This window comes from Macrotis lagotis, chromosome 3 (assembly GCF_037893015.1).
Source record: "Macrotis lagotis isolate mMagLag1 chromosome 3, bilby.v1.9.chrom.fasta, whole genome shotgun sequence".
NCBI lineage: Eukaryota > Metazoa > Chordata > Mammalia > Peramelemorphia > Peramelidae > Macrotis > Macrotis lagotis.
The window spans coordinates 231,817,657-231,889,745 of record NC_133660.1 but is presented as its reverse complement, the minus strand read 5'-3'; the positions used below and the strand labels follow the sequence as shown (position 1 = coordinate 231,889,745).

Below are 72,089 nucleotides of genomic sequence, written 5' to 3'. Positions count from 1 at the left end.
ATTAGGATTCTTAATCTATTATTATATGGCCCTCACTTTTCTAATGTGAACACTGACAATCTTTTTCAGTTACTTCCCTCCTCCTACTACCAAATGAGACTTTCTCCTTACTCCCCACTCTTGGCTTCATCATTTTAGAAGGCTTTTCTTAAACATGGGAAGGATGGAGGTCATTTGCCCCATGGTATAAGCTTGTCAAATTCTTCACCAGACAAAAATAATTGTTGAGCTCATGTTTGTCCAAAGATAAAACTAAATTCATGCCTTTGATTCACTTTGGGAAGTAATAGAATAAAAATCAACACATTCCTGGACAGGACTCTCTTGACCAAAATGGAGGGAGCTCTAGTCCCTGTTCAAATGCTGCCCCATCCACAACCATAATAACTCAAGTCTTTCTTGAAACTCTTGTGCACTGTGGCAAAACTCACCCTCCCACTTGTACACATCTTGCTTCTCAAAATTTTTCCTAGGGAAATAAGAATGGGAAAAAAAAGAACTCTGACTTTTTACAGTAAAACCATTCTAGTGAGTGGAACAAAACTGAAGATCCTTTGATAAGGTGGCTATAGCAAATGTAAAATATTACTGAGTTCTATTTGGTCCTTCCTGATTCTTCAGTGATGATGGCAGGGAACAAGAAAGGGATTGAAAGACTACAAGAATTGTAGTTTTTAGACTGTGGTATATACAGTGGTATAAAGATACATTCCCCGTACCTTAAAGAAACTTCTTGAATGGCATGCTAACTTGTAATGAAAATGCCTTGAAGGAATTTTAGGTAAACAGAAATATCCTAGAAATAGTTCATTACCACATGATAATGAAAAGTTTCTTAGAACTGGGGTGTAAAATGGCATTAAGCAGTTAGAAATAATTAAACTAGAAAGATTATTAATTAAAGGAGAAAGTTAATTGGAGTAAAAAATTTTTAGAAAGCCACAAGACCAGATGATTATTTATGTAATATGTTTTTTGTGATGTTTAGCAAATTTTTAGTTTTAGACTTCTCAAGTATTCTTGGAATTTCTTAAGTATATCTACAAAACAATTGCTCACTTACATTGCAGAATATTAAATGACAATACAACAGAAATGAATCAGATGAAGTTGTGAAGACTAATTTTCATACCTAGTGAATATTGTTACAAGCACAGTCACCACAAAATGATTTTTTGTTTGTTTGTTTTTTGCAAGGCAATGAGACTAAGTGACTTGCCCAAGGCCACAAGCTAGTAAGCATCAAGTTTCTGAGGTCCAATTTAAACTCAGGTCCTCCTCACTTCTGGACAAGTGCTCCCTTCACTGCACCACCTAGCTGCCACCTCACATACTGATTTTTGAGAGCTTCTATAGCAGATCATACTCAGTGGTTGGGTTATATTGATATCCAATCCTGTTTATCTATTTTTTAAAATCCTAGACAAACATAGGCAAGAAAAAATAAATGAAGCCCCCTGAGAATTTAGAGAAGTTTTTAAACACCTTACCTCTGTGTGAATAATTTTCATAGTCCCAGTGGATTTCATTTGGCATTTTGATGATGTCAGCTTTATTTCACATTAAAGGATTTATATCCCAAATGTTACAAAACTGAACATAAATATTTCCCCACTGTGCAAAGATAATTCCTTGGAATCTAAAAGTCTTCTTTTATCAATGGGTGCCACTGCTGTTCTTGTTTTTCCTCTAAAATTATTTAATTTATAGCTCATTTCAGGGGTGTCTATATATTCCTCTTGATAAGCCAAGTTTTACATTGATTTTAGTTTTGAATGGAGCTTTAATCACTCTCCAAACCCATCTTTATGAGTAAGATTCATTCCAGTTTGGGCCATCATGTATCTGGTCCTGTAGGTTCATTTAATGTCAAAGATTTGCAAGTGAAGTCTATACATGGAACTTTATTACGGCATTTAATAAGTAAATTTTGATCTATCCTAGGTCATATCCTACATCTTGAAACATCACTACAAACAGTAAGTACATGATAGAAGGTGATTAGATAACAGCCCCTTAAGTAAAGCTCTTTCTATAACATTAAGTATATTTGTTTCAAATTATTACTTTTCCCCTAAAATTCAGACTGAGGTTTTAGTTGGAGAAATTTCAGTGATATATTCATTGGATGATGTAGTGGAAAGAAATTGGACTTGAAGTTAGCAGAACTGGGTTTGAATTTCTTATCTGAGGCTACTGGCTATGACTGTAATTGTGGGTAGGTGACTCTACCTCTCTGATCCTCAGTTACTTCATCTGTAAAATGAGAATAATAATATTTCCCCTAAATAGTGTGGGAGGAAAGTAATTTATGAAATTTAAATTGTGATGTTGAGCTATTAGAATTCCTGTTATCAGCTTATTATGATTATGTTACAAAAAATGAAACTTAAGAGTTTCAAAAATGAATTGGTGATTTAACATTCAACTAATATTTTTCTGTGCACACTATACTCAAAGCCTCGTTGAAGCCATTGGGGATTGAAAGGGGTAAAAAAAGCAAAGCAACCTTTAATCACAGGGAGTTTAAATTCTATTTGAAAGGAGGGGTAAAATTTGTGTATCAATAAGTTGATATTAGTTGAGGAGGGACAAAACTTTAGAAAGTTAACCTCCTGTGACTTGTAAGCCATTAACTGAAGGAAGCTTGAGATTCTAAGAAACTGAGCTGAAGTAGGGCATTTGGATCATGGAGGATGACCTGTGTAGAGAGATATACATGGGGGTAGAATTCTGAGTCTGGGGAACAGTTGGACTAGAAAACAGATTATATGTCTTGCAATATAGTGAAATAAATCTGAACCAGTAGGCTGGAACAAATTGTTCATGACTCTAAATATCACAGTAAAGGATTGTTATTTTGTCTTCAAGGCAATAAAAGATCTTTTCCCAACCAGAGTAAACAAGTGACATGATTAATCATGTGCTTTAGGAAGACCAGTTTTTTTATGCTTTCAGAGGAAAGTTTAGAGGAAGGAGAGACAGAATTTCTAATTAAGAGCTTTTTGTAACAATCCAAATGAGAAGAGTCAAAAACCTGAGTAAGGGTGATGGGTATTTCAGTTGCTATAAGAGTATATGACAAATATGTTGCAGATGCAGAAGTGGCAAGACTTGTCAATTGGTTAGGGAATAGAAGAAAAAAAATATAAAGATTGATTTGAGGATTGCAAACTAGGCTTCTTGGAGGGATAGTGGGATCCTCAACAGAAGGACTTAAGTAGATAAGTCATTTTAGGCTGACATTGGCAGTAAGAAGATTTCTCTTTTGAACTCACTGAGTTTGAAATGCTTTTGGAATGAATTGGAGTGCAGGGCTGTATTTACTGAAAAAGATTCAATTGGATGGAGATATTAATACCAGTGGTTGTTAATGAGTCTATTGAAAAGTTTCACAAAAAAAGAGGGAAGGGTCTAAGGATACAACTCAGAAAAACATTTATGATTAGGAGGTAGCAGAGGAATAATAATCTGCCAAAGGAAGCTCAGAAAATCAGACAGGTAGAAGGAACACTAGAACCAGGACAGCCAGTGTCATGAGAAGTCATGAGGAAAATATAGCCAATAAGAGTAGGTGTCCTCTATGTCACATGCTGCAAAGAGACCATGAATCAATCAGTCAACAAATATTAAGTGCCTACTATTTTTAGCCACTTAACTAGGTGCTGCTGATGCAAATCAAAAAAATCTCTAACAATCCGTACCATCTATTAATTTAAATGAACATTATAAAAACATTATTATTAGAAATTAATGGTAACTTTGCAGAGGATAGTCCTGGTGGAGTATTAGAATTGGAAACAAGATGCAAGTGCATAGAAGAAGAGAAAGCTGACTCTACAAAGGTTGATTCCTTCTCCCCATTACCCCCCTCTAACTCTCCCCCTCCCACAATTGATAGTGAAAGAGAAGAGATGTAGTGAGATAAACTGAATTAGTGTCAGGGTGAGATGAACAGTTTTAAAGGATTGGACACATTTGAGCATATTTATAGGAAAATGGGGAGAAGCCTATGTATTAAAAAAAATTAAAAATTATGAGGTAATTTTTTTCAGTGGGGGAAGTTTGTAATGGAAATAGAAAAAAAATGGAATCGATGCAAGAAGTAGAGGGATTGTCCCTAGAGAAAAGGATTATCTCTTTTTCAGAGACTGTTGCAAAGACAATTGAAGAACACTGAATTGTAGAAGAAGAAAGAAAAAAGATCCCACAGGAAGAATCTTTTGTCATAAAAGTATGTTGCAAAGTCCTTTCTTGAGAACAAAGTGTAAAATTGTAGATGGTTGAAAAAATTGTCTCATCATCATATACATTTTTACTTAAGGCATTCTTTTTTTTGCGGTTAAAGAAAGAATTGAACCACAATGTCATAAATTAGTAATATAATTAGAGTTTTATCTGCATTAAACTATCTCAGTATTTTATATAATTTTTACAGGAGTGAGGAGAAGAAAAATGATTTTAGAGTTGTTAATAATAAGACTATTTCAGGAAAAAGTAATATTTAAGATGATTTCTTTCAGTTTAACTTAACAAGCATTAAGAAATGCAAACATTTCAAGATAGTCTATAAAAGAAATGTAACATTTATATATAGACAGATGTAAAACTGTCCTTTTTTCCCTTGTGAATTTTGAAAATGTTTAGTTTTTACTCCTTTCATCACTCATGTCTTTTGTCATCCATTTTGCTATTCTCTTGCCACTCACAGTGAAAGTTGTCCCTTTTAAGAGATATGTATCATCAAGGAAACCATATCAACAGATTCACCATATCTGAGAATCAATGCCTCATTCTGTGCCTCAACAATTTTCTTCCAAGAAGTGGTAGATAATGATTCTCATCAGTGTTATGATAAGATTTGTCTCTATTTTGGTCCAAGAGGTTTCCCCTTTCATGATTACTAAGATCATGACATTAATTGTTCTTCTAGTTCTACTGAGTTTACTATGCATTAGTTAATGAAAGTGTTTCCTCATGACTCCAAAGTAGTCATATTCATCATTTCCTATGGCACATAGCAATGTCATTACTTTGCTATGCTACAGTTTACAATTGAAGGAATCAATAGGTAAACAGTGCATTGTGACAATATGATGAGCAAGTATTTTCCATTGTTTCATCTAGAAACAGCAGAATTTCCATGAGAAAATTTCCTCAGTCCTTCAGGTTAGAAGTGTCTAGTAATGTCTAGCAAAAATGCCAAGTTCTAGGAACAAAATACAATGAAGAGACTCAGAACTGAGAGTCTTGATTCCTCCTCTCTTGTGATTTTAGAAAACAAAGGGTCGGGGGTGGCTAGGTGGTGCAGTGGATAGAGCACTGGCCTTGGAGTCAGGAGTACCTGAGTTCAAATCCAGTCTCAAACACTTCATAATTACCTAGCATGTGGCCTTGGGCAAGCCACTTAACCCCATTGCCTTGAAAAATCTAAAAAACAAAACAAAACAAAAAGAAAACAAATGGTCATCTTGTAAGCCTGGAGTTTCCTTTCAGTCAATTAGCATAAGGTGAATAAACTCTTGCAGTGGGAGGGATGACTTTGCACAATACTCTTCTCATTAAAATAAATATATAATATGTAAGTCAGGTCAACATGTATATGATAGCATGATCCTCTCTGAACATGTCCTTAAACTTTTAACTAACTTCAGATGTAGAAAGTGGTCCTGTGAGAGGTGAAGAAACAGAACAGACTCTATTTCTTTGAAAGAGTTTAGCAGTGGTGTTTAGTTGGCAAAACAACATTTATAACATTTACAAATAGTCTCTGCACTTAAGAAAGATAGCGATTATGTGATGAAAAAAATCTTCTTTACTCTCACAGTCTTTTTTACATTCTTACCATGTCAAAATTGGCAAAATATATAGTATGGTCATTCCAAGGAAAAAAAATTGAAAGCAACAAATATAACCATCTCTCCTTTGCTTATGGACACCCTGCCAAGGTGCACTGAAGCAAGGAATGAGAGTAAGATAGGACAGGCATATAACTGTTGGTCATTGAATACTTTCTGAATATATCAAAAGACATATCCATTTTTAAATTTTGTATTCTATTTTAATCTCCTTTTTATTCTATCTAATAGGTACTCTTTCCAAGACAGATGTCTGGCAATAATTGCACGGCTGTGACTGAATTCATTATTTTGGGGTTAACAGATGATCCTACTCTTTGTGTCATTCTCTTTGTGATATTTCTAGGTATCTATGGTGTCACCTTAGTTGGTAACCTTAGTATAATCACATTGATCAGAAATAGCTGCCAACTACACACTCCAATGTACCTTTTCCTCAGTCACTTAGCATTTGTGGATATTGGAGCTTCCTCAACTGTCGCACCTGTTATGCTCAAGAATTTCCTTGTGGACAAAACCATAATCCCTCTTGGAGGTTGTGTGACACAAGTGTTCTTTGCTTTCACCTTTGGGACAACTGAGTGCTTCTTGCTGGCTGTGATGGCCTATGATCGGTATATGGCAATCTGTAATCCTCTACTGTATTCCATTAACATGTCTCCTAGGGTCTGCACTCTATTACTTATAGCATCCTACCTGGGGGGTTGTGTAAATGGTTGGATCTACACTGGTTGCTTATTGAACCGGTCCTTCTGTGGACCCAATAAGATCAATCATTTTTTCTGTGATTATGCACCACTTTTGAAACTTTCTAATTACCAAGATGATCTTGCTGAACTTCTGTCTGCTGCCTCTTCTGGGTCAATAATTATGATCACAGTACTAATTATCACAATCTCTTATGTATACATCGTCTTTTCTGTCCTGAAGATAAAATCCACTGAGGGGAGATCCAAAGCTTTCTCAACTTGCACATCCCACCTCACAGCAGTCATTCTGTTTTATGGTACTATTACATTCATTTATGCAACACCCAAATCTAGCTACTCAACAGATCAGAATAAAGTGGTATCTGTTTTTTACATTGTAATGATCCCCATGTTTAATCCCTTGATCTACAGCCTAAGGAACAATGAAGTAAAAGGGGCCCTGAGAAAACTGATGAGTAGGAAACATTCTTTTTCATGAATTCAGCTTAATAGAAGTACTCACTTTTTAAGTATATATTATTTCTCAGGCATTGTGATATGTTTCATGAATGCAAGAAACAAATGAAAACTTTCCTTCCTTTAATTATCTAATATTCTATTGATATAATGCTTAGAAATAAGTGATACAAACATGTAGGATTTAGAAAAGATAAGCAGTATTTTGATTTTGATGGGTTAAATTTGTGAATTTCAATTCTTTGAGTTCATGATTATTTTGTTGGAGTCCTGCAACATTCATTTTATATTGATTTGAGGGAGGTTTCCCATTTACATGGTTAAAATCATTCTGTGAGTTTTGTTCTTGATTCTGCTATCATCATTGCATAATAAATCATGTGAATTTTTCTATCCTTTTATTAATCATTTTTGTTGTTTCTTATCACACAGGCATATTCTAGTATGTACATGTGTCGCAATTTCTTTGCCCATTCCTCCATCAGTGGTCATCTGATTTGTTTCCAGTTCCTTGCTATCACAAAAAATGGTACAGCAATTATTTTGAAGCATGTGGGGACTTTCCCTTTTATCAATGACCAACTATATGGCATAATATACTTGAAAAAAAATATATTCTTTTTCCTGTGTGATGGCTCTTCATAAAGGATGAAAAGGGGAGATAATAGAAGAAATTGTAAATGAGAAAAACAAAAGAAATCAATAAAGAAAGATGAAAAATAAAAACTTCTTCAACCTGACCATCTCTTACCTATGTATTCTTATGCTTTCCTTGCATTCCATGTCCAAACTACACTGAACTTTTTACCTTTCCTACACATGATAGTCTATCTTCTGTGTCTTTATACTGGCTGTCTCACAGATCTGAAATGCTTGGTGCCCACACCTCTGTCATTTATTTTCCTGGGATTACCTCAAGTTAATTCCACTTCCACTGCACAAAAAGCCTTTTTGGGTCTCTCAAGCTACTAGTAGCTTCCTCTCTAAGATGATCTTCTATCTACTATGCCTATAATTTGTATGTACCTAATTCTTTACAAAGTGTTTCTCTTAATATAATGTGAGCTAGTGGAAAGCTAAGACTGTATTGTTCTTTTATTTTGCATTACAAGTTATAATAATGAACCTGTATAATAAACTTTGAAAATCCTTGTTGATTGACCACTAACTTGGCAATCTTTCTCTACATCTTGCTATTTTTAATATTTTCTTTAACAAAGGAGGTCAGGGGCCAAGTAGGTGGCACAGTGGATAGAGCCCTAGAGTCAGGAGCATCTGAATTCAAATCTGGCCTCAGACGATAATTATCTAACAAAACAAAACAAAACAAAACAAAACAAAAAACAGTCATACCTGAACATGTTATTCTATACCTGATCTCATTGAATGACAAAGCAATGAAATGATCAGCTTCCTAATTTTGGATCCTATGTCTGTCTTAATTCAGCATAAATTTTATTAATTTTTCTGATTGACATGATGTACTACTCCAAAAATGATTATCTTTTTTCCTTTGCTTTGTAATTTTTAAGTATTTCATCCATCATTTTAACATTTAGCTTTGATCATAATTCTGCGTTGTATATTGTGAGGTGTAATGCTACTTTTTGCCCAACAAGACATATTTAGGAAATCATCTCCTTGAACTATGATTGAATCATAATCAATTTGTGAACTGAAAATGCTAATCCCTCTTTCTCTCGTTATAATTTCCTTTTATATTAGTGAATAGATCATATAGGTTCCTGGGGCACTTATTCCAGCTTTCATACATAAAATAATACATAAGGACCCACAGAATAAGCCTATCTCTATCTGCACTCAGAATTCTAAGAGTAATCTTAAGGGATTGTGCTGTCTTTTCTAATACATCAGACTGACCCCCTGCCTCCATTTCTATGTATTTTCACAACATCAATCTCCAGTCCCAATTATAATCTTCCTGAAAGCATCATCTGATGTAGTAGCTGGTTTTCCAATGTTATTTAACCAATTACCATCAATTAGTTTTGTAAAGGAATATTTACTGGGAAGAGATAATATAATCACAAGTTAGTGTAGTCAGTGCATCATTAACATAGTTTCCCCTACACAGCCCTCCCTGGAAGAGTAGGCTCAGTCTGAAAGCAGTTATCACAAAACATTGACTCTACCAACTTCACTTCCAAATGTGGCATAGTTGATGCACAATCTTTCTCTTTACTGTAGTATCTTGTCTTTGAAATTGTGAAATCAAGGGTTCTGGTCTCTACTTAGTGCTCTGCTGGTGGTCTAAAACTAGTAGCCCGCAGACTCTAGTTTCTAAATTTATGGATTTTGCTCTTCTGACCTTTTGGAACTCATATTATCTCAGCTTTCTCTAACAGTTCATAATCTAATAGATACAACAAAATTAGAAACAACTATGTAGATTAATTTTGCACATGGATTCATGACAACTTAAGTAGAGAGATGAGGCCACTAACTTTGAATTGGAAATGTTTAAATTTTTCTGATTTGAAGACTTAGAGAAATAACAATTGAACTTAAAATATTTTCATCTAAAAAATTCTCTAAAGCTAAAAAGGAGGCATCTACACTGTTAGAGATAAAAAAAAAGTTATATCGTAGGCTTAAAATGAGTTAATTTTTGTTATAGATGTTACATCAGATTGGTGAGTGGAACTTTAGGTGAATAAATTGACACTTTTTAGGAGCGAGAGCAGAATTATGATGATCATTCCAGATTAGGCAGGTGAGGAGGTGGAGTGGTGTATGTTGGAACTTTAGATTATGAAAATACTCCTGTATTTTACTGAACAGATGTAGGGGATACTATGTAAACCTGTATGCTAAAAGGGGCAATTCAGGAGCCTTCAAAGAGCCAGACCAATTTGCTAGTTTTTGCTAGTTCATCTGGCTGTGTTGTGCACCTCATACTGGCTTAAATCAGCTTCATGGTCTAAGTGACTAATGTGGAAATATGTTTAACGTAAATCTTAGGGATGGGGAAAGGAAATGGGGAGGGAACTTGGAACTCATTTTTAAGAATATTGAAAGTGAATTATATCTAACATTTAAGGAACAATTAATTAAAATTAGACATAAACTTTTTAAAAAATAAGAGTTCTGCCAAATTCTTTTTATGACACCAATATGGTCCTGATACCTAAACCAAGAAAAGCCAGAACAGACAAAGAAAATTGTAGGTCAATTTCACTAATGAACATTGATGCAAAAGTCTTAAATAAAACTTTAGCAAAGAAATTATAACAAGTTGTTACTAGGTTAATACATCATGGTCAGGTAGGATTTTTATTAGGTAGGCAGAGATGGTTCAATGTTAGGAAAAACATTCAATATAATTGAACATATTAATAATAAAACCAACAGAAATCATCTGATTATCTTAATAGATGCTGAAAAAGTCTTTGACAAAATATAATACTCCTATTAAAAACACAAGAAAGTATAGAAATAAATAGAATTTTCTGTAAAATAATAAACAGTATCTATATAAAAGCATTAACAATCATTATATACAATGGAGATAAATTAGGAGAATTTCCAATAAGATCAGGGGTGAAACAAGGATGTCTATTATCAACATTACTATTCAATAAAATTTTAGAATTATGACCTTGGGCAAGTCACAACCCTATTGCCTTGCAAAAATCAAAAAATAAAATAAAATATAAAATAAAGTATTAGAAAGGCTAGCTTGGGTTGTAGGGTATATTCAAGAAAGTCAGGTACCTCTGGTGTGAGGGCTGCAGAGCCCTTTTCAGGGTTGCTTTCCATCTTTAATGTCCACTTGAGCCACCTAGCACTCACCTGTGCCTCCAAGAAGCTGCAGCAATCTACACTTCAATAAATTATTTCATCAGTCAGCCTAAACAGTTGAAGATAACCAAAGGGAGTCTTAAACTCATCAGTGAATTTGGTGGGCATATCTACCCCAAGCATGTGAAGTCTTCCATTCCAACGGCCATGAAGGCAGCTAAAGCAGATGCCATGGAGTACTTATAACTTGTTTAAACATGGAAAATACCAAGGTCATCCACTATATCTAGAACCATCACCAGTTGTTTTGACTCTATCCTGACCCTGGATCATGATGATTTTAAATCCAATTTATGCATGCATCAAAAGACATCATCCATACCACTTTCCCATTCCTATCTCAAAGTCTTGTGGCAATAGGTAAGTGATGAAGATACACTGGGAGCTGTAGTTAATAGGTGTCCCAGATCAAAGGGTAATTTTCTCACTGGAAGCAGCAGTGGGATTAGCAGCCCCAGTGACTGATTTTGCTGCTCACCTCCTAGTGTGAGGAAGAGGCCAGAAAAGGTGTGCTAAAAATTTTTGGCTTACCCACCCCTGACCTGATAATGGTGGCAGATCAGAATCCCACCCTGCTGTCGAGACACAAAAAAAATTTACAAAAACTTCTTTAAGCAAAGCAGATTCCACTCATTATGGAGCAGGGAATTTGTGCACACTCATATACAACACAAGATCCAATAGACCTGAAAGATGAATAGATTTTGTTGCACGAGAACTCAGTAGGTATCATATCCAAAAAGCAGCCTGAGTGAAATAAGGCTGGCAATTGAAGGTCAGCTTACTGAAGTTGGAGCAAGGTACACATTTTTCTGGAGTGACTGCAGTGAAAAACAGTGCCCTGAAGCTGGAGTAGGTTTTGCAATCAAAACTAATGTAGGCAGCAAGCTTGAATGTGTACCAAAAGGAGCTCATGACAATGAGATTGCCACTTGCAGAGAAATGCTATGCCACCACTAGTGTCTATGCTCCCACCATGACAAACCCTGATGAAATCAAAGAAAAATTTATGAAGACCTGGAGACTCTTATCATCAATATACCAAGAGGAAAATCTTGTAATTCTAAATAACTTTAATGCTAGAGTAGGCTCAGACTACCAATCAGGGCAGGGAGTCCTTGGGAGGAATGGAGTTGGAAATAACAACATTGTTCACCTACCCCTGAAGACTTGTGCAGCTTTTGATCTTCTCATCACAATGCCTTAATGCAATAAAACTTCCTGAATGTACTCCTGCAACCAACATTGGCATCTAATAGACTATGTGATTGTAAGGAGAAGAGACAGGCATGATATGAGAGATATGGTGCTGAGTGCTGGACAGATCATAGATTCATCTTTTCAATGCTAAATATTCACATTCAGGGAAGTGGTAGTCACCAGGCAAAATGACTACCAGAAGAATTAATGTCTAGAGATAAGAGGGTTTCTCTGAACTGGAACAGTTTGCTGACATCTTGGAGGGAAAGCTGAGCCAATACATAGTTGACAACAGTAGAGCAGAAAAGGAATAGGCAGCATTTAGAGATTTGGTGTATAACACTATAACTGCTCATCTGGGTCAGAACACTTGTAAACATCAAGACTGGTTTGATGAAAATGATGGGTAAATGAAGAAGTTGCTAAATGAAAAAACAAGAACTCCAAAAGTTTACCAACAGGATAATTCATCCATTTCTAGGAAGGCAGCATTTAATTCCATCAAAAGTAAAGTACAAGTGAGATTTTGAGAGATGTAGAACTCACTTGGGTAAGAAGGCAGATGAAATTCATTTTTATGCAGATAGTAACAATCCAAAGTGCTTTTATAATGCCCTGACGGCTATTTATGTGCCAAAGACCTATTACTACATCTTAACTTCTTGGTGCTGATGGAACCACATTGATTAACAATAAGGACATGATACTACAGAGATGTACTGAACACTTCCATGGTGTTCCTTTTTTCCCTTTATTTTTCCAACTACATATAATGGTAGTTTTTGCCAATAACTTTTTGCAAGGTTTTGAGTTTTCAAATTTTTCCTCTCCCTCTCTTCCCTCACCCCAACAGAAAGCAATCTGATAAAGGCTTTTGTAACCATGTTAGATTGAAATTGAACATGTTGTGAGGGAAGAATCAGATCCAAAATGAAGAAAACATTAGAAATAACAAAATTATATAATACAAACGACAACTTCAAAAATTTAAACATAAGCTTTGATCCTCATTTAAACTCCACAGCTCCTTCTCTGGATATGGATGGCATTTTCCATCACAAGTACCTTAAAGTTGTCTTTGATTATTCCGCTGAAATGAACAAGTCCATCATGGATGATCATCACCTGATGGTGTTAGTGTATATAATGTTCTTCTGGTTCTGTTCATTTCACTCAGTATCAATTCATGAAAGTTTTTCCAGACTTTTCTGAAATCTTGTCCCTCATGACTTCTTATAGAACAATAGTGTTCCATCACATACATATACTACAATACTACCATTTGTTCAATCATTCCCCAATTGACGGGCATCCTCTCAATTTCCAATTATTTGCCACTACAAAAAGAGCTTCTATAAATATTTTTGTACATGTGAGATTTTTACCCTTTTTCATGATCTCTTCAGGATACAGACCCAGTAGTAGTATTGCAGGATCAAAAGGTTTCTATAGTGTTTTTAACAGACTATCATCATTCAGTGAAGAAACCATTGGCCATTTACCTCAAGTCTAAATCTGTCCCTAACTGAAGTTCCAACTGATGGACGAGGTCTTGAATTCCCTTATGTTATTTTCAGGTGGCAAGGCACCTGGTGCAAATTCTATTCCAACTGAGATCTACAAGGTGGGGGGAGGCTCAAATGCTCATCCAAAAGCTGAGTGAAATTTTACAGGTTATATGACATGAAGAAGTTATTCCTCAAAAATTCAAGGATGCCTCCATCATCCATCTCTATAAAGGTAAAGGGAATAGACTGTTCTATGACAGTCACATGGGTGTGTCTTTTACAGTCATTGCTGGTAAGATTCTTGCCAGAGTACTTCTCACTAGACTAATCCTTCACTTCGTATATGATCAGCTCCCTGAGAGCCAATGTGGCTTCAGAAAGGGTGAAAGTACAGTTAATATGGTATCTGCTGCTTGACAACTCCGGAAAAAATGCCAGGAAAATAACAGAATTCTCTATATAATATTTGTAGATCTGACCAAAGTCTTTGATACTGTCAGTTGTGAGGAGTTATGGAAAATTATGCCAAAATGTGGTTGCCAGAGTTCATCAGTATTGTATATCAGTTGCATGATGGCATGCTTGCCTGGATTCTTGCTAGTGAATGATACTTTTGAGATTTCCTAGTCACCAGTGGAGTGAAACAAGGGTGTGTCCTTGCTTCCATACTTAACATGATGTTTTCAGCCATGTTATTAGATGCCTTTGATTGTAGATGAACATGACATCAAGGTTAGCTACTACATTGATGACAAATTTTTCAACTAGAAAAAAGACTACAAACCAGGACCAAAGGGGAAGGAGTGTTGGTGCAAAATCTTTTGTTTGTAGACAATTGTGAATTCAATGTATCCTCTGAAGTTGAGATGCAACAAAATAGAGCTTAATTTTCTACTGCTTGTGCTAATTTTGGTCAAACAATTAACACCAAGAAAATACAAGTGCTCTATTAGGCAGCATCATACCATCCATCTGTAGAACCATCGCTTACAGCAAATGGAGAAGTTTAGAGTATCACGGACAAGTTCACTTACCTGGGCAGTGTCCTTTCCAGGGAGGTACACATTGACAATGAGGATGACACTCATATTGCCAGAGCTAGCTTAGTATTTGAGAAGCTCTGAAAGAAAGTGTGGGTGAGAAGAGGTATTAGCCTGAATGACAAACTGAAGGTCTACCGTTGTTTGGACCTCATTGTTATGTGCCTGTGGATCCTGAATCACTTCCATTTAAATTGTCTTAGGAAGAGTCTGAAGATCACCTGGCAGGAGAAGATACCAGACACTGAGGTCCTTTCTCAAGCTAAACTGCCCAGCATTCACTCATTACTACAGAGAGCACAAAACTGTTTGAATGCCAAATGTACACTTGCCCAAAAGACAGTTTAATGAAGAATTCACAGAAGGCAAATGCTTACAAGAGGGTCAGAAAAAATGATACAAGGACACTCACAAGGTCTCTTTAGAAACTTTGGAATAGATTGTGCAGCATGGAAGACAATGGCACAGGTCCACCCAGCACGGCATGCCCTCATCAGTGAGAGTGCTGCTCTCTATGAGGAAGGCAGAATTGAAGCAGTTCAGAGGAAAATTGAGCTAAGTTTAGGGTAAGCACTCCAGGTGTCCACATGGATTATTTGTGCCTGACCTGTGGCAGAGCATTCTGAGCTCATATTGGTCTGAACAGCTACAGTCAGATACATTGTAATTTGTCTCAAAAATGATGTCATTTTGGTCTTCTTTGATAACTAAGGACGAGAATTAACCAGAAATGTTAGCTTTAGCAATAAGTGAAGTAAAAGAAATTGAAGGAGTTAGAATTGGCAATGTTGTTTTGTCCTTCATTCTTGAAGACCATGACATCAGGGAGGTGATGAGATGACAAGCATGTGAAATGGATTTGAGGGAGGGGAGGTTGTGCTAAGTCATCGATCTCACTTTCTCCTCCAGTGGCCAGATATGAATCAGAACAACTGGAGGTGGCTCTGGTTGCAAAGCAAGCAGGGTGAAGTGACTTGCCTCAGGTCACACAAATGACTGAGGCTGGATTTGAATTCAAATCCTCCTGACTTCAGGTCTAGTACTCTATCTACTGTACCAGTCAGCTGTCCTTAAAATTGGCCAAAAGGAAGTAAAACTTTCACTCTTTGCAGATGATATGATTGTATACTTAGAGAACTAAGGGGTAGAAGGAGAAATTTCTTTTTAAGTAACTGCAGGCAACATTAAATATTTGAGAATCTTCCTACCAAGACACACCCAGAAACCATATGAACACAATTACAAAATACTTTTCATATAAATAGTCAGTTCTAAACAACAGGAGAAATGTCCATGGCTCATGGCTAGACTGAGCTAAGATAATAAAAATAACAGTTCTATAAAAAAATAAATCGCTTATTCAGTCATACCAATCAAACTATGGGAAAGCTCTTTCACAGAGATAGAAAAAAACACAAACAAAATTCAACTGGAGCAAAAAAAAGTCAAGAATAACAAGAGAACTGTTGAAAAAATGTAAAGGAAGGTGGCCTTTCACTTTCAAAACTAAAACTATACCATAAAGCAGCAGTCATCAAAACTGCCTGGTACTGATTAGAACAGGTACAAAAGAAACAGTATTAAATGACTATAATAATCTACTGTTTGACAAACTCAAAGAAATTAGCTTGTGGGATAAGAATTCATTATTCTAGAAAACAAGAAAATAGTATGGCTAGAACTAGGCCTAGACTTTCATCTCACATAATACCCCAAAACAAGGTCAAAATGGCAACAGGACTTAGAGATTAAAAAGCAATACAATAGATCTATTAAGAGATCAAGAAATACTTTATTTGTTGGATATATGGAGAGGGAAGAAATTCATGACCAAACAAGAAATAGAGTACATTATAAATTGCAAATGGTTGATTTTTATTATATTTAATTAAAAATTTTTGTACTAAATTTTGCACTAATAATTTTGCACTGCCAAGATTAGAAGGAAAACACAGTTGGAAAATGATTTTCACAGCTAGTAGTTCTGCTAAAGGTCTCATTTCTAAAATATATAGAGAATTGAATCAAATTTTTAAGGATACAAATCATTCCCCAATTGATAAATGGTCAAAGGATATGAACAGGCAGTTTTCAAATGAAGAAATTAAAGATCCATATTCTCATATGAAAAAAAAATGCTTCAAATCATTAGTGACTGACAAAATGTAAATTGAAACATTTATGAGAAACCTCTTCATACCTATCATATTGACTAATGAGAAAAAGGGAAAATGATCAATGTTGGAAAGGCTTTAGGAAGATTGGCTCTTGGTTACAACTCTTGGTTGAGTTGTAAACCAACCCAGCCATTCTGGAAAGCCTTTTGGAACTATGCTCAAAGAGCAATAACACTGATCATACTCTGACCCAGCAATACCAATAGTAGGTCCATATTCAATAGAAATCATAAAAAATGGTAAAAGTTCCACATGTTAAAAAATATTTGAAGCAGCTCTTTTTTATAGCGGTAAAGAAATTGAGGGCTATCTATTAACTGTGAAATGACTGAACAAGTTATGATATATGAATGCTATAGAGTATTATTGTTATATAAGAAACCACAAATGGTCAGACTTTAGAGAAGCATGGAAGGAATTACAAGTGTTGGTTCTGAGCGAAGGGCGCAGAACCAAGAGAACATTCAACACATTAACAATAATATTTTGTGTTGCTCTACAATGACCAAAGCAGCTCTTCTCAGATGTTCAGACATCTAGGACAATCTGGGAAACCTGTTATGGACCATGCCATCCATGTGCAGAGGAAAAAACAAACAAACAAAAAGCAACACATAAACTGAAAGGATGCCATATACACTTTTTGAAAAGTTCTTTTTTACTTTCCTTCCTATCCCATGGTTTTTTTTTCCTTTTCCCTTAATCCTGATTCCTCATACACAAAAATGACTACTTTGTAAATGAACTAAACACAAATGTAAAGGTATAATTTTTACCAGACTGTTTACTTCTGAGGGGAGGGAGGTATAAGGGAAGATGGCAGAAAGACATGGAACTTATAAATATGCAAGTGGATGAATGTTAAAAAACTTCTATAACATGTAATTGGAAAATGAAATATAATATTGACTTATGAAAGAAATCTATATTTATATGTAACTGGAAAAAATATTGTTAATTAGAAAAAAATTTAAAAGAATGAATCCTGTGGTTAATTCATTTTGCCAAATATCCTTCTTCTGGTTCCCAATAGTCCTTGCAAAGATTATCCTTTTTCTACCACCCCTAAGTGGTTTTCAGACATAAATTGTCCCTGTTTCCTCTTCACTGAGGGTTCCATTGTAACTTTGGATTTGGGGACCTGAAAAACATGTCTACATTTTCTGTTTCGTGAATAATTTTTTTCTGACTCAACCGAAACTCCCCTATACTTAAGTGGTGGATTTTTGCATGTTGATGTTATGGTGATAAGGTAGTTCTTGAGGGAATGGACAGAAAGCAGTGTGGGACATAGCTGGGACTGACATAACTTGAAATAGTGGACCAATAGAGGCATTTATTAATGTATATTGAAATGGAGTCTTCTGAACTGAAAGAAATAGAAATTTGGAGTAGAATTTATTGAAATCATTTGAATGTTGAGTTCATACTTTTTCTTTGGGAACTTTTATAACAATATATGTTGTACACTAAAACTTCAATTTTTTTCTCTTTATAATTGGTGGAAAAAAGTTTGAATGGGCTACATTCTTGCCCCTGAACTCAAACACTAACAAGTATAAGACAATTCAAGCTTCTTCCCAGTTTACATTCAAAATAATTATTATCTTCTCTATTGGGAATGCTGCCTACCAAGAGATAACAATTGCTCCCCATGGTCATTAAACATATTTCATCCTTAGGCTAATTTTGAAAAAAATGTTCATTGTAGAGTTTCCCTACATTTAATTGTAACTTGTTTATAAAGCCATAGAGGAAGTTGAATGCTTCCAAGGCCAACCCTCCACTCTGGACCAATACTGAACTCATACAGACAATTCAAAATGTTGGCTATGCATTCCCTGGCCCATTAGCACTCTTAAACCTTGGAGACCTGTTGCACAATAAGATTTTGATGAGAAATAATGTAATGTATTCTTTACTTAGACAAGAATAATCCAGGCTTAAATTGCTTTAAAAATAAATATTTGTCCAATGACAAAGGCTGGCCATTGTATTAATGTAACAGTAGCAGTCATAAGAGCAGAAATGGAAAAGATCTGAAGAAGAATACTCCTCATATGGAATCAATCTGAGGAGATATTAGCTGCTTTTGCATTGTTTATACTCACTCTATCTCTTGGTCTCCCAGGACCACACTTTCTTTAAATGACTTTAGTACATATGACAGTTGGATGTTGGGCCTTGCTTTCACTTTGAAGTGGTAGAAGGAGGAGGGAGTAAGGTTTTTATCAGACATTTGATGTGTAGCAATGTGGTAATCATTGTGCTAAATAGGACATTAGGTCTTTACAAATGGCTGCGTGCCACAGCCATTATCATGTGTCCATTTCACAGATGAAGAAACTGAGGCAGACAGAAGTTAAATTACTTTCTGAAGGATATATAGCTAAGAAATGTCTACTGGATTTCAAGTCTCCTTCCTGACCCCAAATCCAGCACTCTCCCCCGCTATATCAGCCATCTGCCTAAACTATAAATATACAGCTGGAACATTTATCAAAGGACTATTTAGAGGACACTTGCTGCTAAATATTTGGAAATGAGCAAGATAGACTCATCACCTATCCAATATTTGTGCTTGGGCCCTGGAACTAAGAACAGTTTTTCAGGACACACATCAAAACCGAGAGATAGAATAGCAATAGAAAAAAACTCTGATTACTATTAATCGTCTGAAAAGTTGGAGGTCGAAAAACATTATTTGAAAAATAAAAGTCACAGATACAACAAAGCGACATGTAATAGTTTGACATTTTCATATATCTTAATTAATGACCTTTTGTTATAAAAGTAACTTTGAGATTGAATTTAGAGCTTATAATCAAATTCTTTTCTTAAAAGAATGACGATTTCAAAGAATATTTCTCTTTCTTGAAGTCATCCAGTAATAGGAAGTTCACTACCTTTTAAGGAAAAATATTCCTATTTTTGAGAGATCTCATTGTGAGCATATTTATGCTCATGTCAAGCTAAAGGCCATCTCTGAAATTTCTATTTCTTTTCTCTGTAGCCTTTGTCACGAGAGTTATTCAAATACTTGAAGAAAGCTTTTATGCCCCTTCTAAATCATAGCTTTTCTGGAATGCACATCCCCAAATACTTGAATCAGTCATCTTATGGAATGATTTTCATTCTTCTTATGGATCTGGCCAGTTTCTCTAGTTGTACATTAACATACTAGTATCCATCCTAATTGGTGGGGTCAAGAATTGAGCATAAGGTCTCCAAATGTGTTTTGAACAGACTATCCATATGACGATCATCTTTCCTGATTCCATGCCTATAAAGGGAATCCAGCTCCAGTTTCTCATTCTAGCATGGAGGGATTCTTGTGCTCCAGTTTGAGCCACTGGACCACATGTTTTCTAAAGTTCTCCTCTGCTGTAAAGGCTCAAAATATGGTGCTGGCAAGAGAACCACAGTAAAGCCTTCAGGGATGAAAACTGTGGCTCTCAGAACTCATAAAGCAAAGAAAAATGTGAAGCAACATGTCTAAGAAGGGTTGTTTGTATAAAAATCAAATTATTCTGCTTGGTTGCAGAAAGAAAAAAAGGCTTAGGATTCTTAGTCTATTCATGTCTGACCCTCACTATTCTAATGAAAACTCTGAGAGTCTTTTCTGGCTACTCAATGCCTATTACCACCAACTGAAATTTTCTCTTTTTGTCTCACCTTTGACTTCATCATTTTGGAATCCTAGGCAGAATGGAGAGGGTCATGTGTGCTACCGTGTAAACTTGTCAAGTTGTTCACCAGACAAAAAGGAATCTTGGGTTCAAGTTAGTAAAATGATAAAAGTAGTTTCAAGCTTTTACCAGATTTTGGGAAATTATTTAATAAAAAATCTACACTAGCCTTTTAATTAAGTTCAGATATGCCAGCCTGAAAAATCCTGATATTTTCCAACTATTTATATGTTATGGAGTTTTTGTTAACTTGCCTCAACCTCTATTTATTGCATCTCATTCCAAATATACTGAAACAACATGATAATTCTATTTAGAAGACATATAAATAAGCTAAATAAAACAAGAAACTTTTGAATTAATATAGGCTTTTGCAGACTGGGAGAGACAATTGATGAACGGACAAATCATTGATACAATTATGACATATGGAAGAGAAAAAAAATAACTGGTATTCTCAGACAGGGTTATAAGACTTTGCCTTGGACTAAAGTTCGTGAAGCTCCAGTTGCTATTCAAATGCTACTTCAACCACAACTGGAACAGCTCCAGTTTCTCTTGAAATTCTTCTGCACAGTGGTCAGACTCATCCTCTCTTATGTGTGCATCTTTTTTCTCACCAAATCTTTCTAGTGAAAGAAGGGGAAAAACCAGATGAACCTGACCTTTTCGAGTAAAGCCTTTCTTTACTCAGAGGATCAAAACCAAACTGAATAACATTTGGTGAGGTGGTTGCTGCAAAGAAAAATATTCTTGGGTTCTATTTGGACCTTTCTGATTCTTCAGTGATGATAGCAACTTGAAAGGAGGAGAAAGGATATAGGAATAGTAGAATTTATAGACAGTAATAAATGTATTGAGGTGAGGATACAATATTCTGTATTGAAAAGACTTCTTCCTAAACAACATGCAGACTTGTAAGGAAATTGCCTTGAAGAAGTTTAGAGCAAGGGGAGATATTCTCAAAGCAGTTCTGATACCCACATGGTAAAGGGAAGGTATTTGAACTCTTAGAACTGAATTGCATTTTAAAAGAGCATTAAGCTGTTAGAATTACCTGAGCTAGAAAGATTACTAATTAAAGTGGAAAGAAGCAAGATTCGACAATTATTTATTTAAATGAAATGATTTTCAGAGTTCTGCCTTCTTTATAAATTGTTACCTTTGTTTTCCTCCAGTGTTCTTGGAATTCCTTAAGTATATCAACAGCACAACTGCTCACTTACATTACAGATCATTAAATGATAATAGAGCCAGAATGAACAGATCAAGTGTTGGGAACCATTTTCATACCTAGTGAACAATTCACAATGCCAATTGTCACATATGGATGTTTGAGAGGCCATGCTTATTGGTTTGGTTATCTTGTTATCCTATCTTGTTTTTTCATTTTATAAGTCCTAGAAGAATATAAGCAAAGAAATGATAAATGAAGCCCTCTGAGCATTTAGACAACTTCTTACCACAGCGATGTATGAGCAATTGTCTTAATCCCAGTGGGGTTCATTTGGAATTTTGATGATGTCAGCTTTCTTTCTTATTGAGGTGCTCAAGGGTTTATATCCCAAATGCTACAGAACTGAATATAAATATTTCTTCACTGTGCAAGGCAGTTCTTTGATATCTAAAGTCATCAACTTCTTATATCTATAGGCACCACTAGCATACTTGATTTTCCTCTAAAAATATTTAATTTATAGCTCATTTCAGAGGGACCTAAGTATTCCTCTTGATATGTCACATTTTACATTGATTTCTGTTTTGCATAGCACTTTTATGACCCTCCAAGTCCATCTTTATGAGTAAGATTTATTCTTGATTTGAGTCTTCACGTACCTGGTCATTTGTAGCACCATATAAAATCAAAGATTTGCAAATAAGGGTATGTATGGCACATTATAAAAGCATATTTGGAAGCAAATTCTGATCTACCATAGTCATATGACACAGCCTGAAATATCAATATTGCAAATAGTAAGTTTATGATAGAACATAAGTAGACACTTTCTGTACAAATATGCCCATTTGTTTAATAAATTGTCTTTCTCCCACGTCTCAGACTTAGGGTTTAGCAAGAAACTTCCAGTAATGTATTCAGTGGTTGATGTAGTGGAAACAGAATTGAACTTGAAGACAACAGAGCTGGGTTTGCATTCGCTTATCTACCTCAATTGGCTATGACTATGATTGTGGCTAAGTGACTGTACATCTCTGATCTTCAGTTATCTCATCTACAAAATAAGAATAACAATATTTTCCTTAAAAAAGTATAGGAAGAAAATAAGTGATGAAATTTAAATTGTGGTATAAAATTGAGCCAGTAGAAATTCTGTTATCTGCTTATCATGACTATGTTGATGTTCAAAAGTGAGCTGGTATCTTCCATGTGATTAATATTGCACAGAACCTTGTCCAAGCTACTGAGGATTAAAAGAAAATGCAAAACAATCCTTATACTCAGGTATCTTAAATTTTATTTGAGGAGAAGGGATAAAATATTTACATAAATAAATCCATACTAAGTTGAGGAGGTGCAGGTTTTAGAAAATTGATTTCTTACAACTAGTGAGCTATTAGCTGAGGAAAGCTTGAGATTCCAAGAAGCAGAGATGAGGTAGGGCATTTGAAGTCTCGAGGATGACCTGTGCACAAAGACACAGATGGGTATAGAATTCTGAGTTTGAGTAACAGGCAGTAGATCAGTTGGGCTAGAATACAGACTACATATCTGAGAGAGCAATAAAATAAATCTGAAGAGAGAAACTGGATTCAGATCCTACATGACTCTAAATATCAAGGTAAGTGATTGTTGTTTTGTCTTCAAGGGAATGAAGATTTCTTCAAGGTCTGAGTAAACAAGGCACATAATTAGCCATGTGCTTTAGGAAGAATATTTTTGTCGGTTTTAGAGGATAGTTTAGAGGAAGGAGATACTTTCACAATTATCCCAGTGAGAAGAGATGAAAACCTGAGTGATGGTGATGGTTGCTTCAGTGGACATAAGAGGATATGAGATAAAGGTTGTAGAAGCAGAAGAGGTAACACTTGACAGTTGACAGGTTGGCATGTGGAAGATGGAGAGAAGAGAAGAGACAGATCTCAGGATTGTAAACTAAACTTTTTGGAAGGGTAGTGGGATGCTCAATAGAAATAAGAACTTAAGTAGATAAATCATTTTAGAATGAAGGTTGAAGGGGCGGCTAGGTGGCGTAGTGGATAAAGCACAGGCCTTGGAGTCAGGAGTACCTGGGTTCAAATCCAGTCTCAGAAACTTAATAATTGCCTAGCTTTGTGGCCTTGTGCAAGCCACTTAACCCCATTTGCCTTGCAAAAACCTAAAAAACAAAGAATGGAGGTTGAAAGTTAGATGATTTCTATTTGGAAACTTCCATTTGAAAATGAGCATCTAGTAATAGAGGTCCAACCATTTGTGTTGTGTGACCTGGAGTTCAGGAAATGGATTTACTGACTTAGAATTTATTTGAATGAAGATGTTATGACAATGGAAGCTAATGAGTACATTGAGAAATTATAGAAAAATAGCAAGAGTCTAAGAGAACCTGTATCAACACGGATGATTAGGAGGTAGGACAGGGATAATAATTTGTTAAAGGTGACTGAGATGGAAAGCCAGACAGCTAGGAGGAATACCAATACCAAGACAGCCAGTGTCATGAAAAGTCATGAGGAAGAAGTGTCCAATGAGGACAGTGTTATATCACATCTTGCCAAGAGATCTAGAATCAATCAACAAGTAAGTACTTAATATTTTTAGCCACTTTCCTAAATGCTAATGATACAAATGAAAAATCCTTAACAATTCCTATGAATTTTAACCAAGATTATCAAAAACATTTTGATTTATAAAGCATTGATAACTTTGTGGAGGATAGTGCTACTGGAGTGATAGGTTCAGGCAACCCACTCAAAAATGCTGGAGGAGAGGAAGCGAACTCAACAAAGGTTTATTTATTTCCCCCAGACAACTGATAGAGAAAGTAAAGAGATGTAGTGTGACAAGTGGAAAGAATATTAGGATTAAGTGAATGATTTTAATTGGACAGATCTGAGAATATTTATAAGAAAAAGAAAAAAGTCAATGGGTAAATTAGCTCAAGGTAGTTATTTCCCAATGGGAGGCAGCTCGAGATTAAAATAAGCAGAATGGGATCAATGAATCAAGTAGAGGAATTGTTCTAGGAGAAATGGACTATATCTTTTTCAGAGATTGTAGCAAAAACAATAGAGGAAGTTATTAAGGAGGAAAGAAAAGGAATTGCAAAGAAAAAAGCCTTTCTTTTGTCATAAAAGTAGGTTTCAAAGTTCCCTCTTGCAAGGTATTGTAAAACTACCTTATCACTCTAACAATTTTAATTTATTTAAGGCATTCTTTTGTTTTTATGATAAAAAATTGAATCATATAACCGTAAATATGTTCTATAGACAGATTCTTATAGATAAAATGTATGTCAATAGTTCATATGATTTTTTTTACCAAATTGAGAAAACAAGAAAAATGAATTGGGAGAAATAAAATTATTTCTGGAAAAAGTAATATTAAAATGATTTCTATCATTTTGAATTTAAAAGCATTAACAGAAACAAATATTTCAAGACAGTCTGATCTTTAAAAGTAATGTAATGTTTTGTATAATTGTTCTTCTAGGTCTCCTGACTTCACTCTTCTTCAGTTGAATAATGTGTTTCCAAATTACTACAAAGATGTATTATTTTATCAATTCTTATGGTCCCTAAAATTATGACTACTTGTGATGATACCACAATTTGCTCAATTATTCTGAAATGGAAAGATATAATGGGTAAACAGGATATTTTTACAGCATGATGTTACTAGAAACAGTAGTATTTGCACGGGAAAACTTCCCTGGTTCTTCAGGTCAGCAATAGTGAAATGATAAGTTCTTTGTAGAAATGTCAAATTCTGTGAGTAAAGTACAGAGAGGAGACTGAAAATTGAGATTCTCCATTTCTCCTCCCTTGTGATGTTATAACACAAGGATTATCCTGGAGACCAGGACTGTCCTTCTAGTCAACTGGTGGATAACTTATCCGAGATGTAGAAAATGCTCCTATGAGAAGTGAAAGACTTTCTCTGCAGGGTATTTAATAACTTTGGGTAGCTAGCAGAATAGTATTTACACATTTGAATACAGTCTCCGCATATATATATATATATATATATATATGTATAAATATATATGAATGTTTCCAATGATGTGATTAAATAAACTTCTTCATTCTTGCAACCTTTTTTACAGCCTTACAATGGCAAAATTTGCAAATCACACAGTATGATTGGACCAGGGAAAGAATTGGTTGGCAACAAATATATTCATCTCTCTCCTATGCTTAGGGTTTCTGCTAAGTTGCATAGGAGTAAAAAATGAGAGTAACACAGTAGGATATCGTGTAGGTGGCTTGTGAATGTTTCCTGAATACATCAATAGACATATTCAAATCTTAGTTTTGTATTTTATTTTAATCTATTTTTTTCTTTTTTTCCTCATTTTCTTCTATTAGGATCTTGTTGTGAAATAGATGTCTGGCAAGAACTGCACTGCTGTGACTGAATTCATTATTTTGGGATTAACAGATGAGCCAAACCTTTGTGTCATTCTTCTTTTGATATTTTTAGGTTTTTATGTTGTCACCTTAATTAGTAACCTTAGTATAATCACATTGATCAAAAAAAGCTCCCAACTTCACACGCCAATGTACCTTTTTCTCAGCCATTTGGCATTTGTGGATATTGGGTCTTCCTCAACTGTCACACCTGTTATGCTCAAGAATTTTCTTGTGGACAAAACCATAATCCCTCTTGGAGGCTGTGTGGTCCAACTGTTCTTTGTAGCCTTCTTTGGGACAGCTGAGTGCTTTCTGCTGGCTGTGATGGCCTATGATCGGTATGTGGCAATCTGTAACCCCCTGCTTTATTCTGTCAACATGCCCCCTAGGATCTGTACTCTATTACTTATCTTCTCCTACCTGGGGGCTTGTATAAATGCTTGGATCTACACTTGTTGCTTATTGAGCCTGTCCTTCTGTGGGCCCAATAAAATTAATCACTTTTTCTGTGATTATTCACCACTTCTGAACCTTGCTACGTACCAAGATGATATTGTTGAAATTCTAACTTCTGCCTCTGCTGGATCTATAATTGTGATCTCAGTACTAATTGTCATACTCTCTTATGTCTCCATCCTCTTCTCTGTCTTGAAAATCAGCTCCACTGAGGGAAGATCCAAAGCTTTCTCGACTTGCACCTCCCATCTCGCCGCAGTCATTCTCTTCTATGGCACCCTTACATTCATTTATGTGATGCCCAACTCCAACTACTCAGCAGATGAGAATAAAGTAATATCAGTTTTCTACATGGTAATTATCCCCTTGTTGAACCCTCTTATCTATAGTCTAAGGAACAATGAAGTAAAAGGGGCCCTGAGAAAACTGATGAGGAGGAAACATACCTTTTCATGAATTCACCTTACGTAAATACTATGTCCCAGGTTTCAGGAATGGAAGGACATATTAAGACTTTCCTTTCCTTTAGAGATCTAATATTCTTCTGACGTGCTGTTTAAAATTATGTGATGCCAGCAACTAGGTTTTAGAAAAGATACACAGTATTTTTATTTTGATGTGTTAGATTTATGAATTTCAATGTTTATTGCAAAGGTCTGAAAAGTTCCACAATCATGGATATCCCCCCTCTGTAAGGGCATGTAAAAGTGTATTCTCTCTCCTTTTTGGGTTCCTGATCTTTGTAAAATCTTGCAACACTGATTTTACATGGATTTGTGGTAGTTATTGCTTCCATTTCAATTCTTATAGTCATTATGTATTATTTTCTTTGCTCTGCTATTATCATTATGTAGCAAATCATGTAAGTTTTTTTTCTGTTCCTGTTCTTTTTTTTTGTTCTTTCCTATGTTATACTCATATTCTGTTATGTTCATGTGCCACAATTTGTGTTTCCATTCCTCAGTCACTGACCATTAGCCTTGTTTCCAATTCCTTGCTACTATCAAAGTGGCACTCCTACTATTTGGGTTCAAGTAAGGATTTTCCTTTTTATCAATGCCCAGCTATATTTCAAAATGCACCTGAAAAAATATATTATTTTTTCCTGTGGAGTTGTTCTTCATGATGCATCAGAAGAGAGAGATACTAGAAAAAATTGAAAACATGGAAAACAAAAGAAATCAATAAAAATTCATTAAAAATTTAAAGCTTCTTCAACTTGAATATTTCTTCCTTGTTTAGTCCAATATAGCTACACTAAACTATTTTCCTTTTCCACACATGACAGTCCAACTTCTGTGTATTTTCATTGGTGTTCTCACAGATCTGATATACTTGATTTCCTGAGTGTTTCCTTGAGACAATTCCAATCCCACTTTGTGCAAGAAGCCTTTTGGACCTCTCAAGCAAATAGTAGTTTCCTCTTTAAGATGGCCTTCCATCTACTCTGCCTATAATTTATATATCCTTGCTTCTCTACTTGGTATCTCTCCCAATAGAATGTGAGCTGTTGGAAAACTGGGACTCTTTTTTATTCTGTAATCCAAGTTATAGCATAAAATATGACATATAATAACCCTGAACATCTATATCATCTCCCTATTTTTAATACTTTCTCAAAATTCGGAGACCAAACCTGAGCATGATATTCCCTATCTGATCTTATCAAGGGAGAAAGAAGCAAAATGGTCACCTTCCCAACTTTGAATTCTATGTTCTCTTAATTCAGTGTAAATTTTCCTTAGTCTTTCTTGTCATCATGATATACCCTGCAAAAGTGACCACTTTTCAGGTGCAGATATGTGATACAGTGGATAGAGCACTGGTGGGCCTAAGACACCTTATAATTAGCTAGCTATGTGATCTTGGACAAGTCACTTAACCCCATTGCCTTGAAAAAAACAAAAAAAAATGATTACTAAGGTTTAATGTTTTCACGCATCATTTTAACTATTAACTTTGATTATAATTCTGCATTGTTTATTTTGAGATATAATTCTACATTTTGCCCAAGATATCAATTTAGGAAATAATCACCTTGTACTATAATCTAATTATAATCATAGAATAATAAATATAAAAACTGAAAATGCCAGTTCCTCTTTCTCTCTTCATATTTTCCCTTTATATTAGTGTAGACATCATATGAATTCTTGAGGCACGTATACCAACTTTCATATACCAACTAATAAATCAGGGACCAAAGAACAAGTCTACTTCAATCAGTCGTCTGGATTCTTGGGGTAACCATTATTGATTGTGCTGTTTGAACTCCTGTCTCCAATTCAAAGTATTTTCCCAACATCAGTCTTAGTGCCAATTACAATCTCCCTGAAACCATCATCTGATGTAGTATCTGGTGTTCTGGAGTCATTTAACCACTCATCATCAATTAACTTTATAAAGGTATATTTACTGAGAAGAGGTAGCACAAACACAAATTAGTGCACCATTAGCATAGTCTCTCCTATACCATTCACTCCTTGAGAGAAGAGGCTCAATATGAAATCAGTTACAAAGCACTGACCCTTTCAACTTCACTTCCAAATGTAGTAATACACCTTCTCTTCCTTGTTTATAGTAGTGGAATTCATGATTGTGAAATCAAGGGTTCTGGTTTCTACTTAATGTTCTGCTCCAGTATCTAAACTTATGACCTTTTGTTCTTTGAACCATATGAAATTCATATGGTCTCCATCTTGCCTAAGATTTCTTCACCTAATAAGTCAGAATAGGCAAAACCTAGGCAGAAGCAACTGCAAGGCCTTTGTGCAAGGATTTGGGTCAACTTGGGTGGAAAGATGATGCCTGTGACTGTATTTGGAATGATTGAATTTTCCTGGCAGAAGACTTGGAGAAATAGCAACTGAATCTCTAATATAATCCCTAAAAACTGTCTAAAGCTATAAAGGAAGCAACTACACTGTCCTTTGGAGACAAAAAAAGTTTATCCTAGGCTTAACATGAGATAAGTTTTGTTACAGATGTTCCATGGGATTGGTGAGTGGAACCTCAGGTGAATTAATTAACATAGTTTTAGGAGCAATGTGATTATCATTCCAAGTCAGGAACGTGAGGATGTGGAGTGAGGTGTGGAGGAATAGACTATGAAAGTGTTTGGCAACTAATGTGTATATTATGTGAGTTACTTTACTGCATTAGGGAACACAGAGTAATGCTGCTAGCAAAAAAGGGCAATTCAGGAGCCTGCAATGCAGCAATCCGATAAGGTGGTATTTGTGACTGATCTCGCTGAGCTGTGAACCTCAAACCCACTTAAACCAGCCTTTTGATTCATTGTGGCTGATATGGAAATGTGTTTAATAGAATTGCACATGACTGTTGGGATGGAGAAAGCAAGTGATAGAGCAGATAAACTTGGAACACAAAACCTTCGAAAAATGAATGTTGAAAACTATATTTACATGTAATTAGAAAAAATAAAATACTATTAAGTGCAAAAAATCAAAAAAACAAGCTCTATGACCACCTAATTCAGCAAAATATCCTTCTCATGGATTACACCAATTTCTTAGAAAAAAGCCATCCATTGTCTATCACAAATCATCCCCTATTTGGTAATCAATTATAAATCACTCTTGTTTCTCCTCGACTAAGGGTGCCATTTTAACTGGATTTGTGGACCTGACAAGCATGTCTTTCTTTTCCATTTAGAGAACAATTTTGTTCTGACTCAAAATTCCTATATATTTCAGGGGAGGATTTTTGCATGTTGAGAATATGGTGGTAAGGTTCCTTTTTGTTTTTGCAAGGCAATGGGGTTAGGTGACTTGCCCAAGGTCACACAGCTAGGTAATTATTAATTGTCCAAGGCAGAATTTGAACTCTGATCCTCCTGACTCCAGGGCCAGTGCTCTATTCACTTCACCACCTAGCTGTCCCATAAGGTTGCTTTTGAAAAGGTCAGTCACCTGTGTGAGAAATATCTAGGGCTGACTAGACCTGATATGGAGGACCACCTGAGACACTTATTAGTGTATTTGTACATTGAAATTTGTAAACTGGGACAAAGTGTAACTTGGAGTATGATTTATTGCAATTGTTTGAATGGTGAGTTCAGAGTTGATTTTAAGAACTTTTGTAACCACATATGTTGTATGCTAGAAGTTCGATTTTTCTTTTTATAATTTGTGAAAAAAGCTAAAATGTGCTATGTTCTTACTCCTCAAGTCAAACCATAGTAAATATAATATAAGCTTCTTCCCAGTTTGCAATCACAATTAGTATCATATGTACTGGGAATGCTGCCTGCCACAAGATAACAATTAGGCTCTTCAGTCACTAAAAAAAAATTATTTCATCCTTAGACTAATTTTGAAAATATGCTCACTGTAGGCCTTCCTTCCATTTAATTGGAATATGTTTCTAAAACCCTAGAGGAAAATGTTGAATGCTTGCCAAGTCTGAGTCTCCCCTCTTGTCCAATACTGAATCTATTCAGACAGTTCATAATCTTGGTGATACATTCCCTGGCCCATTAACACCCCTAAGCCTTAGGGGCCTGTTGTACAAGAAGATTTTGATGAGAAATAATGCAACAAGAAAATATGTTCTTTAGTTAGGCAAGAACAATTCAGTCTCAAATTGCATTAAAAATACATATCCTAAGGACAAGACTGATCTTTGAACTAACATATTTGTAGAAGCCATAAGAGAAGGAATAGTGGGGACCTGAAGAAGCATGCTCCTCATGTGGAATAACCTTGAGGAAGTGCCACGTACCTTCTCTTCGTCTGTATTCACTCTGTCTCCTGGGTTCCCTGTACCACACTTTTGTTAAAAAGAAAGTTTGAAGTTGGGCTTTGTATTCATTTTTAAGTGCTACAAAGAGAAGGAAACAAGCATTTTATTAATCACCTATTATGTAACATGTGGTAAACACTGTCCAAGGGAGATAATTAGATCTTTGCAAATGAAGGCATAACATAGCTATTGCTACTGTGTCCATTTCCAGATGAAGAAGCTGAGGCAGACAGAAGTTAAATGACGTTCTTAAGGGTCCATAACTAATAAATTTCTGAGACTGGTTTTCAACTTGCCTTTCTGACTCCAAATCCAGCACTGTACACACTATCCCAGGCAGCTACCTAGACTTTAAATGTACATTTTGAATTTTACCAAAGGCCTTTGTTTAGAGGGCACTTGTTGCTGAATGTTTGGAAATGAACAAGATAGACTCAGCACCTAGGCATCACTTGCAGTTAGACCCTGGAACTAAGGTGTCTGGACACCCATCATAACCAAGGGATAGTATAGCAATAGTAAAGATTCGGGTTACTAGTTATCTTCTAAGATTAGAGTTTGAAAAACACTACTTAAGAAATGCGAATTGCAGATACAACAAAGCTACATGGAATAGTTTTATATTTTCATATATAATCTTAATGTGTGACCTTTTGTTATAAAATCTGTAATTTTGAGATTTCATTTAGACCTTATAATTATTTTTTTTCTTGAAATACTGACAATTTCAAGGAATAGTTCCCCTACATGAAGCCTTGGGAAAATCACTACCTCTCATGGGAAATCATTTCTCTTTTGGAAAGAACTGCTTGTTCTAATGTTAAGGTAAAGACTGTCTCTGAAATATTTACTTATAGTACCGGGTTCTATTCTCTGGAACCTTCCACATGAAAGTTATTCCAGTACTTGAAGAAAACTATCAAGTCCCTTCTAAATCATATCTTTTCTAGAGTGCATATCCCTAATTACTTGAACCAATCATCTTATGGAAGGATTTTCATTCCTTCTTATGAGTCCAGCCAATTTTACTAGTCATTCTAGCATTTCAGGATGCTAGTATTCATCGTAATAGGTGAGGTCTAGTGGTGAACATACATCAAATGTGTTTTGATCAGTCAACTATCCACATGACTATCAACTCCCTCTATCCTGACTCCAAGCCTAATGTAGGGAATCCCAGTTTCAATTTCTCATCCTCAGATGGAGGGATGAATCACTCCTGGTTTGAGTCACTGGAACACACGGCTATGTATCTCCAGTTATGAAGTAAACAAAAATGTGAAGTAGCTTGTCAAAGAAGGGTTGTATGAGTAAAGTCAAATAATTCAGCTGGGCTGCCATAGAGAGTCAAGGATTAGGATTCTTAATCTATTTCTTTCTGGCCTTATTGTTCTAATGTAAACTCTGAGAATCTTTTCCAGAGACAACTATCCTCCTACCAATGGCTTCTCCATTTTAGAAGAGTCTTAGCTAAGCATTGGTAGAGTGAGAAAGGTCATGTGCCCTGCTGTACAAGTTTGCCAAATTATTCAGCAGATAAAAATGATTATTGGGTTCATATTAGTCTAAGGATGAAATCAGATTCATGCTTTTACCCCTGTTTGGGAAGTTATAGAATAAAAATCTAGATGAACCTTTTAGGAAATCTCAGAGATACAAGGCAGGAAGATACTGATATTTTCCAATTGCCTATATTTTCTGTAATTTTTAGTAATGTATCACTTCTTATTAATTTATATATTATTATTTTAGTAACTTATCTACTCTCATTCTCAATTATGAAGCATATATGAACCAGGAAATACTGTGATAAACCATACTTTTAGCCGACACCATTTCTAATTCGTAGAAGTATATATTAGATAAGTCAAAAATACTTTTAAATTAATATATATTTTCCCAAATGGTGAGAGATAATTGAAGACCAGGAAAATCACTTATATCATTTCTGGCATGTGGAAGAGAAACAATTCCCAGTCAAAATTCTCAGGCTGCTCCCTTGACCAAAATGGATAAATCTCTATTTGCTGTTCAAATGCCACCCCATCCATAACCATAACAGTTCCAGCCTCTCTTGAATGAATTATACAATGTGATCAGACTCATCCTCTCACATGTGCACATCTTGCTTCTCACCAAATTTTTCTAGCGGAAAAAGAAAGGAGAAAAAGAAGATGATCCTGCCTCTTTAAAGCAAAGTCCCTCTAAAGTCAGTGGATCAAAACCAAATTGAGTAACCTTTGGTGAGGTGGCTGCTGCAAATACAAAATATTTTCAGTTCAAATTGATCCTTTTTTAATCCACAGTGATGATGGAAGCATCAAATAGATTTTATAGACTACTATATATGTAGTGGTATGAGAATAGAATACCACATGCTGAAGGGACTACTTCCTAAATGATATTCAGGTTTTTGATGAAAATACCTTGAAGAAGTTTAGATCAAGGAGAGATATTTTCAAAACTGTTCTGATGTCCACATGGAATGGAGAAGTTTCTTAGAACTCTCAGAACTGGGTTGTATTTTAAAAGAGTATTGACCTGTTGTAATCAATTGAAGTGGAAAAATTATTAATTAAAGTACAAAGCTAATTGGAATAAATAAATTTGAGAAAGCAAGATCAGATGATAGTTTATATAACTGAAATGATTTTCAGAGTTCTGGCTTCTGGGATACTTTAAAAATGTTTAATTTAATATTTCCCATTAAATGATAATAGAACCAAAATTAATCAGATTGAAGTAATGAGAACCAATTTTCATACCTATTGAACTTTGTCACAATCAATGACAGTTGTCACATGTTGATTTTTGAGAGCTTTCATAGTAGCTTATACTTATTGGTTTGGTCATATGGCTATACAATTACTTCTTTTTTAAAAAAAATTCTAGATGGACATAGGCAAAGAAATAATAAAGGAAGCCCTCTGAGAATTTAGGGAACTTCTCAAATAAATCAACTCTGTTTAAGCAATTGTATCAGTCTCAGTGGATTTCAAATGGCATTTTGATGATGTCAACTGTACTTCTTAAGGCACTCAAGGGTTTATATCCCAAATGCTACAGAGCTTAACATAAATATTTCCTCACTAATGCATAACTAGTTCCTTGATATCTTAAATCATCAACTACTTGTATCAATAGACACCATTGCATTCTTGGTTTTACTCTAAAAATGCCCAACTCATGTCAGCGGGGCTCATCTATTACTCTTAATTTGCCAAACTTCGAGGGATTTCAGTTTTACATAGGGCTTGAATCACCCTAACACTCTGCCTTAAAGAGTAAGATTCATTCCTGATCTGGGCCTTCATTTACCTGGTCCCTTGTTGCACCATATAAAATTAAAGATTTTCAAGTGAGTTGTATGCATGAAACATTATTAAAACATGCTAGTACATAAATTATGATCTACCCTATCATATCATACATCCTGAAACATCACTACAAACAGTAAGTATATGATCCTACATGATTAGATAACAATACCTTAATTAAAGGAAGCTCTTTCTATACCAATAGGTATATTTCTTTCATATATCACTTTTTTCCATGTCTCAGATTGAGGCTTTAGCTGTAGGAATTTCAGTAAAACATTCCTTAGTTGATGTATAAGAAAGAGAATTGAACTTGAAACCAGCAGAACTGGGTTTGAATTCCATATCTTAGTTTTACTGACTATGACTGTGATTATGAGTAAGAGATTTTACCTCTGTGATACTCAATTACTTCATCTACAAAATGAGAATAACCATATTTTCCCCTAAAAATTGTGGGAAGTAATTTGTGAAATTTAAATTGGGGTTTTTAGCTATTTGAATTTTTCTTATATGCATATTATGATTATGTTACCAATTGAAATGAAACAAAGTTTTCAAATGAAAGTTGGTGCCCTCTATTTGACTAATTTTTTTCTATGGACAATATGCACAAAGCCTTGTCCAAGGCACTGAAGAGTGAAAGAAAACACAAAAGAGACCTTAATCTTAGGGAGTTAAAAATTCTATTTTTGAGGAAGGGATAAAATATTGACATAAATAAGTCGATATGAGATACGTTTGAGGTGGGAAAGAGCATTGGAAAATAGATTTATTGAACTGGTAAGCCATTAGCTGAAGGAAGCTTGAAATGCTAAGGAGCAGAGATGAGTTAGGGCATTTGGAGCGTGGATGACCTTTTCTGAGAAAGAGAAGGGGATTAAGTTTTGATTCTGGGAAACAAAGAGTAGACCAGTTAGGCTAGAATACAGAATACATATCTGAGAGTACAATGAAATAAATCTGAAGAAAGAAAATGGATTTAGATCTTGCAAGACTTTAAATAACAAGGTAAGTGGTTATTTTGTCTTCAAGGAAATAAAGATTTTGTTCAAAACCTGAGTAAAGAAGTGAAATGATTAGACATGTGCTTTGGGAAGAGTATTTTTGTAGGGTTTTAGAGGATAGTTTAAGAGGAAGAAAAGACTGAACTTAAAATTTAAAAACTCTTACAACAGGTGAGAAGAGAAGAAAACCTGAGAGAAGGCAATGGCTATTTCAGGGGACATGAAAGGATATGACATATATGTTGTAGAAGTAGACGTAGTCATATTTGGCAGCTGAATGGTTAGGAAATGCAAGATGGAGAAAATAGTAAATACTGATTTCAGGACTGTAAATTAGGTTTCTTGGAAGGTTATTGGGACTTTCAACAGAAATAAAGCTTTAATAGGAAATTCATTTTAGATTGAAGGTTGAGGGTAAGATGTGTTCTCTTTGAAATTTGGTAAATTTGAAATGAGTTGGGGATGTTTAGTGACCAACATAAAATTATTAGAGATGTGAGAACTAGAGTTCAGGGCTGAATTTACAGATTTAGGATTGATTTGGAGGGAGGTGCTATGGCAGTGGAAGATAGTGAAAACAATGAGAAGGTATAAAAACCAGGAAGGGTCTGCCTGGGGAAACATGTATGGTCTGGAAGTAGCACAGGGATAAGGATCAGCCAAAGGAGCTTGAGAAAGAAAGGTCAGATACATAGGAGAAATACTACAACCAGGAGAACCTGCATCAGGAAAAGTCATGAACAAAAAGTATTCAATAAGAGCAGGTGACTTCCTGTGTCTTGTCCTGCAATGGGACCAAGAGTCAATCAATCATCAAGCAAAGAATAAGCACAGACTTTTTAATCAAATTCCCAGGTACTAATGATCCAAATCAAAAAAAAAATATCTCTAACAAGCTTGACCATCTATAATTGTATGAAGACTGCCAAAACATTATGATTTGGAAAATATTGGTAACTTTGCAGAGAAAAATGCTACTGGAAATCTGGGGACAGAAACTCCCTTTCTATGCTTTATCATGTGTGTATGGAGGAGAGAAAGGGGAATCCACAAAGGCAGGTCCCCCCCAATAGCTGATAGGAAAAGAGAAGAGATTGCGAGATCTGGGTGCATTTATAGGAAGAAGGGGGAAACCTAAAGGTAAAAAGATTCATAATTTAGGGTAGTTTATTTTCAAAAGGAAAAATTAAGATTAAAATAGGAAGGATGGGATCAATGGATCAAGTTATGAAATTGGGCCAGGAGAAAAGGACTATCTCTTTTATAGAGATTGTTGCAAAAATAGTAGAGCAAGTCATTAAGGAATAATGAATTGTAGAAGAGAAAACAAAAAGTATCTCACAGAAACAACCTGTCTTTTGTGATAAAAAAAAAAGTAGGTTGCAAAGTCCTATTTGCAAATAAGGTATTGAAAAATTACTTCATGACTCTACAAATTTTACTTTATTTAAGGCATTCATTTTTGTTGTGGTCATAAATGCCAAAAATGAGTGTTACAGTCAGTGTTACTTCTGAAATAAATAGTAGCTAATATTTTGTAACATTTTTACTGGATTGAGAAGAGAACAAAATTGAGTTTAGCAATGGGAGTGATAAAAGTATTTTAGGAAAAAAAAGTAATATTCAAGATAATTTCTCTTGTTTTGAAATTAACAAGTATTAGCAAATGCAAGAATTTCTATTTAGTTTGATCTTTAAAAAATGTATTACTCAAATAGATAGATAGATAGATAGATAGATAGATAGAGAAAGAGAGATAGAGAAAGAGAGAGAGAGAGAGAGAGAGAGAGAGAGAGAGAGAGAGAGAGAGAGAGAGAGAGAGAGAGAGAGAGAGAAGACAGATAAACACATATACTTGCTTTTTTTTCCTTTTGGACATTTTGAAAATATTTGGATATTGTTTCTTTCCTCATTCACGCCTATTACTACCCAGTTAGCTATTTCTCTTGCCTTTCACTGTGGAAGTCCTCACTTATAAGAAATATGTATCATCAAGAAAAACAAATGAACAGATTCTCCGTATCTGAGCATTCATGCCTCATTCTATACCAAGAAGTGGTAGAAAATATTTCTTCATCAGGTTTATGACTACATGATTTGTCAATATTTAGGTCCAGGGGCTGAAGTCTTTCAAAATGGTTTCCCATTTTGGGATTATTATTTTTCATATAAATTGTTATTCTAGATCTACTGTGTTCATTCTGCATCAGTTAATGGAAGCATTTCCATATAACTCCAAAGTAGTGTTATTCATCACTTCCTATGGTCCATAAAATTGTCACTAATTGAGGATACAACACTTTGCTCAGTTGTTCTGCATTTGAAGACTACAAGAGGTAAACAGGGTATTGTTACAGCAGGCTGAGGCAGGATTTTCAATTGTTTTCCCCCAGAAATAGCAGTATTTCCATAAAAAATTACCCCCAGTCTTTCAGGCTAGCGATATCAGGCTTAATGATAGTTCTTGGCAGAAATGCCAAGTATTATGAGCAAAGTTCAATGAGGAGACTTAGAACTAAGAGTCTCCATTGCTCCTCTTCTGAGATTTTATAACATGAATCATTTTGGAAAGCAGGAATTTCCTTAAAGTCAATTGGTGGATACCATCTTCAATTATGGAAAATGAGAGATGAAGGAATACAGAAGAGACTCTATTTCTTTAGATGATATTAAAAATAACGGTGGCTAGTTGACAGAACAGTATACACACATTTAGATGTTGTCTCTACATATGTTTAAAAAGGGAACCAATGATGTCATTAAACAATGCACTATGGGGTGGCTAGGTTGCACAGTAGCTAGAGCACTGGCCCTGGAGTCAGAAGTACCTGAGTTCAACTCCAGCCTCAGACACTTAATAATTACCTAGCTGTGTGACCTTGGGCAAGTCACTTAACCCCACTGCCTTGCAAAAAAAAAACCCAATCCTCCACACTTTTTTTTGTTTTTTGCAAGGCAAATGGGTTTAAGTGACTTGCCCAAGGCCACACAGCTAAGTAATTATTAAGTGTCTGAGACCGGAGTTGAATCCAGGAACTCCTGACTCCAGGGCTGGTTCTTTACCCACTGCGCCACCTAGCTGCCCCAATCTTCCACACTCTTGCAACCTTTTTCACATTCTTAAAAATGGCAAAATTGGCAAATATACAGTATGCTTGGACGAGGGAAAAAATTTAGTGGCAACAGATATATTCATTTCTCCTTTGTATATAGGCACCATGCCATGATGCAAATGAACAAAGAATGAAAGTAATGCAGTATGATAGTCATATAATAGGTAGCCCAGTTATGAATATATACCAATAAACATAACCAAATATTTGTTCTGTATTTTATTTTAATATCATTTTCTTCTGTCTCATAGGCTGTTTCCAAGTCAGATGTCTGGAAACAACTGCACTGTTGTGACCGAATTCATTCTTTTGGGGTTAACAGATGACCCATCCCTGCGTGTCATCCTTTTTGTGATATTTTTTGGTTTCTATACTGTTACCTTAGTTGGTAATTTTAGTATAATCACATTGATCAGGAAAAGCTCCCAACTTCACACTCCAATGTATCTTTTTCTCAGCCACTTGGCATTTGTAGATTTTGGATTTTCCTCAACTGTCACACCTCTTACGCTCAAGAACTTTCTTGTGGACAAAACCATAATCCCTCTTGGAGGTTGTGTGACGCAACTGTTCTTTGTAGTCTTCTTTGGGACGACTGAGTGCTTTCTGCTGGCTGTGATGGCCTATGATCGGTATATGGCAATCTGTAACCCCCTACTTTATTCTGTCAACATGTCTCCTAGAATCTGTACTCTATTGCTTATCTTCTCCTACCTAGGGGGTTGTATAAATGCTTGGATCCATGCTCATTGCTTATCAATCCTGTCGTTCTGTGGATCCAATAAGATTAATCACTTTTTCTGTGATTATTCACCTGTTTTAAAACTTTCTCTATACCAAGATGATATTGTTGAAATTTTAACTTCTGCCTCTGCTGGGTCAATAATTGCAATCACAGTGCTAATTATCATAATCTCATATATAGCTATCCTCTTCTCTGTCCTAAAGATAAGCTCCACTGAAGGAAGATCCAAAACTTTCTCAACTTGCACTTCCCATCTTGCTGCAGTCACTCTCTACTATAGTACCATTACATTCATTTATGCTACACCCAAGTCCAGCTACTCAACAGATGAGAATAAAGTTGTGTCTGTTTTCTATATAGTAATCATTCCCCTGTTGAACCCTCTGATCTATAGTCTAAGGAACAATGAAGTAAAAGGAGCCCTGAGAAAACTGATGAGAAGGAAACATCCTTTTTCATGAATTCATCTCAAGTATACATATATATATATATATATACATATATATATGTGTATGTATGTATATGTATATATATATATATGTATATATAATGTCTCAGCTTTGGGGGAATTCAAGATAAAAATGAAACATTGCTTTCCTTTATTTTTTGGCAAGACAGTGGGGTTGAGTGACTTACTCAAGGTCACACAGCTGGGTAAATTATTAAGTGCATAATGTCAGATTTGACCTCAGGTCCTCCTGACTCCAGGGACAGTGCTCTATCCACTGCACCGACTAGACATCCCATTTCCTTTCCTTTGAGAACTAATATTCTTCTTACACAATGTTTAGAATTCAGTGATATCAACAATCGGACTTAAGAAAATATATTACAGTAATTTTATTTTGAAGTGTGAGATTTTTGCATTTAAATGCTGATTGCAAAAGTCTGAAGATATATGAAAATTTCCCCAAATAAGGTCTTTTCTCTGCAATGGTGCATGTAAAAGTGTCTTATCACTCTTCTGTGAGTTTGTGATTTTTTTTTGAAATCTTGAGTTTTATATTGATTATATTTTACATTGATTTGTGGTGGTTATTGTTTTAATTTGCATTCTTATAGTCATCATGTGTTTTGTGCTCTTGGCTAAGCTCTCATCATTGTAAAACAAATCAAACAAGTTTTTCTGTTTCTATTCTTTTGTTCTTTCTTTGTGACAGAGTCATATCCCATTATGTTCATGTGCCACTATTTGTTTTGCCATTCCTCACTTACTGACCATCAGCTTTGTTTCTAATTCCTTGATACCACAAATGTGGTGCCACGAATATTTTGGTGTTTTCAATGACTTTCCCTTTAATCAGTGACCATCTTTATGGCATAAAACAGCTGAAAATTGCATTCTTATTCCCATGTGGGATACATTTCCTTGAGGGGGTGAGAAGGGAGAGAAACTAGAAGAAACTGAAAACATGAAAAACAAAAATAAAACTACCTCACCTGACTACATCTTACTTGTTTAGTCGAATCTAACTATACTAGACTATTTACTTTTCATACAAAGTACAGTCCATCTTCTGTGTTTTTGAACTATTTGTCTCAGAGAGCTGAAATACTTTGTTCCCCAACCTTTGTTACTTGGGTTTCTGGTATTCCTTTGAGACAACTGGAATCTCACTTTGTGCATGAAATCTTTCAGGGCTTCTCAAGCTAACCGTAGCCTCTTCTCTAAGATGATCTTCCATCTACTCTACCTATAAGTTGTATGTCATGGCTGTTTACATTGTGTCTCTCCCAACAAAATGTGCACTCCTGGAAAACTCAGACTTTTGTATTTTCCTTTGTATTTTATAATTTATATGTATACATATATATATATATATATATGATTTGTAACATACACATATAAATTTATAATTTACAGCATAGAACCTGATATAATAAATCCTGCAAATACTTATTGACTGACTGCCATCATAGTCTTCCTCTAGATCCCCTCCCTATTTTCAATATTTTCTTGAAATAAGGAAGTCAGATCTGATCATGGTTTTCAGTATCTGAAGTATGATAGATGAAACAAAGCTATAGGTAATAATTTTACAGTTATTTATACCATTCTTTTTGTGACATTATTGTTTAATAAAGCTAGTAATGTTTAACAAATGTTTTTAGCATATAAAGAATTTTTTAAATGACAGGTTTAAAGAATATTTTCCACCTTCTTGAAGTCATCAAGTGATGGGAAAATCAATACCTCTCAAAGAAAATCATCCCCCCTTGGGAGAGATTTGATTATTGGGATATTTGTCGTCATTAATCTGTCTCTCTACAATTTCTACTTATTGCTCCTGGATCTGTGTCTGGAACCAAGTAGAAGTTTCCAAATGAAAGCTGTTCAACTGCTTGAACAAAGATATCATGTCCCCTTTAAATCATATCTGTTCTTTGTGCACGTCCCCACTTTCTTGAACCAATTACATGATTTTCATTTTTCTTATTAGCCTGGCCATGTTCCTCTGGGTATATTTTAGTTTGTCAATATGCCTCCTAATATTTGGTCTCCAGACCTGAACATAGCACTTCAAATGTGTTCTTCTCTGAGCAGATTAGTAACATGTTTATCATCTCCTTTCCTGATTCCATGCTTAATCCTTAATATAATAATAATAATAATAATAATAATAATAATAATAATAATTCAAAACACTATTGATATTGACTCTCTCTCTCTCACCCACACACACAGCCACACACACATAAGCACATACAATTCATGGGAGTTCATATAATATTGTATGCAAAGGATATTTTAGTTTTGCTTGACCATGAGAGAAGAAACAAAAGTATGTTTCCAGTAGATGATAAGAACTCCTTAACAGTCTTTCATTGTGAAAGACGGGAAAAATGTAATTATGGTCCATGACCTTTTTAAAAGCTTTGACTTCATGGGGGTCTGGTCTCCCATTGGGGTGGTAGCAAGATAAAGTGGAAAGAACAGGGATGGAATTTTGACTCCATCAAGTTCATTTTAAAAAATTCAATATTGCACTAATTCCAGGGAGTTTAGTGGTTAAGGAGATGAACTGCTAATTGATAATGTTTAGCAACTACATGCTAAATTTTTATTTTCTTGTTGTCCTCGACACTCAAGATTGGTAATTGGATCAGTAGATTGAATTGGGTATATAATAAGCAGTAGTTAATAACCATGATGATCCATTTCTGAGAAACCAAATATCCAAGATTTGGGGACACATGAAATCAGTTTTTAACTAGAATTCCTGAAAAAACTGGAAAGTAGTTTGGCAATAATTCGATATGGACCAACAACTTAAGTTGTATACTGAAATATATTTAAAATGAGTATGGGATTTACACATGAAGGGTGGTATTACAAGCAAATTAGGGAAACATGGAATCAATTACCTGTCAGAATTTTGACTAAGGGAAGAATTTATGCATGCACATGAAATAGACGGCATTATGGGAAGTAAAATAGATAGTTTTGATTACATTAAACTAAAAAGGTTTTGCACAAACAAAGTTAATGTAAACAAGATTAGAAGGAAATTTTATGGAAAGTTTTTTATGAAAAAGGGTTATTTTACAAATCTGTAGAGAAGTTAGTCAAAATTTAAAAATATGAATCACTTCCCAATTGATAAAGTGATCAAAGGATATGAGGCAACAATTTTCAGAAGAAACCAAAGCTCTCTCCAGAGAGTCATATGAAAGAAAATGGTTTAAATCACAAATGATTAGAGAATTGCAAATTAAAACAACTCTGAGGACTGACAACTATCAGATTGCCTGATATTACAAGTATTTTAAGGGATTATAGGGAAATTGGAACATGATTGAACTATTGGTGGAGTTGTGAACTGATACAAATTTATGTATAGCAATGTTGAACTAAACCCAAGAGTTATCAAACTGTACATGCCCAATACCACTACTAAGTTGGTAACCCTGAGAGATTAAAGAAAAAGGCAAAAGACATATTGGTGTGAAAATATTTTGGCAGCTCTTTTGGGTAACGGGGAATTGGAAATTGATGGGAATAGCTGAATAAGTAGTAGTTAGTATTTGATTGTGATGAAAACTATTGTGCTCTAAGCAATAAGAGGCAGCATCCACACGGAATTCTTGGGAAGGTTTACATGAGTGAAGGTGAACACTGTATACAGTAATGTGCAATGATCAATTGTGAATAACTTTTATTCTCAGTGAAACAATAGTCCAAGAAAGTTCTTAAGAATTATGTTGAAAAATGCTCTCCAATGCCAGAGAAAGAACTGATGGAGTATGAATGCAGATTAAAGCACACTTTTCAAATTTCTTTGTTATTCTTGATTTTTCTCAGCTTTTTAATATACCACATAATGTGAAAATGTTTTATATGACTTTGGAAATATTACCTATATCAACTTGCTTGCTTTCTCAATCAGAGGAAAGGGAAAGAAGGGAAAGACAAAATATGGAATTCAAAATTTAAAAATGTTAAAAAATTTTGTTTACATGAAATTGAAAAAATAGATAAATTAGACAAAAAATAAAAATTAGGTATAATTTGATATAATTCCTTTACAAAGAATGAGGCGGTAAGGAAATATTCCAAAAACAGAATCAAACCAGATATAGTCCTTCAGCCAAGTTAACAAGAAGAAAAATTCTTACAGAGCTCTATTCCTATAAATCCATTATATTTTTCTGAAAATTTGAGATTTAATCATATCTTGTAGACCTTCCCAACTTTTAGATTTCTCTAGTGTCTTCCTAGTTTCCTAGATGGTGCAGGGAAAGAGTGCTAGCCCTGAATTCAGATGATCCTGCTTTCAAAATTTACCTCAGGCACTAATGCCATGACCTTGGGCAAGTCACTTAAACTGGATGGCCTCAAAACCAGGATCATCTCCAATAATCCTTATTTATATCTGACCATGGATGGTCAGACTTTAGAAAAGCATGGAAGGAATTACAAGAATTATTTCTGAGCTAAGGGAGCAGAACCAAGACAACATCATACACATTAACTATTTTTGTGTTGCTCTACTATGATGAATGCAGTGCTTCTCAGATGTTCAGAGATCTAGGACAGTCTGGGAGAACTGTTATGGACAATGCCATCTGCATCAGAATAAAAAGAAAACAAACAAAAAACTACCACATAAACTGAAAGGATGTTAGACTCACATTTTTCAAAACTTCTTTTTTACTTCCTTTCCTATCCCATTTTTTCCCTTTTTCCCTTAGTCCTGATTCCTCATACACAAAAATGACTAATTTGTAAATGTGTTAAACACAAATGTACATGTAAAATTTTTACCAGATTGATTGTTTCTGAGGGGAAGGTGATATAAGGGAAGGTGGTAGAAAGACATGGAACTTATAAATATACAAGTGGATGAATGTTGAAAAATTTCTATAATGTGTAATTGGAAAATGAAATCTAATATTGACTTAAGGAAGAAATCTATCTTTATGTGTAATTGGAAAAAATAAAATATTATTAAGAGGAAAAAATTTTAAAAACCCGAATCCTATGGTTAACTGATTTAGCCAAAAATGCTTCTTCTTGTTCCCAATAGTCCTTGCAAGTAATGTCCATTTCCTACTACAACTCTTCCCCAAGTGGTTTTCAGATATAAATTATCCCTGTTTCCTCTGCACTGAAGGTTCTCTTGTAACTTTAGATTTGGGGACCTGACAAACATGTCTATCTTTTCTGTTTTGTGAATAATTGTGTTCTGACTCGACCAAAACTCCCCTATACTTAAGTGGTGGATTTTTGCATGTTGATATTATGGTGATAAGATAGTTCTTGAGGGAATGGACAGAAAGCAGTGTGGGACATAGCTGGGACTAACATAACTTCAAATAGTGGGGCAATGGAGGCACTTATTAATGTATATTGAAATGGAATCTTCTGGATTGGAAGAAATACTAATTTGGAGTATAATTTATTGAAATCATTTGAATATTGAGTTCAGAATTTTCTTTGGGAACCTTTATAACAACATATTTTTGTACACTAAAAGTTCCAATTTTTTCCTCTTTATAATTGGTGGAAAAAAGTTTGAATGGGCTACATTCTTGTCCCTGAAATCAAACCCTAACAAATATAAGACAATTCAAGCTTCTTCCCAGTTTACATTCAAAATAATTATTATCCTCTCTATTGGGAATGCTGCCTACAAACAGATAACAATTGCTCCCCATGGTCATTAAAAATATTTCATCCTTAGGCTAATTTTGAAAAAATGCTCATTGTAGACCTTCCCTATGTTTAATTGTAACATGTTTATAAAGCCATAGAGGAAGTTGAATGCATGCCAAGGCCAACTCTCCACTCTTGGCCAATACTAAATCCATACAGACAATTCACAATCTTGGCTATGCATTCCCTGGCCCATTAGCACTCTTAAACCTTGGAGACCTGTTGCACAATAAGATTTTTTTTTAGGTTTTTTGTAAGGCAAATGGGGTTAAGTGGCTTGCCCAAGGCCACACAGCATGGTAATTATTAAGAGTCTCAGACCGGATTTGAACCCAGGTACTCCTGACTCCAGGGCTAGTGCTTTATCTACTGTGCCACCTAGTTGCCCCAACAATAAGATTTTGATGAAAAATAATGTAATGTATTCTTCACTTAGACAAGAATAATCCAGGCTTAAGTTCCTTTAAAAATTAAATATTTGTTGAATGACAAAGGCTGGCCCTTGTATTAACATAACAGTAGCAGTCATAAGAGCAGAAATGGAAGAGATCTGAAGAAGAATGCTCCTCATCTGGAATCACTATAAGGAGATATTGGCTGCTTTCTCTTTGGCTATACACATTCTATCTCCCACACTTTTGTTAAATGACTTTAGAACATATGACAGTTGGATGTTGGACCTTGCTTTCACTTTGAAGTGGTAGAAGGGGGAGGGAGCAAGTTTTCATTAGACATCTGATGTGTAGCCATGTGGTAAGCATTGTGCTAAGTAGGACATGAGTTCTTTACAAATGGCTGAGTACCACAACTATATTTATATGTTCATTTCACAGATGAAGAAACTAAGGCAGATAGAAGTTTAATGTTCTTAAGGATTCATAGATAAGAAATGTCTACTGGATTTCAAGTCTCCTTCCTGATCCCAAACCCAGTACTGTCCCCACTATGTCAGCCATCTGCCTAAACTATAAATATACAGCAGGTACATTTATCAAAGGACTTTATTTAGAGGATACTTGCTGCTAAATATTTGTAAATGAGTAAGATAGACTCATCACCTATCCAATATTTGTGCTTGGACCCTGGAACTAAGAGCAGTTGGTCAGGACACACATCAAAACCAAGAGATCGAATAGCAATAGTAAAAACTTTGATTACTATTAATATTCTGAAAAGTTGGAGTTTGAAAAACATTATTTGAAAAATAAAAGTGAGGGAATGGCTAGGTGCTGCAGTGGATAGAGCACCGGCCCTGGACTCAGGAGTACCTGGGTTCAAATCCGGCCTCAGACACTTAATAATTACCTAGCGGTGTGGCCTTGGGCAAGCCACTTAACCCCATTGCTTTGCAAAAACAAAACTAAAATAAAAAGTGGCAGATAATAAGAAAGCTACATATAATAATTTTACATCTTCATTCATCTTAATTTGTGACCATTTATTATAAAAATAGCTTTGAGATGGAATTTAGACCTTATAATCAATTTTTTTCTTAAAAGAATGACAATTTCAAAGAATATTTCTCTTTCTTGAAGTCATCCAGTGATGGGAATATCACTACCTTTTAAGGAAAATCATTCCTATTTTGGAGAGATCTGATTATTAGCATATTTTTGCTCATGTCAAGCTAAAGCCTGTCTCTGAAATTTCTATTTCTGTTCTCTGTAGCCTTCCACATGAAAGTTATTGAATTACTTGGAGAAAGCTATTATATACCTTTTAAATCCTATCTTTTCTAGAGGGCACATCCCCAAATACTCAAACCAGTCATCTTCTGGAAGGATTTTCATTCTTCTTATGAATCTTCCCAGTTTCTCTAGTCGTGCATTAGCATGCTAGTATCCATCCTAATAGGTGGGGTCAAGAATTGAACATAGGGTCTCCAAATGTGTTTTGGTCAGACTATCCTCATGAAGATCATCTTTCCTGATTCCAGGCCTATAAATAGAATCCAGCTCCAGTTTCTCATTTGAGCATGGAGGGATCTTGTGCTCCACTTTGAGAGACTGGAGTACATGTTTTCCAAAGTTCTCCTCTGCTGTAAAGGCTTAAAATGTGGTGCTTGCAAGAGAGCCACAGTGAAGCCTTCTGGGATGAAAACTGTGGCTCTCAGAACTCAGGAATCAAAGAAAATGTGAAGCAGGATGTCTAAGAAGGATTGTTTTTGTAACAATCAAATTGTTCAGCTAAATTGCAAGAAAAGAGAAAGGATTAGGAATCTTATTCTATTCCTGTTTAACCCTCACTTTTCTAATGCAAACTCTGAGATTCTTTATTGTTTACTCAGTACCTACCACCACCAAATGAAATTTTCTCTTTTTTGTTTCACCCTTGGCTCCAACATTTTGGAAGCATAGAGAGAATGGAGAGGGTCATGTGTGCTACTGTTTAAACTTGTCACATTGTTCACCAGACAAAAATGAATATTGGGTCCAAGTTAGTATTATGAGAAAACTAGATTCAAGCTTTTACCACAATTTGGAAAATTATAGAGTAAAAATAAACATGAATCTTTTAATTAAGCTCAGATATCCCAGGTAGAAAGATCCTTATATTTTCCAATGATTGATATTTTCTGTAGTTTTTTGTTAACTTGCCTCAATCTCTATTTATTTCATCTCATTTCCAATATACTTTTAGATGAAGTCTTATGATAATGCAATTTTATCAGATCTATTAATAATTTAGATAAAAATAAGAAACTTTTGAATGAATATAGACTTTTGCAAACTTGGAGAGACAATTGATGAATTAAGAAATGCTTGATATCATTGTGACATGTGGAAGAGAAAAAAATGACTGGTGTTCTCAGATAGATTTATCAGGCTGTTCCCTTAAAAAAAGTTGATGGATCTCCAGTTGCTATTCAAATGCTACCTCATCCACAACTATAACAGTTCTCTCAAATTTCTTCTGCACTGTGCCTGGACTCATCCTCTCTCATGTGGGCATCTTGCTTCTCACCAAATTTTTCTAGTGAAAGAAGGGGAAAAGGAGATGAACCTGCCCTTTTAAAGTAAAATGCCCCTTTAGTCAGTGTATCACAACCAAACTGAAAAGCATTTGGTGAGGTGGTTGCTGCAATGCAAAATATTGCTGAGTTCAATTTGGACCTTTGTGATTCGGCAGTGACTATAGAAACTTGAAAGGGAAAGAAAGGATACAAGAATTGCAGAATTTATAGATTGTAATAAATGTATTGGGGTGAGGATACTCTATATTGAATGTATTGGGGTGAGGATACTCTATATTGAAAAGACTTCTTCTTCAATGACATGCAAATTTGTAATGAAATTGCCCTGAAGAAGTTTAGAGCAAGGAGAGACTTTTCTCAAAGTAGTTCTGATACCCACATGGTAAAGAGAAGTTATTTGAACTCTTACAACTGAATTGCATTTTAAAAGAGCATTAAACTGTTAAAATTAACTGATCTGGAAAGATTACTAATTAAAGTAGAAAGTAGTAATATTTGACAATTATTTATTTAGTTGAAATGATTTTCAGAGTTCTGCTTTCTTTATAAATTGTTACTTTTGGTTTTCTTAGGTGTTCTTGGAATTCCTTAAGTATATCAACAGCACAACTGCTCACTTACATTATAGATCATTAAATGATAATAGAGCCAGAATTAACAGATCAAGTGTTGGGAAGCATTTTCATACCTAGTGAACAATTCACAATGCTAGTTGTCATATATGGATATTTGAGAGGCCATGCTTATTGGTTTTGTTATCTTGTTATCCTATCTTGTTTTAACATTTTAGAAATCCTAGAAGAATATAAGTAAAGAAATGATAAATGAAGCCCTCTGAGCATTTAGAGAACTTCTTACCTCAGCAATGTATGAGCAATTGTCTTAATCCCACTGGGGTTCATTTGGCGTTTTGATGATGTCACCTTTATTTCATATGAAGGTGCTCAAGGGTTTATATCTCAAATGCTACAAAATGGAACATAAATATTACTTCACTGTGGGAAATAGTTCTTTGATATCTAAAGTCATCGACTTCTTGTATCTATAGGTACCACTACTATTCGTGATTTTCCTCTAAAATATTTAATTTGTAGCTCATTTCAGGGAGGCTTGTGTATTCCACCTGATATTTGCATAGCGCTTTTATGACCCTCCAAATATGTTCTTATGGAGTAAGATTCATTCCTGATTTGCGTCTTCACATACCTGGTTACTTGTAAGATCATATAAAATCAAAGATTTGCAAGTAAAGGAAACATTGTAATAGTTCATTACTAAGCAAATTCTGATCTACCCTACTCATATGGTAGAAATATCATTAATACAAACAGTTCATGATAGAACTTAAGTAGACGCTTTCTGTACAAATAAGTCCATTTGTTTAATATATTGTCTTGCTCCCATGTCTCAGTCTGAGGGTTTAGCAGGAAAATTTCAGTGATATTGTCAATGGTTGATATAGTGGAAAGAGAATTGTATTCAAAGTCAACAGAGTCAGGTTTGTATTCCTTATCTAAGTTACCCGCTATGACTATGGATGTGGGTAAGTGACTACCTCTCTGATCCTCAGTTACCTCATCTGTAAAAGAAGAATAACACTATTTTCCCTAAAAAACATGGGAAGACAATAATTTAAGATATTTAAATTGTGGTATAAAATTAAGCCAATAGAATTTCTGTTATCCGCTTATCATGATTATGTTGATATTCAAAAGTGAGCTGGTACCTGCCATTTGATTAATATTGCACAGAACTTTGTCCAAGCTACTGAGGATTAAAAGAAAATACAACACAGTTCTTAATCTCAGGTATCTTAAACTTTATTTGAGAGGAAGGGATAAACTATTTACATAAATAAATCAATACTAACATAGTTGAAGGAGGAGCAGGTTTTAGAAAATTGATTTCTTGTAAGTACTGAGCCATTAGCTGAAGGAAGCTTGAGATTCTAAGAAGCAGAGATGAGGTAGGGCATTTGAAGCCTGGAGGATGACCTGTGCAGAAGGACACAGAAGGGTATAGAATTCTGAGTTTGAGTAAGACGCAGTAGATCAGTTGGGCTAGAATACAGACTACATATCTGAGAGAGCAATTAAAAAATCTGAAGAGAGAAACTGGATTCAGATCCTACATGACTCTAAATATCAAGGTAAGTGATTGTTGTTTTGTCTTCAAGGGAATGAAGGTTTGTTCAAGGTCTGAGTAAACAAGTGACATGATTAGCCATGTACTTTAGGAAGAATATTTTTGTAGGTTTTAGAGGATAGTTTAGAGAAAGAAGATACTGAACTTCTAATTAAGAGGCTTTTGCAATAATCCCAGTGAGAAGAGATGAAAACCTGAGGGACAGCGATGGTTACTTTAGTGGACATAAGTGGATATGAGATAAAGGTTGCAGAAGCAGAAGAGGTAACACTTGACAGTTGACTGGCTGGTAAGTGGAAAATGGAGAGAAGAGAGGAGACAGACCTCAGGATTGTAAACTAAACGTTTTGGAAGGATAGTGGGAGCCTCATTAGAAATAAGAACATAAGTAGATAAGACATTTTAGAATGAAGGTTGAAAGTTAGATGATTTTGCTTTGGAGCATGCCATTTGAAATGCTTTGGGAGCATCTAGTAATAGATGTCCAACCATTGGTGATGTGTGACCTGGAGTTTAGGAAATGGATTTACTGACTTAGAATTGGAGATGTAATGGCAATGGAAGCTAATGAGCACATTGAGAAGATATAGAAAAACAGGAAGAGTCTAAGGCAGAACCTGGGGAAACATGGATGATTAGGAGGTAGCACAGGGATAATAACTTGCCAAAGGAGATTGAGAAGGAAAGTCAAACAGCTAGGAGGAATACCAAGACCAAGAGATCCATTGTCATGAAAATTATGAGGAAAAAGTGTCCAAAGAGGGTAGTGTTGTGCTCTATCACATCTTGCAAAGACATCTAGAATCAATGGACAAGTAAGTACTTACTATTTTTAGCCACTTTCCTAAATGCTAATGATACAAATGAAAAATCCCTAACAATCTATGAATTTAAATGAAAATTATAAAAAAATTATGATTTATAAAGTATTGATAACTTTGCAGAGAATAGTGCTACTGGAGTGATGTGGTCAGGAAACCCCATTAAATGCTGGATTAGAGGAAGTGAACTGAAGAAAAGTAGATTTTTTTTTCCCCTTGACAACTGACAGAGAAAGAAAAGAGATGTAGTGTGACAAGTGGGAAGAATGTTAGGATTAAGTGAATGATTATAATTGGACAGATGGGAGAATATTTATGAGAAGAAGAAAAAGGTCAATAGGTAAAATAGCTCATGGTAGTTTTTTTTCCCCCCAGTGGAAGGAAGCTCAAGAATAACATAAGCAGAAAGGGATCAATAAATCAAATAGAGGAACTGATCTAGGAGAAAAGGACTATATCTTTTTCAAAGATTGCTGTAAAAACAATAGAGGAAGTTATTAAGGAGGAAAGAATAGGAATTTCAAAGAAACAGTGTCTCTTTTCTCATAAATGTATATTTCAAAGTTCCCTTGAGGGGGAAGTATGAAGTAGCAGGTGTTGAAAAACTACCTTATTACTCTACCAATTTTAATTTATTCAAAGGCATTCTTTTTTGTTTTGGTCAAAAAAAGTTGAATTATAGAACCTGAAATGTCATAGAAAGATTCTTCTCTAAGATAAACAGTATCTTAATAGTTTATATATTGTTTTTATTGAATTCTGAAGAAAAATGAATTGGGTGGGAGAAATAAAATTATTTGTGGAAAAAGTAATATTAAGATAATTTCTATCATTTTGAACTTAAAAACATCAAGAGATGCAAATATTTTAAGATAGTTTGATCTTTAAAAGTAATGTAAAGGAAGAGACAAAATGCTCACTTTTTGTAGATGATATGATGGTATACCTAGAGAATCCCAGGAAATCATCCAGGAAACTGTTGGAAAGAATCAGCAACTTTAGCAAAGTTGCAGGATATAAAATAAACCCTCCTAAATCCTCAACTTTTCTATATATGTCTGGCAAGGTACAGCAGGAAGAGCTAGAAAGAGAAATTCCATTAAAAGTAAACTCAGACAATTGCCAAAGAACACTCAGAAATTTTCTTGAAAACATTTACAAATGGGCAGCTAGGTGGCACAGTCGACAGAGCACCTGCCCTGGGGTCAGGAGTACATGAGTTCAAATCTGGCCTCAGACATTTAATAATTATCTAGCTGTGTGGCCTTGGGCAAGTCACTTAACAGCACTGCCTTGCAAAAACCTTAATAAAAAAAATTACAAAACATTTCTTGCACAAATAAAATCAGATTTAAATAACTGGGCAACCATCAACTGCTCATGAATAGATTGAGCTAATATAATAAAAATTACAATTCTACCAAAAATAAACTACCTGTTTAGTGCCCTATCAATCAAAATTCCAAAAAATTACTTTAATGAGTTTGAAAAAGTGGTTAAGTAAATTCATATGGAAAATAAAAAGTCAAGAATTTCCAGGGATTTGATGAAAAAAGTGCAAATGGAGGTGGCTTAGCCCTACCAGATCTAAAATTATATTGTATAAAATCAGTCATCAAAATTGTCTGATATTGGATAAAAAGTAGAGTAGTGCACCAATGGAATAGACTAGGTGCAATAGCAGGAAATGATTATAGTAATCTGCTGTTTGATAAATCCATAGAGTCCAGCTATTGGGATAAAAACTGTGTCTTTGATAAAAACTGCTGGGAAAATTGGAAATTAGTACCTCACAAACTTAAACTTAGATTAGACCAACAACTCATACCATATACCAAGATAAGATCAAAATGGGTACAGGATTTTGACATAAAAAAATATTATTATAAGCTAACTAGAAGATCAAGGAGTAGTTTAATTGTTAGATCTACAGAAAAGGAAGCAGTTTATGACAAAGAACATTACTAAAAACAAACTAGACGATTTTGATTACATTAAATTAAAGCGTTTTGCAGAGACAAAACTCCTGTAACAAGATCAAAAGAAATGTAGTAAACTAGGAAACAGTCTTTACAACTATCATTTCTGACAAATGGTCAAAGGATATGCAAAGGCAATTTACAGAAGAGGAGATCAAAGCATCCAAAATCAAGCAACCCTTCTGGAGAGCAGTCTGGAACTATGCCCAAAAGGACAATAAAAATGTGCATACTCTTTGATTCATCAGTTCCACTACTGGGCCTATACCTTAAAGATATGATGAGAAAGGTTAAAACTTCACTTGTATAAAAATATTCATAGCAGCCCTTTTTGTGGTGGCAAAGAAATCAAGTAAATGTCCTTCAATTGCAGAATGGCTTAGCAAACTGTAGTATATGTATGTCATGGAACATAATGGTTCTATTAGAAACCAGGAGGGATGAGAATTCAGGGAAGCCTGGAATTGTTCGCATGAATTCATGCTGAGTGAGATAAGAAGAAACAGAAAAACATTATAAACCCTAACAGCAACATGGGGGTGATGATCAACCTTGATGGACTTGCTCATTCCATCACTGCAACAATCAGGGACAATTTGGGGCTGTCTGCTATGGAGAATACCATATGTATCCAGAGAAACTGTGGAGTTTGAACAAAGACCAATGACTAACACCTTTAATTTAGGGAAAAAAAACTGGTATCTTATTGTCTGACTTTTCTGTCTCTTTTCCTTTGTCTCTTCCTTAAGGATATGATTTCTCTCTCATCACATTCAATTTGGATCAATGTATACCCTGGAAACAGTGCAAAGACTGTTAAATTACCTTCTGTAGGGGGGGTGGGGGAGGGAAGTAAGATTAGGGGAAAAATTGAAAAATTCAAAATAAATAAAATCTTTAAAAAGAAAATATAATATATATATATATATAATAAACACACACACACACACACACACACACACACACACACACACATGTAAAGTAAAACTACTTCCTTTTGGAGGCAGGACTTTGAAAATGTCCAGGCCTTGTTTCTTTCATCATTCATGCCTTTCACTATCTAATTAGTTACTCTTATTGGAAGCCCTCCCTTATAAGAGATATGTATTGTCAAGGAAAACAAATGAACCAATTCACCATTTCTGAGAATTCATGTTTTATTCTGTACTTCTAGTCCATAACTTTTCTTCTTTTTTCCTTTTCTTTTTTTATTAGTTTTTTGCAAAGCAAATGGGGTTAAGTGGCTTGCCCAAGGCAACACAGCTAGGCAATTATTAATTGTCTGAGGTTGGGTTTGAAGTCAGGTACTCCTGATTCTGGAGCTGGTGCTCTATCCATTGTGCCACCTAGCCGCCCCGATAACTTTTCTTCTAAGAAATGGTAGAAAATATTCCCTCATCAGACTTATGATGACATGATTTGTCAATACTTAGATCCAAGATCTGAGGTCTTTCAAGGTGGTTTCCCCTTTGAGGAATATTATGTATCATATAAATTGTTGTAGGTCTTCTGAGTTCACTCTGCATCAGTTAAATAACGTGTTTCCAAATTACTCCAAAGCTGTATTTTTTTACCAATTTTTATGGTCCCACTACTTGATGATACCACAATTTGCTCAGTTATTCTGAAATGGAAGGATATAATGGGTAAATGAGATATTTTTACAACATGACATTACTAGAAACGGTAGTATTTGCATGGGTTAGCAATAGTAAAATGATAAGTTCTTTGCAGAAATGTCAAATTCTGTGAGCAAAGTACAAATAGGGGACTAAAACTTGAGATTTTCCATTTCTCCTCCCTAGTGAGGATTATCCCGGGAATAGGGTCTCTCCTTCTAGTCAACTGGTGGATAACTTCTTCAAGATGTGGGAAATGATCCTATAGGAAGTGAATGAACATCAAAAAGACTTTCTCTGCAAGGTATTAATAACTTTGGTTACTAGCAGAATAGTATTTACACATTTGGATACGGTCTCTGCATATATATTTATGTATGTATATATATGTATATATATACATATATTAATATGAAAGGTACCAATGATGTAGTTAAATAAACTTCTTAATTCTTGCAATCTTTTTTACAGTCTTACAATGGAAAAATTGGCAAATCACACAGTATGGTTCGACCAGGGATAAAATTTGGTGGCAACAGATGGATTCATCTTTCTCCTTTGCTTAGGGTTTCTGCTAATTTTCATAGGAGCAAAAAATAAGAGTAACATAGTAGGATATCATGCAGGTGGCTTATAAATGTTTACTGAATACTTCAATAGACATATTGAAATCTTAGTTTTGTATTTTATTTTAATCTCATTTTCTTTTTTTCTCATTTTCTTCTAATAGGCTCTTGTTGTGAAACAGATGTCTGGCAAGAACTGCACTGCTGTGACTGAATTCATTATTTTGGGGTTAACAGATGAGCCAACCCTTTCTGTCATTCTCCTTCTGATATTTTTAGGTTTTTATGCTGTCACCTTAATGAGTAACGTTAGTATAATCACATTGATCAGAAAAAGCTCGCAACTTCACACTCCAATGTATCTTTTTCTCAGTCATTTGGCATTTGTGGATATTGGGTCTTCCTCAACTGTCACACCTGTTATGCTCAAGAACTTCCTTGTGGACAAAACCATAATCCCTCTTGGAGGCTGTGTGGTCCAATTGTTCTTTGTAGTCTTCTTTGGGACAGCTGAGTGCTTTCTGCTGGCTGTGATGGCCTATGATCGGTATGTGGCAATCTGTAACCCCCTACTTTATTCTGTTAACATGCCCCCTAGGATATGTGCTCTATTAATTATGTTCTCCTACCTGGGGGCTTGTATAAATGCTTGGATCTACACTTGTTGCTTATTGAGCCTGTCCTTCTGTGGGCCCAATAAAATTAATCACTTTTTCTGTGATTATTCACCACTTCTGAACCTTGCTACATACCAAGACAATATTGTTGAAATTCTAACATCAGCCTCTGCTGGATCTATAATTGCAATTTCAGTACTAATTATCATAATCTCTTATGTCTCCATCCTCTTCTCTGTCTTGAAAATCAGCTCCACTGAGGGAAGATCCAAAGCTTTCTCAACTTGTACCTCCCATCTCGCTGCAGTCACTCTCTTCTATGGCACCCTTACATTCATTTATGTGATGCCCAACTCCAACTACTCAGCAGATGAGAATAAAGTAATATCAGTTTTCTACATGGTAATCATCCCCTTGTTGAACCCTCTGATCTATAGTCTAAGGAATAATGAAGTAAAAGGAGCCCTGAGAAAATTGATGAGGAGGAAACATCCCTTTTCATGAATTCATCTTAAGTAAATATCATGTCCCATGTTTCAGGGATGCAAGGAAATAATGAAACATTAATTTCCTTTAAAGATCCAATATTCTTCTGACATGCTGTTTAAAATTAAGTGATACCCGCAGCCAGGTTTTAGAAAAGATACACGGTATTTTTATTTTCTTGCATTAGCTTTATGAATTTCAGTGTTGATTGCAAAGGTCTGAAATGTTCCACAATCATGTATATCCCCTCTCTTTAAAGGCATGTAAAAGTGTTTTCTCTCTCTTCTTTGGGTTCCTGATCTTTTTGAAATCTTGCAACACTGATTTTACATTGATTTGTGTTAGTTATTGTTTCCATTTAAATTCTTATAGTCATTGTGTTTTGTTTATTTTGTTCTGCTATCATCACTGTGTAGCAAATCATGTAAATTTTTTCTGTTCCTGTTCTTTTTTTTTTCTTTCCTATGGTATAGACATATTTTGTTATGTTCATGTGTGACAATTTGTGTTTCCATTCCTCAATTCCTTGCTACTATCAAAGTGGCACTGCAACTATTTTGGTGCAAGTGAGGACTTTCCTTTTTATCAGTGTCCAACAAAATGTCATAATACACCTGAAAAATGTATTATTTTTCCTGTAACATGATTCCTCATGGTGGGTGAGAAGGGATAAATACTAGAAGAAATTGAAAACATGGAAAATGAAAGAAATCAATAAAAATTCATTAAAAATTTTAAGCTTCTTCAACCTGAATACTTCTTTCTTGTTTAGTTCAACAGAGCTACACTAAACTATTTCCCTTTTCCACACATGACAGTTCATCTTCTGTGTCTTCTCACTGGCTTTCTCACAGAGCTGATATACTTGAATTCCTTGGATTTCCTTGAGACAATTCCAATCCAACTTTTGCAAGAAGCCTTTTGGACCTCTCAAGCAAATAGCTGGTTCCTCTCTAAGATAATCTTCCATCTACACTGCCTATAATTTCATGTCCCTGCTTCTATATATTTTTTAATTAAGGAAATATTTTACTTACTTTGATTTTTGCAATTTTCCCCCATCCTTGCTTCTCTCCCCCCACCCCCAAGAGAAAGCAGTCTTTTAATCTTTACATTGAGATAGCAAAATTACATAAGATAATTTTTTCCCAAAATTAAAGGTAACAGTCCTTGGTCTTTGTTCAAACTCCAAAATTTTTCTCTGGAAACATATGGTATTCTCCACTGCAGATAGCCCTAAATTGTCCCTGATTGTTGCACTGATGGAATGAAGCAAGTCCATTGCAGTTGATCCTCACCCCCATGTGACTGGTAGGATGTAAAATGTTCTTTTGCTTCTGCTCATCTCACTCAGCCTCAGTTCTTGCAAATACTTCCAGGCTTCCCTGAATTGCCATCCCTCCTGGTTTCTAATAGAACAATAGTGTTCCAGCACATACATATACCAGTGTGTTAAACCATTCCCCAGATGAAGGACATTCACTTAATTTCCAATTCTTTGCCAGCACAAAGAGGGCTGCTATGAATATTTTTGTACAAATGATATTTTTACCATTTTTCATTATCTCTTCAGGGTACAGACCCAGTAGTGGTATTGTTGGATCAAAGTGTATGCGCATTTTGATGCCCTTTGGGCATAATACCAAATTGCTCTCCAGAAAGGATGTATGAGTTCATAGCTCCACCAACAATGTAATAGTGTCCCAAATTTTCCACATCCCTTCCAACATTGACCATTGTCCTTTCTGGTCTTATTGGCCAGTCTGAGAGGTATGAGGTGGTACCTCAGAGATACTTTAATTTGCATTTCTCTAATAAGTAATGATTTAGGGCAATTTTTCATTTGACTATAGATCACTTTGATCTCCTCATCTGTAAATTGCCTTTGCATATCCTTTGACCATTTTTCAATTGGGGAATGGCTTGTTTTTTAAAAAAATTTGACTTGGTTCTCTGTATATTTTAGAAATGAATCCTTTGTCAGAAATCCTGGTTATAAAAATTCCTTCCCAATTTGCTACATTTCTTTGGATCTTGTTTACATTGGTTTTTGTCTGTGCAAAAGTCTTTTAATTTAATGTAATCAAAACTAGATAGTTTGTTTTTAATGATGCTCTCAATCACTTCCTTGGTCATAAACTGCTTCCCTTTCCATAGATATGAAAGGTAAACTATTCCTTGATCTTCTAGTTTTGTATAACATTCTTCTTTTATGTCTAGATCCTGTATCTATTTTGATCTTATCTTGGTAAAGGGTGTGAGGTGATGCTCTAATCTAACTTTTTTCCATACTAACTTCCAATTTTATTGAAGAGAGATTTTTTTATCCTAATAGCTGGACTCTTTGTGTTCCTGCTTCTATACATGGTGTTTCTCCCAATGAAATGTGAGCTGCTGGAAAACTGGGAATCATTTTTATATTGTATTCCAAGTTATAGTTTAAAATCAATCTGACATATAATAATCCTGAACATCTACATCATCTCCCTATTTTTAATATTTTCTCAAAATTAGGAGACCAGACCTGAGCATGATATTCCCTACTTGATCTTATCAAGGAAGAAAGCAGCAAAATGATCACCTTCCCAACTTTGGATTCTATCTTCTAATTCAGTGTAAATTTCTATTAGTCTTTGTTGTCATCATGATATACCACACAAAAAAGATAGCTTTTTAGGGGCAGATAGTTGGTGCAGTGGATAGAGCACTGGCCAACCTCAGACACCTTCTAATTAGCTAGCTGGTTGATCTGGGACAAGTCACTTAAGCCCATTGCCTTGCCAAAAACATCAATGATTACTAAGGTTTTTTTTCAAGCATCATTTTAATTTTTAACTTTGATTATAATTCTGTGTTATGTATTCTGAGATGTAATTCCACCTTTTGCCCCTCAAGACATTCTGTAATCTAATCATAATCAATTTCACAGAAAAATTAGAAAACTAAAAATTCCAGTTCCTCTTTCTCTCTTCATAATTTCCCTTTATAATATTGTAGAGAATAAATGAATTCTTGGGGCTCTTATTCCAACTTTGATATATCAAGTAATAAATTAGGGCCCACAGAACAATACTATCTCTATTGGTCATAGGGATTTTTGGTGTTGAATTAGATTGTGGTGTTTGAACTCCTGTTTTCTATTCAAAGTATTTTCCCAACATCAATCTCAGTGTCAATTACCATCTCCCTGACGCAATCATCTGGTGTAGTATCTGGTGTTCTGGAGTTATTTAACCACTCATCATCAATTAACTTTATAAAGGTATATTTACTGAGAAGAGATAGCACAAACACAAATTAGAACCACAAACTAGTGCACCATTAGCATAGTCTCTCCTATGTCATTCACTCCTTGAGAGAAGAAGCTCAATATGAAAGCAGTTACAAAGCACTGACTCTTTCAACTTCACTTCCAAATGTTGTAATGCACCTTCTCTTTCTTGTTTGTAATTGCTGAGTTCCTGATTGTGAAATCAAGGGTTCTTATTTCGACTTAATTTTCTGCTCCAGTATCCAAACTTGTATTTTTCTCTTTTGACTGTGTGAAATTTATATGGTCTCCACCTTCCCTACGAGTTCTTCACCTAATAAGTCAGAATAGGCACAACCTAGGCAGAAGAAACCACAAGGCCTTTGTGCAAGGATTCATGTCAACTCAGATGGAAAGATGATGCCTCTGACTGTATTTGGAATGATTGAATTTTCCTGGCAGAAGACTTGGAGAAATAACAACTGAATGTCTAGTATTATCACTAAAAAACTGTCTAAAGCTATAAAGGAGACAACTGCACTGTCCTTTGGAGAAAAAAAAGGTAATATAGGCTTAACATGAGATAATTTTTGTTATAGATGTTGCATAGGATTGGTGAATACAACTTTAGGTAAATAAATTAGCTTAGGAGTAATGTGATTATCATTCCAAATCAGGAAAGTGAGGATGTGGAATGAGGTATGGAAGAACTGACTTTGAAAGTGTTCCTACAACTATTGTGTATATTATGTGAGTTACTTTACTGCATCAGGAACACAGAATAAAGCTGCTTGCTAAAAAGGCAATTCGGGGAGGGGGTGGCTAGGTGGTGTAGTGGATAAAGCACTGGCCCTGGAGACAGGAGTACCTGGGTTCAAATCCAGTCTCAGCCACTTAATAATTACCCAGCTGTGTGGCCTTGGGCAAGTCACTTAACCCCATTTGCCTTGCAACAAACAAACAAACAAAAGCAATTTGGGACCCCACAATGAAGCAAACAGATTTGCTGGTCATTGTGGCTGATCTCACTGAGCTGTGCACCTTAACCTGCTTAAACCAGTCTTGTGGTTCAATGTGGCTGATATGGAAAGATGCTTAACAGAATTGGACATGGCTCTTGGGATGGGGAAAGCAAGGGAAAGAGGAGATTGACTTGGAACACAAATCTTACAAAAATGAATGTTGAAAACTATCTTTACATGTAATTGGAAAAATGCAAAAAAAATCAAAAAAACAAATCCTATGATCATCTAATGATGCAAAATATCCTTCTACTGGATTCCACTACTTCCTGGGAAAAAACTGTCCTTGCTCTATCACAACTCATCCCCTAGTTGGTAATCAATTATAAATTTCACTTGTTCTTTTTGGACTAAGGGTACAATTGTAAATGGATTTGTGGAACTGACAAGCATATCTATCTTTTCCATTTAGAGAATACATTTGACTCAAAATTCCCATATAATTGAGGGATGGGATACTTGAATGTTGACAATATGGTGGTAAGGTTCCTTTTGGCTTTTGGAATGCAATGGGGGTAAGTGAGTTGCTGAAGGTCACACAGCTTGGTAATTATTAACTGTGCAAGGCAGAATTTGGACTCAGGGCCAGTGCTCTATCCACTTCACCATCTAGCTGTCCCATAAGGCTGCTTTTGAAAAGTTCAGTCACCCATGTGAGAAATATCTGGGTGTGACTACCTGCTATGAAGGAGCATCTGAGACAGTTATTAATGTATTTGTACATTGAAAGTTGTAAACTCGGAAAAAGTATAACTTGGAGTATAATTTATTGCAATTGTTTCAGTGGTGAGCTCAGAGTGTTTTTTGGAGAACTTTTGTAACCACATATGTTGTATGCTAGAAGATCAATTTTTCTTTTTACAATTTGTGAAAAAGTATTAAATATGGCTATGTTCTTACCCCTTAAGTCAAAGCATAACAAATATAAGATAATACAAGCTTCTTTCCAGTTTGCAATCATAATTATTATCATATGTACTGGGAATGCTGCCTGGCACGAGATAATAATTAGGCCCTACAGCCACTAAAAATAATTTTTTCATCCTGAGAATAATTTTGAAAATAATGGTCACCATAGACCTTCCTTCCATTTAAATGTAATATGTTTCTAAAACCCTAGAGGAAAATGCTAAATGCTTGCCAAGCCTGAGTTTCCCCTCTTGCCCAATACTGAATTCATACAGGCAGTTCAAAATCTTGGTGATGCATTCCCTGGCCCATTAACACTCCTAAGTCTTAGAGGCCTGTTGTACAAGAAGATTTTGATGAGAAATAATGAGACAAGAAAAAATATTCTTTAGTTAGGCAAGAAAAATTCAGCCTTAAATTGCATTAAAAATACTTATCCTAAGGACAAGACTGATGTTTGTACTAACATATCTGTAGAAGCCATAAGAGAAGGAATAGTGGAGACCTGAAGAAGCATGCTCCTCATGTGGAATCACCTTGAAGAAGCAGCACTTACCTTCTCTTTGTCTACATTCATTCTGCCTCTTGGGCTCCCTGTACCACACTTTTGAAAAAAAAGACTTTGGTGCAAATGAAAGTTAGAAATTGGGCATTGCATTCACTTTTAAGTGCTAAAAAGAGAAGGAAATGAGCATTTTATTAAACACCTGTTATGTAACATGTGGCAAACCCTGTCCGAGGTAGATATTTAGATCTTTGCAAATGAAGGCATAACAAAGCTATTGATACTGTGTCCATTTCCAGATGAAGAAGCTAAGGCAGACAGAAGTTAAATAACTTTCTGAAGGGTTTATAACTAAGAATGTCTGAGACTGGTTTTCAACTGACCTTCTTGACCCTAAACCCAGTACACTATCCACTGTCCCATTCAGATATCTAGACTTAAAATGCACATTTGTGAATTTTACCAGAGGACTTTGTTTAGAGGTCACATGCTGCCGAATGTTTGGAAATGAACAGGATAGACTCAGCATCTGGGCATCACTTGCAGGTAGACCCTGCAACTAGAGACAACCTGTCAGTATACTCATCAAAGCCAATGGATAGTGTAACAATAATAAAGACTCTGGTTAGTATTAATCTTCTAAGATTAGAGTTTGAAAAACACTATTTGTGAAATGAAAATGGCAGATACACCAAAGCTACGTGGAATAGTTTTACATTTTCATATTAATCTTAATTTGTGAAGCTTTTGGTATAAAAGCTGTAACTTTGCGATTTAATTTAGAGCCTATATTTAATTTTTTTCCTTAAAACACTAACAATTTCAAGGAATACTTTCCCCTCCATGTAAGCTTGGGAAAATCGCTACCTTTCAAGGAAAATCATTTCTCTTTTGGAAAGATCTGCTTATTCTAATGTCAAGCTAAAGACCGTCTCTGAAATATTTACTTATTGTTCCTTATTCTATTCTCCAGAACCTTCCATATGAAAGTTTTTCCATTACTTTAAGAAAACTATCAAGTCCTTTCTAAATCATATTTTTCTAGAGTGCACATCCCTAATTACTTCAACTAATCCTCTTACGGAATGATTTTTTCTTCTTATGAGTCTGGCCAATTGCTCTAGTCATGCTTCAGGATGCTAGTATTTATTCTAATAGGTGAGGTATAGTGGTGAATCTACATCAAATGTGTTTTGGGCAGTCACCTATCCACAAGATTATCAGCTCCTTCTTTCCTGACTCCTACCCTAATTCAGGGAAACCAGTTTCAATTTCTCATCCTAGGATGGAGGAACGAATCAGTCCTGGTTTGAGTCACTGGAACGCATGGCTATGGCTCTCCAAAGTCATAAAGTAAACAAAAATGTGAAGCAGCTTGTCAAAAAAGGGTTGTTTGTGTAAGGTCAAATGATTCAACTGGGCTGCTACAGAAAGGAAAGGATTAGGATTCTTAAACTATTTCTTTCTGGCCTTATTGTTTTAATGTAAACTCTGAGAATCTTTTCCAGAGACAACTATCCTTCTACCAATGGCTTCTCCATTTTAGAAGGGTCTCAACTAAGCACTGGTAGAGTGGGAAAGGTCATGTTCACTACTGTGCAAGTTTGCCAAATTATTCATCAGATAAAAATGATTGTTGGGTTCATGTTAGTCTAATGATGAAATCAAATCCATGCTTTTAACCTTCTTTGGGAAGTTATAGAATAAACATCTATATGAACCTTATAGGAAAACTCAGAGATACCAGGCAGGAAGATCCTGATATTTTCCAATTTTCTATATTGTCTACAATTTTTTAGTAACTTATCACTTCTTATTATTTTACATTTTTTTATTTTAGTAACTTATCTATGCTATTGCATCCCATTCTCAATGATGAAACATGTATGAATCAGGAAATGCTTTGATAAACCATACTTTTAGCTGATGTCATATCAAATTCATAGAAATAAAAAATTGATATGTCAAAAAAACTTCTGAGTTAATATATATTTTCCCAAACTGGGCGAGATGAGGAACAGGCAAATCACTGATATCATCTTTCACATGTGAAAGAGAAAAAACAATTCCCAGTCAGAATTCTCAGGCTGCTTCCTTGACCAAAATGGATGAATCTCTAGTTGCTATTGAAATGCCACCCTATCCATGGCCAAAACTGCTCAAGGCTCTCTTGAAATAATTGTAAAATGTGATCAGACTCATCCTCTAACTTGTGCATATCTTGTATATATGTATATGTATATGTATATATATATATATATATACATATATATATATATATATATATAGAGAGAGAGAGAGAGAGAGAGGTGAGAATAGAATACCACATGATGAAGGGACTACTTCCTAAATGACATGTAGTCTTTCAATGAAAATGCTTTGAAGAAGTTCAAGGAGAGATATTCTCAAAATAGTTCTGATGTCCACATGGAAAAAAGAAGTTTCATAGAATTCTTAGAACTGGGTTGTATTTTAAAAGACTATTGAACTGGTGGAATCAATAGAACTGGAAAAAATTATTAATTAAAATGCAAAGTTAAGTAGAATAAATAAACTTGAGGAAACAAGATCAGAAGGTAATTTAAATAACTGAAATGATTTTCAGAGTTCTGCCTTCTGTGATTATTAAAAATTTTTTAATCTAGTATTTCTCATTAAATGATAATGGAACCAAAATGGAATTTTATTTTTTTATTTTTTTAAATCTATTTTTATTAAAGATATTATTTGAGTTAGACAATTTTCCCCCCAATCTTTCTTCCCTCCTCCACCCCCCACAGAAAGCACTCTGTCAGTCTTTACTTTGTTTCCATGTTGTAACTTGATCCAAATTGGGTGTGATGAGAGAGAAATCATATCCTTAAAGAAGAGAAGAGAAGTCTAAGAGGTAACAAGATCAGACAATAAGAAAACTGTTTTTTTTCCTAAATTAAAGGGAATAGTCCTTGAACTTTGTTCAAACTCCACAGCTCCTTATCTGGATACAGATGTCACTCTCCTTTGCAGACAGCCTGAAAATGTTCCCGATTGTTGCACTGATGGAATGAGCAAGTCCTTCAAGGTTGAACATTACTTTCAAGTTGCTGTTAGAGTGTACAGTGTATCTCTGGTTCTGCTCATCTTTCTCAGCATCAGTTCATGCAAATCCCTCCAGGCTTCCCTGAAATCCAGTCCCTCCTGGTTTCTAATAGAACAATAGTGTTCCATGACTTACATATACCACAGTTTGCTAAACCATTCCAAAATTGAAGGACATTTACTTGATTTCCAATTCTTTGCCACCACAAACAGGGCTGCTTTAAATATTTTTGTACAAGTACTGTTTTTACCCTTTTTCCTCATCTCTTCAGGGTATAGACACAGTAGTGGTATTGCTGGGTCAAAGGGTATGCACATTTTTGTTGCCCTTTGAGCATAGTTCCAAATAGCTCTCCAGAAGGGTTGGATGAGTTCACAGCTCCAGCAACAGTTAAATAGTGTCCCAGATTTCCCACAACCCTTCCAACAATGATCATTATTCTTCCTGGTCATATTGGCCAATCTGAGAGGTTTGAGGTGGTAAGTCAGAGAAGCTTTAATTTGCATTTCTCTAATAATTAATGATTTAGAGCATTTTTTTCATATGGCTATGGATTGCTTTGATCTCCTCCTCTATAAAATGCCTTTGCATATCCTTTGACCATTTGTCAATTTGGAAATGTCTTTTTGTTTTAAAAATATGACTCAGTTCTCTGTATTTTTTAGAAATGAGTCCTTTGTCAGAATCATTACTTGTAAAGATTGTTTCCCGATTTACTACATTTCTTTTGATCTTGGTTACATTAGTATTATCTGTGCAAAAGCTTTTTAATTTTATGTAATCAAAATCATCTAATTGGTTTTTGGTGATGTTCTCTAACACTTCTTTAGTCATAAAATTCTCCCCTTCCCATAGATCTGACAGGTAGATTAGTCCTCGATCTTCTGATTTGCTTATAGTATTACTTTTTATTTCTATGTCCCATAACCATTTGGATCTTATCTTGGTAAAGGGTGTGAGGTGTTGGTCTAATCTAAGTTTCTTCCATACTAACTTCCAATTATCGCAGCAATTTTTATCAAAGAAGGAGCTTTTATCCCAATGGCCGGACTCTTTGGATTTATCAAACAGCAAATTACTATAATCATCTCATACTATAATCATCTCATGACCACCATGTCATCTGCAAAGAGTGAGAGTTTTGTCTCTTCCTTCCCAATTCTAATTCCTTCAATTTCTTTTCCTTCTCTAATTGCTTACGCTAACATTTCTAATACAATATTGAATAGTAGGGGTGATAATGTGCACCCTTGTTTCACCCCTGATCTTATTGGGAATGCCTCTAGCCTCTCCCCATTGAATATAATGCTTGTTGATGGTTTCAGATAGATACTGCTAATTATTTTAAGGAACAGTCCATTTATTCCTACACTCTCTAGTATTTTTAATAGGAATGGATGCTGTATTTTGTCAAAAGCTTTTTCAGCATCTATTGATATGATCATATGATTTCTGATAGGTTTGTTATTGATATAATTGAGTATACTAACAGTTTTCCTAATATTGAAGCAACCCTGCATTCCTGGAATACATCCTACTTGATCATAATGTATTATCCTAGTGATGACTTGTTGTAGTCGTTTTGCTAAGATTTTATTTAGGATTTTTGCATCTATATTCATCAGGGAAATAGGTCTATAATTTTCTTTCTCTGTTTTAACTCTTCCCAGTTTAGGTAACAGCACCATATTAGTTTCATAGAAAGAGTAAGACAGAGTTCTGTCTTTCCCTATTTTTCTGAAGAGTTTATATAGAATTAGAACCAATTGTTCCTTAAATGTTTGTTAGAATTCACTTGTGAATCCATCAGGCCCTGGAGATTTTTTTAGGGAGTTCAATGATGGCTTGTTGAATTTCTTTTTCTGAGATAGGGTTGTTTAGGTATTTAATCTCTTCTTCAATTAACCTTGGCAACTTATATTTTTGTAAATATTCATCCTTTTCACTTAGATTATTAAATTTATTGGCATAGAGTTGGGCAAAATAATTTCAAATTATTACATTTATTTCCTCCTCACTGGTGGTGAGATCACCTTTTTCATTTATGATACTAGCAATTTGGTTTTCTTCTTTCTTTTTTAATCAAATTGACCAGAAATTTATCAATTTTATTGTTTTTTCATAATAACAACTTTTGGGTTTTTTTTATTAATTCAATAATGTTTTTGCTTTTGCTTTTATTGATTTCTCCTTTAATTTTTAGAATTTCTAATTTGGTATTTAATTGGGGATTTTTGATTTGTTCTTTCTCTAATTTTTTAGTTGCATATTTAGTTCATTGATTTCCTCTTTCTCCAATTTATTCATGTAAACATTTAGAGCTATAATTTATGCCCTGAGAGTCACTTTGAAAGAATCCTATAAATTTTGATATGTTGTTTCCTTATTATCATTATCTAGCATAAAATGGTTAATACTTTCTACAATTTGTTTTTTGGTCCACTTATTCTTTAAAATGAGGTTAGTCAGTTTCCAATTGGTTCTGGGTTTATATCTCCTTGGCCCAGTATTGCATATGACTTTTATTGCATTGTGATCTGAGAAAGATGTATTCACTTTTTCTGCCTTTCTGCAGTTGATCATTAGGTTTTTATGTCCTAGTACATGGGCAATTTTTGTATAAGTTCCATGTACTGCAGAGAAAAAGGTATATTCCTTTGTATTCCTGTTCAGTTTCCTCCAGAAGTCTACCATATCTAATTTTACTAACAATCTATTTACTAACAATCTAACTCCTTAACTTCTTTCTTGTATATTTTATGATTTGATTTATCTACATCTGAGAGCAGGAGGTTGAGGTCTCCCACTAGCAGAGTTTTGCTGTCTAGGTCTTCCTGTAGTTCTTTCAGCTTATCCTCTAAGAATTTGGGTGCTGTCCCACTGGGTGCATATATATTCAGTATTGAAATGACGTTATTGTCTATGGTACCTTTTAGAAGGATAAAGTGTCCTTCCTAATCTCTTTTAAAGCTATCTATTTTTGCAAGGGCTTTGTGTGAGATAAGGATTGCTACCCCTGTTTTTTTTTTTTACTTCAGCTGAAGCAAAATATATTTTGCTCCAACCTTTTACCTTTACTCTATATGTATCTCTCTGCATCAAATGAGTTTCTTGTAAGCAGCATATTGTAGGATTCTGGTTTTTAATCCACTCTGTTATTTGCTTATGTTTTAAAGGAGAGTTCATACCATTCACATTCCAAGTTATGATTACTAATACTTTATTGCCCTCCATGCTTCTTCCTTCTGTTTGTATTTTTCCACCTTCCCCACTTTATCCATATTCCCAACTATTTTCTTCTGAATACCACCCCCTTCAGTGTGTTTTCCCTCCTATATCACCCCTCCTCTTAACCCTTTCCCTTTTTCCCTTTTCCCTTCCCTTCCTTTTCTTATTTCCCCCCCTTTCCCCCCACTCACCTTCCCTTTCTCTGTTCCCCCCTCCCCTTTTCCCCTTTTAATACTTGAATGGTTAGATGTTTTATAAGTTAACTGAGTATGTGTAGGTTGACTTTAAGCCAGGTCTGATGAAAAGAAGATTCAGGTGTTTCTCATCTGCTCCCTTCTTCCCCTCTATTTCCATGGGTTTTTTGTACCTCTTAGCATAATGGGATTTACCCCATTCAATCCCCTCCCTCCTCCTGTCTCTTTCCTGTCCCCCTTTTTAAGGAGGTATTGTTTTTTAGATCATTTTATCTCCGTCATAGAGATGCTCTTTCTCCTGGCATTTCTTTCTGGATTTTGTGGGTCGGATTTCTTTTAAGAGATTTGTTTCATGTGATAGATGGGGAAAGATCAGGATACTTTAGAACTGTGCCTGTCTTCTCTCTGCCATCTTGGCCAGAAGTCTTCCCTCACTATTTTCAATATTTTCTTAAAATAAGGAAGCCAGATCTGATCATGGTATTCTGTATCTGAAGTATGGTAGATAAAACAGAGCTACATGTAATAATTTATAGTTATTTATACCATTCTTATTTGTGACCATTTTGTTTATATAAATAGTAATGTTTAACAACTGTTTTTACCATATAAGAATTTTTTTTAAATGGCCAGATTACAGACTATTTTCCCCTTATTTTTTAAAAAAATTTTTATTAAAATTTTATTTGAGTCTTGCAATTTTTCTCCCAGTCTTACTTACCTCCTTCACCCCCCCCCAACAGAAAGCAATCTGTCAGTCTTTATTTTGGTTTCATGTTGTACATTGTTTTAAATTGAGTGTAATGAGAGAGAAAAATCACATTCTTAAGGAAGAAACAAAAAGTCTAAGAGATAATAAGATGAGACAATAAGCTATCTGTTTTTTTTCTAAATTAAAGTGAATAGTCCTTGAACTTTCTTCAGACTCTATGGCTTTTTGTCTGGATATAGCTGGTATTCTCTATTACAGACAGCCCAGGATTGTCCCTCGTTGTTGCACTGATGGAATGAGCAAGTCCATCAAATTTGAACATCACCCCCATGTTAAGGTGTAGTGTTTTTCTGGTTCTGCTCATCTCTTTCAGCATTGGTTCATGCAAATCTCTGCAGGTTTCCCTGAATTCCCATCCCTCTTGGTTTCTAATAGAACAAAAGTGTTCCATGACATACATATACCACAGTTTGCTAAGCCATTCCTCAATTGAAAGACATTTATGTGATTTCCAATTCTTTGCCACCACAAACAGGACTGCTATAAATATTTTTTACAAGTGATATTTTTACCCCTTTTCTTCATCTCGTCAGGGTATAGACCCTATAGACCCAGCAGTGGTATTGCTGGATCAAAGGGTATGTTCATTTTTGTTGCCTTTTGGGTTTAGTTCTAAATTTCTCTCCAGAAAGGTTGGAAGAGTTCACAGATCCACCAACAGTGTAATACTATCCCAGATTTACCACAAGGCTTCGAACAATGACCATTATCCTTTCTGGTCATAATGGCCAGTCTGAGGGGTGTGAGGTGCTACCTCAGTGAAGCTTTAATTTACATTTTTCTAATAATTTAGAACAATTTTTCATATGGTTATGGATTGCTTTGATCTCCTCATCTGTAAATTGCCTTTGCATATCCTTTGACCATTTGTCAATAGGGGAATGACTTTTTTTAAAAAAATGGCTCAGTTCTCTGTATATTTTAGAAATGAATCCTTTGTCAGAATCATTAGTTGTAAAGATTATTTCCCAATTTACTACATTTCTTTTGATCTTGGTTACAGTGGTTTTATATGGGCAAAAGCTTTTTAGTTTAATATAATCAAAATCATCTAGTTTGTTTTTGGTGATGTTCTCCATCCCTTCCTTAGTCATAAACTGCTCCCCTTTCCAAAGATCTGACAGGTAAACTAGCCCTTGATCTTCTAATTTGCTTAAAGTTTTGTTTTTTTATGTCTAAATCCTGTAACCATTTGGATCTCATCTTGGTAAATTGTGTGAGGTCTAATCTAATCCAATGTGATATAAATGTCTTTAACCCCATTTGGGAGAAAGACTCTAATAACTCTAGAGAATTTTAACTGTATTAGATAGACTGTGCTTAACTAGAAGTGACAGATACTCAGAATTTTCTATGACTCAGATAGAATTATTTTAAAAACACTACCTCCTTAAAAAGGGGGACATGAAGGATTTGGGAGGAGGGAGGGGATTGAATGGGGTAAATCTCATTATACTAAGAGGTAGAAAATACCTATGGTAATAGAGGGGAAGAAGGGAGGAGATGAGAAAGACCTGAATCTTTGTCTCAGCAGACTTGGCTTAAAGTCAACTTACCCATACTCAGTTAACTTAAAAAACATCTAACCTTTCAAGTTTTAAAAGGGGGGAAAGGGAATGGGGAAGGAGAAAGAGAGGGGTAGGGGGGGAAAAGGGGAACTAACAAACAGAAGTGAAGGGAAAAGGGAAAAATGGAAAGGGGAAAAAGGGGAGGGGGTGATATAGGAGGGCAAACACACTGAAGGGGGTGGGATTCAGAAATAAAATACTGCAGAATATTGATAAAGGGGGGAAAGGGAGAAAAATACAAACAGAGGGAAGATAGTATGAAGGACAATAAAGAGTTAGTAATCATAACTTTGAATGTGAATGGGAATGACTCTCCATTAAAATGTAAGTGAATAGAAGAGTGGATTAAAAACCAGAATCTTACAATATGCTGCTTACCAGAAACTCATTTGAAGCAGAGAGATACATATAGAGTAAAGGTAAAAGCTTGGAGCAAAATATATTTTGCTTCAGCTGAAGTGAAAAAAGCAGGGGTAGCATCCTTATCTCAGACAAAGCAGCTGCAAAAATAGATAGTGTTAAAAGAGATAAGGAAGGAAAAGTTATCTTTCTAAAAGGTACCATAGATAAAAAAAGTTAATTCAATACTGAATATATATGCACCCAATGGGATAACATCGAAATTCTTAGAGGAGAAAATGAAAGAACTCCAGGAACACCTAGACAGCAAAACTATACTAGTGGGAGACCTCAACCTCCTGCTCTCAGATCTAGATAAATCGAATCATAAAATAAACAAGAAAGAAGTTA

At 35.1% G+C, this 72,089-nt stretch overlaps 4 protein-coding genes across 4 annotated transcripts; all 4 read left to right on the top strand.

The window, feature by feature from the left end:
• Positions 1–6,107: 6,107 nt before the first annotated feature.
• Positions 6,108–7,046, top strand: LOC141516471 (olfactory receptor 5P80-like). The gene has a single exon (XM_074227543.1). It carries the CDS (start codon positions 6,108–6,110, stop codon positions 7,044–7,046), a length of 939 nt encoding a protein of 312 aa, XP_074083644.1.
• An 18,973-nt stretch (positions 7,047–26,019) lies between these two features.
• Positions 26,020–26,958, top strand: LOC141516470 (olfactory receptor 5P3-like). The gene has a single exon (XM_074227542.1). It carries the CDS (start codon positions 26,020–26,022, stop codon positions 26,956–26,958), a length of 939 nt encoding a protein of 312 aa, XP_074083643.1.
• Positions 26,959–38,970: 12,012 nt separating this feature from the next.
• On the top strand, positions 38,971–39,909 carry LOC141516469 (olfactory receptor 5P55-like). The gene has a single exon (XM_074227541.1). The coding sequence runs from the start codon at positions 38,971–38,973 to the stop codon at positions 39,907–39,909; it is 939 nt and encodes a 312-aa protein (XP_074083642.1).
• A 15,982-nt stretch (positions 39,910–55,891) lies between these two features.
• Positions 55,892–56,830, top strand: LOC141516468 (olfactory receptor 5P3-like). The gene has a single exon (XM_074227540.1). The coding sequence runs from the start codon at positions 55,892–55,894 to the stop codon at positions 56,828–56,830; it is 939 nt and encodes a 312-aa protein (XP_074083641.1).
• Positions 56,831–72,089: the final 15,259 nt, after the last annotated feature.

Coding starts and splice junctions, on each gene's coding strand:
- LOC141516468 (XM_074227540.1), top strand. CDS start 55,892: ATGTCTGGCAAGAACTGCACTGCTGTGACTGAATTCATTATTTTGGGG.
- LOC141516470 (XM_074227542.1), top strand. CDS start 26,020: ATGTCTGGCAAGAACTGCACTGCTGTGACTGAATTCATTATTTTGGGA.
- LOC141516471 (XM_074227543.1), top strand. CDS start 6,108: ATGTCTGGCAATAATTGCACGGCTGTGACTGAATTCATTATTTTGGGG.
- LOC141516469 (XM_074227541.1), top strand. CDS start 38,971: ATGTCTGGAAACAACTGCACTGTTGTGACCGAATTCATTCTTTTGGGG.